At 39.5% G+C, this 72,089-nt stretch overlaps 2 protein-coding genes and 1 pseudogene across 4 annotated transcripts in view; 2 read left to right on the top strand and 1 right to left on the bottom strand.

The window, feature by feature from the left end:
* LOC147444567 (RNA binding protein) overlaps positions 1-7,120 on the top strand; it is a 12,769-nt gene extending 5,649 nt beyond the window's left edge. Inside the window, exon 2 of one of the 3 annotated variants that reach the window (XM_086527888.1) lies at positions 6,885-7,120. In XM_086527888.1, the coding sequence (XP_086384014.1) occupies positions 6,885-7,105 (221 nt within the window). In that variant the 3' untranslated portion in view covers positions 7,106-7,120. Of the gene's footprint in view, positions 1-4,193; positions 4,464-4,640; positions 4,676-6,884 lie in introns of those variants that run through there. The other 2 variants (XM_086527890.1, XM_086527889.1) reach the window with 2 other exon arrangements.
* Positions 7,121-8,506: 1,386 nt separating this feature from the next.
* On the top strand, positions 8,507-11,588 carry LOC147444566 (uncharacterized; annotated as a pseudogene).
* A 38,671-nt stretch (positions 11,589-50,259) lies between these two features.
* On the bottom strand, positions 50,260-52,086 carry LOC147444565 (uncharacterized). The gene has a single exon (XM_086528119.1). The coding sequence runs from the start codon at positions 52,084-52,086 to the stop codon at positions 50,260-50,262; it is 1,827 nt and encodes a 608-aa protein (XP_086384245.1).
* Positions 52,087-72,089: the final 20,003 nt, after the last annotated feature.

Below are 72,089 nucleotides of genomic sequence, written 5' to 3'. Positions count from 1 at the left end.
CAGAAAGGAGTACCTTTTTCGTGGGGACCCACAGAGGTGACTGCCTTTCAGACATTGAAAGAGAAATTGACTACGGGACCTATTTTGACTTTGCCGGACTTGCAGAAGTCATTCGAAGTATATTGTGATGCTTGTGGTCGTAGTCTGGGTGCGGTCTTGATGCAAGAAGGCCATGTCATAGCTTACGAGAGCCGTTTGTTCTCTAGGCCGGAGATGACAGCACAGATCTATGAGAAAGAGCTTTTGGCGGTTATCCATGCTCTTACTCAGTGGCGGCATTACCTACTCGGCGCGGATTTTACTGTCTTTACAGACCATCAGAGTTTGCGCTACTTCTTGTCACAGAAGCAGCTTTCGGAAAAACAGATGCGGTGGGCGAACATCTTGTCACAGTTCCACTTCCAGATTGTCCATGTGCAGGGACAGAAGAATGTGGTGGCAGATGCTTTGTCTCGGAAACCGTTGGTTCTGGCTATTTCCGCGATACATCATAGGAGCTTCGAGGATATGGTCGATCAGTGTGCCACAGATACAGATTTTGCAGATATTTTCACACGGATACGGGATGGGGAGACAGTAGCTGGATACTCCCTTCGGGAAGGCTACTTGATGAAAAAGACTATGTTGTGCGTTACACAGCCGTTGAGGGAAAAGGTTATGACTGATTGCCACTGTCCACCTTTTACGGGTCACCGCAGCATTGCTACCACCATGAAAGGGGTAGAGAGAGATTTCTTTTGGCGGAGACTGAAGAAGGATGTGGAAGAGTTTGTGCGCAGTTGCTTGGTATGCTAGAAGGTCAAGTTTGACAGGCATAAGGCACAGGGATTGTTACAGCCTTTACCCATACCCACCCGCCCCTGGCAAAATATTGAAATGGATTTCATTTTTTTTGATCTCTCGAGAATACAGAATGATCACGATGATTTTCCGATTACATGGCACGTCTGAGACGATTCTCTTCGACATAGACCCCAGATTTATGAGTTGGTTTTGGAAGGCAATTTGGGAGAACATTGGCACGTAGTTGCAGTTCTCATCATCGTTCCACTTGCAGACTGACGGGCAATTTGAGATTGCCAATTCAGTGATTTTAGATTTATTGAAGTCTTGTATCTCGCATCAGAAGACTCAATGGGAAAAGAACTTACCTTTGGTGGAATTTGCCTACAATAACACGATACACTCTTCGACGGGGAAGACGCCATGAGAGATTGTTGAAACTGCTGTGAAGGTTCCATCCTTCCTGAGCACGAAAGATTAGAAATTAGAAGCGGATGAATATTCGCGAGATTTGGATACGGCTTTTGCCAAGGTTCGCGAGACTTTACAGAAGTCTCAAGAACGACAGAAAAAGGCAGCGGATCGCCATCGTCGCGACTGGAAACTGAAGAGGATGATTGGGTGCTCTTACTTTTGAGAAGGCACGCCTAAGAAAGAAAAAGGGAAAGGAGAGGCTTTTTCCAAAGCTTAGTATGTGATACTACGGACCTTTCCAGATTACTTACAAGATAAATGAAGTCTCCTTCCGATTGAAACTGCCAGATACTTGGAGGATTCACAATGCATTTCATGTGAATCTCTTGAAACCTTTTAAAGGTGATGTGCTTGATGATGGGGAGCCTGATGAGCAACCCGAAGTGGAAGAAAACGAGGAGATCCTTGTTCCTGAACAGATTTTGGCACATAATGATACGAAGAAAGGTAAAGTCCGAAGGCGGTTCTTGGTTAAGTTCAAGAACTTTCCTGCATTTGATGCGAAGTGGATGGAGGAGGAGGACCTAGCAGATACTCCTCGGATTGTGAAACTTTACCTCGATGTTTTGGTTTAGCATAGTCTACTCCAAACGGAACCCAGAAACTCAGCTTGGCCGAAGATCTGGTGCAGTGGGATGCACAAGAGGGGAGTCGCTCCACTCCTTTGTCAACAGATGCCTCGATTTTGATACTAAAGTCACTGATGTCTCTTTGAGCTTCAGGGATACTGAGAGCTGACAGTATTCTGCTGGATGACTTTATGAAATGGAATTCCTGATTATGATACTGATTTGTTCTTGACTTCTTGTGAGTACAGGAACTGATAGACGAAATGACTGCAGCATTTTGGTCTGATTGATCTCGAATAGACATGGTTGCAATAGGGGTTAGTCAATCGGACATCGATGAGGTCCCGATTGGACCTAGATGTGATTGCTAGCTACATTGCCGATAAATCATGGTCTAAGATCCGAATGAATGTTGAATGTCATGTGATGTCATGTGATGTGACTGTCGATTTTATACATGTGCTAGATGTGTGTTCCTAGTACGTAGGTACTAACAGTCAGTGTCTGCTAAGACGGTTTATGGCTTTTGTCGGTTTTGCAGGCGTAATCGCGGTCGATTACAATGCTTTCAAGAGGGGGGTATGTCACAAAGTGATGACGTGGCGGACAGCAAAAACCCTAATTTCTGCCAGAAACCCTAAAATTCCTGCAAACCCTAATTTTTGCCAAAAACCCTAAATTCCGGAAATCGCGGAGGCGGATTATTAAAAAAAAATAATTTTTTTTTTTTTTTGGAAAATGATGAGCGACGCGAATTTTGCTTTTGCTTTTTTTTTATTAAAAAAAAAGAGAAAAGACTCTCTAAGAGAGAGAGAGAACTGATGCTTTTGATTTTAAAAGCTTTTGGGGCTCTGCTTTTGGGCATCCCTTGTAACCTTTAAATTAGTGGTGAGGGCCTCACTTCTCAGGGCATCTGGACGCAGAGTCTGAGAGTGAAACCCTAACCGCTCTCTTGTACTTTGATGATTGATTAATACAAAAAGAAATACCGAAAGGGGCGCCAGTCTTTGGGGCCAATATCTCTAGGCACGGAACTCCGCCGGGCCAGTGCAAATCTATTGTGATCTGTGAATTGTTTTGAAGTGGTTATTTGGTGCTGTCGCGGTTGATTCTTAACTTGGAGTGTCCAAGTTTGTTACAGAGATACGGCTTACAATAGGGAATAGCGAGTGCTCATCATCAACATAAATTTTAATGTTCTTGTTCTCATGCTCTAAAGCCACATAGTCTGGGACCGGTTGCATACGGAAGTGCCATGGCATACCCAAGATGATATCACATCCCTTGATGGGTGCCACCAAGAATTGTACTGGCCAATCCGAAGATTGAACTGTCCTTGCACGGGAGTTGCATTGGTGGTCGACCCTTCGAATGCCGATTCGGAAGTGAACGGAGTGCATAGTTGAGCCAATGTGAGGTTGTACTTGGTTGGGTGTGAGATACTTAAGCCGTTTGCCGGTACCCTTTGGCTTCTTAGGTTGATCGGGGTCCTTAGGGGGATGAATTATGCCTTCATCTCCATGGTCATCGTAGACCGCTCTTTGTCTCGCACGGTACGTGCTTTGTTTCATCCTTTTGGGGGTACTAGTGGAATGCAGATCCTCGGCAATGATTGCCAACTCCATCATCCGTTGAAGGGTGTCATGAGGATACATACACCTTCATGCTCTTTCGAAGCGGTGGTTGAAGGCCTGCTTCGAACTACCGCATCTTTTGGAAATCTTCATGAAGGGAGTAACTTTCATTGTCAACATAAGCCATGACTTTCTCATGTTCCTTCTGGACAAGCCAGTTCCATTCCTTCCGGATGTCCTCAAGGTCGGGCGGGAGGAATTGTTTATAAAATTCAGCTTTGAATTGGAACTTAGAACTTGCTTATCATGTCGCCAGAACTTGCTTATCATGTCGCTTGTCGTAAGAGCTTTTGTTATTAAGCCTTCTTTGTCAAGTCTTCATTTCTGCTTTGTGGTCTTGATGTTAATGATGGGATATATTTTGTCTAAGCTTATACCGAGTCTTTGGTTTATCTCTACACTAGTATTTTTTTTACTTTACCAGTTTAAGTATTTTCTTTTATCAGTAGCCATGTGTCTCAATTTTGGCTCTTGTAAAGGTGATTGCCTTTCTTTTCTGTTTTGTAGCTACTAGTTTGTAACTTAAGATGTTTCTGACCTATGTACTGCTTCATGCTCATGCAACAGCATACTGTACTGTAGCTGATATGTTCCTGTTAGATTATGAACACCTTAAGGAGTGGAAACCTTAGAACAGTTTGATTGTAATCCCTTTAATCTCTTCATGTAGTAAAGCGAGTTTAAAATTTAGGTGACCATATTACTGATGCTGAAAAGCTCCATGTTTTGACAGAAAATTGCAACAGCTGTGTAGTTGCACCCGCTTCTGAAAAAGGAGACCATTTTGCTGAGGAACAGTTTTGGGGTTCCTTTGTTACCTTCAATATATAATATATTACACATACCTAATATGAGAAGATCAACGAAAGTGACTTGCAGAAGATATGTTTTTAATGGCAGGTGGATGATGATTAGTGGGTTTGACAGATGCGACATGCTTAACTGCTCCAGTTGCATGTAGTTGATGCTTGCTAACGTTGTCAATGCTAGTGACATTGCCTAATGTATTGATGCTTCAACGCACTGTAGGTGGGCTGCGATGATATGGGTAGAGGTTCATATTGAGCATATAGAAAGAAACACTTGCAATGTTTATATGCTAGTGGCATTTTGGTATACTGCATACACATAGAGAACCATTTGGACTATTCCATATTATGCTTTCTACACCTGTGTGCAGGAGATGATATAAAATTGTAGGAAGGGCAACCAGGAGGTGATGAGGGGATTAACAGTGTTCCGTGCCTATATCACCTGTGAGTTTGATTATGAGAAGTCCTGAAAACTGCCCAGAAAGTTGATTGTAAACAACTGAGAAAGAGGTTTTGGTTTTTCAGCGCAAGGTTCCATGGCATGTCTGACACAGTTAGCATTCTAGACCTGGCAAAGATTGGCATTAATCCTAATGTCATACTATGCCCATAACTGCGGAATTTCTTGAGGGTGCAATTTTTTGTGTGCGTGCAAGGTGTTACGAGGGGCAGGCAATCCCGTGACTGGCGTTACTACCAGGACTCGCTATGTGCAATCATCAAAGGTCTGCTCGTAGGGAGTATATGCGTCAAGAATCTTTTTTTCAACCTGTAGACATGGCAACTAGCTTGCTTCTTGACCATGGAAAAGATTGTTAGCCCGGTTTTGTCCCTCTTAGGGTTCGTAGCTTCTAGAATGTTGGTCTTTATGGTATTTTACAGCTGTCTTCTTGTCACGAAGGGCGTAGTTCTTTCCTAGTTTTGATGGTATTAGTTTGTGCTGGTGATGAACTAAATATGACGTCAATCTGTCTTACGTTCTTTAGCTGTGTGCCATGTGGACATGCTACTTCAATTTCGGAGCCTTGGAGAACCTTAGACAATTTTGTATTGCCACGTTTATGAGCCTATTCGCAATTCATGCATGCCTCGGTTAGTAATTTCTGTAAGGCCAGTGGTATGTTGTCATGTTTGGGGGGTGTCAATGTGTAGAAGGGGTGTGACATTTGTTTGTGTCAAAAGTTTTGTGGTGATTTGATCATTCATTGGGGCCATGTGATATGGTACATATTGAATAGGGCTTGGGTGGTATATTTCATGTAGGAATGAAAAGAAGTCAGATTGGCATTATTCCTCTGATAGAAAGGTAGTATGCGTTATGTAGAGGAGCAGCTCATTAGAGGAGCCCCTTGTCCTCATCTAACTTGGACATCAAGGAGGTCATATCACAACCGCGCAATCAATAGCATGAGAACTTGGCTATTAGTAACGAATGCCCCAAAAGTGTCTTTTCTGTTGTGTTTGATTACGTGTGGTAGGCAACAAATCCTTCAAAGATGACTGAATTCTTCCAAGCCGACTCTTACTAAAGGAGCTCTATGTTTATTATTTATATTAGCCTCGTGCGAAAGAAAACACGATAAATGCTAGGTTGCAATCATGGTGTTCTATGTGAGGGTGTACGCGTAAGGGCTATAATCACTCTTGCACCTTTAGGAGTCCCTTGCATGGTTTTAGTTGGGAGAGGTATGGATACCTTGCTAAGGCACATCAAAGGCACCACAAGACAAGTAATCCTATGTATGCTATGATGTAGACAATGATGAATCCACAATACACTAAAAAAGGCCTGTAGTTGAAATGTAGCACAGGGCTTGCCAAAAACGTTTTTCCCAATGGACGAAAATAAAGCCTCACTTAAAACTCTTTTGGTTTTAAGGTCAAAATTTGAAGCATTTGATGGTATTTACACTAATACTTGTAAAATGTTGTTGGTTCTCTTCAAGGAAAGCTTGGAATCTAGTTAGGATTTTGCAATGCTAGCTACCTTGATTTTTGCCAAAACTAACCCTAAACCAAGTGAGGAGTGATATTAGCTTTGAAATAATCACCTTGTAGCCGAGGATGAGGCATGAGATTAGTAGATGCAAGCTATATGAGAACTCATTGCGACAAATGCTTTTCAATTGGAACCATCTTCTCCTCCTAGCTGTGTCTATGAGAAGCTTGTGAATGTCATTACAAAGACGTCCCCATGAGCGTATCGGCACATTTGCTAGAGAGGATTTACTTTAGTACCAGACAAAGATGGAAGCTATTGTTCTCTATTCATGGGTATGTCAATTTGATGTCTATGTATGTATCTATGTATTTACACTTGGGCATGAAAGAGTGGATGATAAGAAGAGGGCCCTGTAATGGTGCGTTGTGAGTCGTCCTTAAGTGGGATCATTTTACTGTAGGCCTTAATATATATTCACCTCTTGCCACCAAAGTAGATAAAAGGATACTTTCATAGCTTGTTAAAAGAGCAATTTTGTGCTCTTAAGTAAAATGGTGTACGTATTAAAACATTGGGATGGATTAGGTATTTGAAGTAGGAAGATGAATGACGTGAAACCCTTTTGTTTGGCCCGGATCAACTCACGAACTTTCGAACTTTGATGTGTTAGGGCGGATCCGTAGGGGAGGGGCGGAACCCCAACCCTTTGTCGTTACTAAACGAAGATTGAAAGGTTCAACTCTATCGAAATCGGCAGAGTTGGAAAACAAGCTGGCTACCCCCGTCTCGTCTCGACAAAAGCTCCATCGCACTGGTAGCGATTATCCATATGCTACGAAAGTGATGACGAGTGGCTTGGGTTCTACCCCCGCCGTGCGGACACACCCTTAGAAATAATGATATAAGGCAATGGTCACTCGAAGCATAGTTTTTAGTTATTCTGACAAATAGCTGAGCACACTTTATGGTCATGCGAGAGTTGAGGGTTGGCATAGTAGTCCTGTGTGCTTGAGCTTTGGCACCTATGCCGATTTTGCAACAGTTGCACAACTTTGCTGATGAGCCTCTTCAAGAAAGCTCATTGTACGACAACTAAAAAAGCACTAAACTTTGACTAGTGAAACTATTTAGAATAGAGAATACTTGTAGTTGTGTATTCTAAGTAAGAAAATGTAATAGTCTTTATAAGAATAAATTGTGATATAGAAAAGCAATAAATTGTGACCATGAAAAATAAATTGTGGCAAGCTTGTGATTTTGGTATGTATTAGGGTCTTGTTCTTAGAAACTTTGTTACTATGCTATGTTTAAATCATCTTTAATTAACTTTTGAGTGTAACTTTTTTCCTCAATATAAGTTGTAGTATGAAAAAACACTAAACTTTGACCAGTGAAAGCAAGTAAATTAGAGAATACTGGTAGTTGTGTATTCTAAGTAAGAATATGTAATAAATTTTATGCTTCTATCCAAAAAAACAAGCAGGAATGAACCTTATAAATTGTATAGAAAAACAATAAATTGTGACCGTGAAAAATAACCGAATTAGATGTGGTGTGTATTGTTACAAGCGTGTAATTTTGGTATGTATTAGGGTCTTGTTGTCAGAATCTTTGTATTACTGTGTTTTTTTAAATCACCTTTAATCAACTTTTTGCTCAAAATTAGTGCTTGTATGTTGGAACAATAAGAGGATTTGTTTTTTTCATTCAAAATAAGAAAATGAGATATGCAACAAGTTGATTCCTCAAATTAGTATGACATCAATATAGAGAAGAGACGAGCACAATTTCTTAACTCCTAGAATAAGCTACTAAATGAAATGAGACTCCAAGTAGTGTCAAAACATAGACAAAGGTATGGCATACAAACTTATGACTAAAATAACATATAGTCTTTTATATCTTTGCATTTGTACACATATATGTCTATGTGTGTCTGTGTCTGATTCTTGTACATAGTGTATTGGATGAAGTACACAATAAACACCAAAATAAATAAAAGAGATGGTACCTTAAAGTGAATAACTATACGCTTTAAAAGTCTAAATGTGGTCAAAAGTCTGCCTCAAAGATAGCCAAATTCACAATCTTTGACATAGTCACAACTCATAGGAGACTTCAAATATTCTACCTTGTAACCAGTCCTATTAAGGTGATGCCTATAAATTATATTGAATATGCCTTTGTAGTGCCTCAACTTTAATAAGAATTTGTGTTTTATGATCATCTGAATCATCTAAGACTTGGACTAGCAATCTGTCCTTTGGTCAATCCATTTGCACAATGGCGCCAATGGGTTTCTGGTAAACCTATATATCAAAGTACAAATAAAATTTGCACGCCCCACCTCCATATTTTGTAAAGTTTCCTTACAAAGAAGGAGGTTTATGGACTTCATAAGCTTCTCTCATTCTGAAAACCTTACATGCTAAGAAACACATCTTCTTACGGAATACAAATTCTAAACAGAAAGTTCATCATACCTCATTTTTTTTACACATAGGAATTTGAATGAACACCATTGGATATCCAGAGGCCGGACTTTCTACATCACCCAAGTCAAAAGACTTTACTATAGACACAAATTTAATTTCTTAAGCTTAACCCATACACAGCCATGGCATTGTGTTAGTCGATCCAAAGACTGGATAAGGAAAAGAAAAACGCATGCATTTGCAAGTGTTTGTGAAGAGGGAGCTAAGTAGTTGACCTGCACATTCATTCATGCTAAATATGTTGAATGTAAGAGGCCTTGTACATCAATAGAGTTAGGGATTTGCAAGTGGAGTTTTACCCTAATCAAGAATGATTAATATTGATAGTTAGTACTTAGATTTATATGTTGTTATCTGCAAACAAAATGATGCAAATCATTATATTGTTGATCGTGTAATATGCTTTAGAATGGCTATGTACAAGTCATTATGACAGAGTGAGCTTATCATATGGATACTAGATATGATTAATACTGATGATACCTTAATGCTTGATAAAATTAAGTCTTTCTAACAAAGTGGACCTCCATTGCTTATGATATGCTTGCATTAGTAAAAAATTATCCAAATAATTATCATGTGAATATCCTAATGCTCTAAATTAATGGTTATGTAGTGTAATTTGTTCCAAGAGTTGCAACATCACCGAGTTGCCATGCTTTTGTCATTGGATGCTGGCCCACACAATTTCACAAGAAAGTAAAGCAATACTAGTACACCACAGGCTTGTATCACATGCAAATTTCAGCACCGGAAGTGCTTGTTGGGTTGCCCCCTGGCACCATACTTCCCTGCCAATCAACCCAATGATAGAGGAGCTGGAATATGTGCGCATACAAACCCACCTTCTAGAGTATCAACAAGCACTGGCTTAATATAATCAGCAATGACAACAATTGCACTGGCTTCATATAATCAACACTGGCTTAATATAATCAACAACAACAATAATTGCACTCATTTTTGAATCACTTGACAATGAACACAATTATGGCGGTCGAAAATCTTGCGAATGGGATGACTAATCAAGGCTGGCCGTAGAAAATGATTACATCATCAAGCGTAGCCTCCGCAAATGTTGTGGCTGCAACACTCAACTGCCTAAATCAATACATGCCGACATCGCCCAATACGCAATCACAGCTGGACACAATATGCATGAATAGCAATATCTCACCCTTTAGCTGCAATGTAGGTTGCCTTGTGACATCAAATAAGCCTGCTGTCATAAAATCTAATATCTAACCAACCCAAATAATTTTCTCATATTAAACTGATCATTTAATGTGGGAGAATAAACAGGAACAAGGGTTAGGATATAGACATGTGCTTATAGATCTATCTCAACACAGGGACGATGGTAATGGGGCCCAAATGAGAGATGGTCTATCAAAGAGCAAGGCTAAACAATGGAGCATAAGACCTTAGGGTTAAGCTTCATAGAAGACCTCCAATAGTTAGTGTAAAAGTCCTTTGACCTTAGGTAAGCTAGGGCTGAGCTTGAGGTGGGAACCTGGCCCAAGCTTGAAGTGCTTGAGGTGTCTGATGACTAAGACACTTGAGGTGCTTGATGATTGAGATGCTAGGGATGTACTTGAGGTGAGAACCCAACCCAAGCTTGAAGTGCTTAAGGACCAAGCTTGTGGTGGGAGCTTGAGGGGCTTGAGGTGTCAAAAAGTCAAGATTCAATCCCTACAAGGATGGGGTGAGCCCTACAAGAGGGGGGATAAGAGAGAACACCCACACACGCATGCTTGGTACAAAGAAAGCAAAAGGGACACTTGTCAAGTTCCTCCTCATGTTGCCCTCATGGTGTGCTTGAAGCTTGTTGGTCGGCCACCCAAGGGGTCCAATGATAATTTATGAGATTTAATTAATTGTATCTGCATTTATCAAGTCCTCTCTCTCAAAGGGGAAAGGGAGACACTTGTCCCAAGGCTACCCTTGTTGCTTGTAATGCCTCTTGCTTGTGATTGGCTAGGCCTGGATGGGTCCAATGAGCTTCAAGCATGAGCTACAAGGGGGGGGGGTCGACCAAAGCAAGCTAGGGGGTTGCTTGAGGGGTATACTCTCCCATACACACACACACTCTCATTGTGCATTGTGCAAAGTGCAAAAGCTCCCTCTCCTTCTCCAAGCAAGTAGAGAGGTTGAGAGCCTACACCAACACTCTTGGCTATGGAGTGCAAATCCAACCAAGAGCCATGCTTCAAATCTTAAGCTTTCCATCTTCTCTATCTTCATTACTATGCTATTAGGTATTCTAGCAAGAAGAGTGATGATAATGAGGAACTAATTCTTTATCCTATGAAATGTTTCTTTTTGATCTTCCCTACCCTCATTCCCGGCTAGCTCTCTCCACCTTCGAAGGTGTTTGAGGTCTTGGGACTGAGGCATGGGATAGTTAATGCTTTCCTCAAAATTTATGTTATGCTTGTGATGCATGAAGCTTTCCATCTGCATTGCATCACCTAGGTCACAAGGAACACAAAGATTGGATTGTAACAAGTCTCTCTTAATGGGAGAAATCATAATACAAATGCCTATTGGAGGGGGGACCGCGGCTCCACATAAATCCGGTCCTCAACTGTTGTCATGTTCTCTAAATTCTCTCTCTTGCAAAAGTATTATTCATGCCAAGTTAAGTAATTGCTATGATTATGTTGCTATCTTCAATTATGTTTGCCCGCTATGATCACAAAGTAATTTCTCAAAAGTACTCTCTTTAATTTATGCTACTCTCAAGTCAATATGCCAATTCCATTACACCTACATGCTGTTGGTAGACGTGAAGCCAAGATTTGACGCGCACGCTCGTTGATTTTGAGATGCATCAAAATTATTTTTATGATTCAACACCAAAACTGAGGCCTATATGAGGTATTAATTGGTTATAACATCATTAAAAAAATTGTTTTCTTCTTTCCCAAACTCACAATAGTGAGTGTTTAAGAAAACAAGAGAGTTATAAAGTAAGCCATGCTCTAACCGAGCCATGGCATCTAGCACCTAACTACCCACAATAGCAACATGACCACAAAGTCATCAAATACATCAACTAATCAAGGGTGCCACCCTTACCATCACCATCAGAGGGAAACAAGACTGGCTTGGGTTTGCCACCAAGGAGATAGCCCTACCACATCACACCTCCCCTTGAACACCAAGCCAACCAAATCAAGAAGCAACAAGTATTGCTTTTTCTTTTTCTTCTGCTTTCAGCAAACTATAGTGCTGGTTGTATTACCTGAAACCTTGACATATGCCCGATGAGATCAAGTTTAATGTCATGAAGTGAACCTATATTCGAGACAAGCTGAGTAGGTTCTTTGGACGTCTGAACCTCAACTTTGGATTGTCGGGTGACTCAGGTTTATTCTTCATTTTATGAAAAGATCTCTTAAACTCTTTGTTTACCTCATGATAGGGTCGCGGATTGGCACAACTGGTTTCTCTTGCAACTCCAAAGATGGGCATCCCATGTCTTCAGCCATCTCCCTGCCTGTCAAATCATGTTCATTGGTCTTTACTTCCGTCCTAGTGACATGGGGGCTTAGCTTCTCTAGTGACACGCCTCCAAGTAGTCCCGACCCATGAATTACGGGCAGCTTCCACCTCAAGGTAGTCTCTAGCATAGTGACTAATTTTGCAACATTTGTAGTAGGCATTCAGGGAACGGGGCAAATCCTAACTCTTGTCAATATGCGCCAAAACTACCCATATTCAAATTTAGATATTTGGGAATTGGTTTTTTGATAACCCACAATGTGCATACCTTTATATCAAGCCTGATCTGACCCGCTGCAGTTTTGGAATGAACAACACCCTACCCAATATGGCTGCTATTGAGTTCACAAGATCCTGCAGCTAGAGAGGAAAGCCCTACAAGGTAACTCACACTGGGCAAAAGTCCATAGACTGTTCGTTCGGATAGAACTCAGGTGTCTAGGGCATAGTGTATGCAAAATGAGAAGCTCTCCATATGCCACCTCATAACTAGATCCTACACAACTTGCTCGGAGGCACATCCTGTCACATAGAAGCCTTTTCCAATTGTCGTGAACTGACAGAATGCATTCCTGTTGCTCGTCGCCGTTGCTGCCCACTCCCATAAGCCTTGGGTAGTCATCCGACGGCCCATAAAATATAGCGCCACCGAGCGGGCACAAATTGTCTCTAGGCTCCGTAGCACGACTTCTGGAAGACTGAACTCTTCCTGCATTACGTACCAATCTTCAACTTTATTCTAAGCTTAATTACCCCACACAGATTTTTCTCATATAACGTATGATTGGCAAAGGAGGAGGGGTTTACAATATTTTATGGACTGAACTTTTTCTGCATTATGTTCCCACCTTCAATTTTATTCTTAGCGTAATTACTCCATGCAAAACTTCCTCAGATAACGTACAATTGCCAAAGGAGGGCTTTAGAAACTTTTCTGGACTGAACTCTGCTTGCATTATGTTCCCATCTTCAACTTTATTCTAATCTTAATTACCCCACACAAAACTTCCTCAGATAACATATGATTGCCAAAGAAGGGCTCTATAATCTTTTTTGGGTTGGCGGTATTTGCATGCAAATCAATGGCCCTTTTCCTCACCTCTGCTGTGAAGGTAAATTCTGCTCTTCGATCGGAGGAATCAGACAATCCCTCCCCAGTACCGTCTTGAGCTTATGACAGCACCTCATCGAGGTCCATGCCAATGGTGTACACCCCAACCCAGCGGGCCCGACAACCATCTGACAGTAAATGGACGTGCTTCCTAGAGTGAGGAAACTTTTAGTTTTCCGAAAAATTGCACGCATGAACCCGTTCTAAGCCACTAGTAACTAAGCGCACATTTATAAAGTGCTTAGAATGATTAAACCATGCTATTAATAGTACTATTTTGCATCATTTTTAATTTCTCCATTATAAAGTTGGGGGTAAGTATTAATGAGAATATCAAGAGATGCCTATTTCGTGAGTTCAAGGGGAAAGGGAAAAAGGAAAAGCACAAGGCAGGTGAGTTGCTGCATAAACGAGCAGAAGGAAAGAGAATTGGAGGGCGCTTGAGGCAAGGTCAAGAGACAACAACAAATGAAGGGCAAGTGTCGGGCAGGTAAGGAGAGGAAAAGGATAAACCTGCATAGCTCAAGGGAAAGGGACGACGCTGCATGCTTGGGAGGCGTGGTATCCATATGGGTGCAAAAGGCTCACAAAGGTTAGGGAGGGTACCAGGGGTGGGAAGTCGATCTTTTTTTTCCTTACAAGGTTGCGCACTTGAGGCATGGATGGCTCTTAACCACGCTGGTTAGCTTAGCTCCTATAGAGGCGATTCTTAATGTGCACGAGTTTGAGTCTCACTAGTGAAATTTTGATAAGAGCATCTCAGAGGGGGAGTTGTGGGAAATGTTTGAGAAAATTTGTGGTGATTCTACCTAATGTAAGTAAAGGGGCTAGTAGGAACATATCATAGTAGCTACAAACATATGCTTAAAACTAATCAGAGCACAATTTGCAAGATAATATAACAAGTTTGAATTTGTCTTTGCAGTGAGCTCTCTTTAATCTCTTTAAGAAGGTCAAAGTAGGAATGAGACTAGTTTTGGCCTACTTAGGCTATACATACCTAGGCTTCCCGACTCATTTTCTCTCAAACTCCTCAATTAGTGCTATAAACTATGTAGTGCACATTCCCTTCGAAAATTTCCTCATTTGGACTCCGAGTGCTCCTTTTTCGAGAATTTCACCAAATCAAGCATTACGGGCTCAATTTAGGCTTTTTGTCACTGTCGTCAAAATTGAACAAGATTTGACATGCTTGTCCATCTTCTCTTCATGATCATCAAGGGATCTTTTGTTTCTTCACCTAATCCTGTTTACTATTTATTTTTTATTTTTGACCCTTTTTTATTAAAAATGAAAGAAAAATATTAGAGAAACTCAAAAAATAGGAAACCAATCAAAAAATACCCAATCACACATCAACACTAGACTTGGCCATATTTTTGTGAATTTCTCCATTTTGATCACTATTTTGGCCAAAAAAACATGCAAAATAAGAGAAAATTATAATACTTTACACTATTTACATACACCTAAGGGTTATCATATTGCATTATCCCCAATATTTTAACTTATAAGGGAATTTTAATTTTGAATTGCAAAATCTCACACATTAACATACAATCACTTCAAAACATTGCCCTTTTTCTGGCTTACTTCATCTATTTGGGTCCGCATTTAGAATGCCTCCCCCCCTCCTTGTTGTCGGAGTCCTCCGAGACAATAGCGTGAAGTCTAGGTAGTGTAGTTCATGGGTAGTCAAGTCGTATCTATGTATGGCCGAGATTGGCTTTGCCATGCGAGTGATGTCAATGCAGTTCAAAACACTATGCGGTGCAAGAGGAGGGTCTTGAGCAAAGAGCTCAAGGGGTGGCTCTACCATGTGAGTGATGTCAATGCTATTCAAAACACTATGTGGTGCAAGAGGAGGGTCTTGAGAAGAGATCTCAAGGGTTGTTGATGACAAAGCATCCTGTTGGGTTACTCTCTTAAAGAGTAGATCTTGGAGCAATTGCGTTCCTTCTTTAATAGTTCATGGCGAACAACCATCAATTTTCCTGGAATCATTCTGCAATGTGGTCGGTTGTTGTGTTGGTGGTAGCCAGCTTTGTTACCCACTTGTACCTCATTTTGCTTGGTGTTGCCTGTGTTGCCATTTGTATACCATCTTGGGTTGGGGCTTGGATTCAAGCTGCTTCTTTGATATCCACTTCCATTGAGGCTGATGTAACGGCCTTGACTTATTTGGTCGGGCTTTTGGAGGTGTCGGTTGTGATTGTTTTTTGTGATTCAACTGTTGATTTTTGTTGGTCAAGAGTTTCTTGGGCACTCAAATCTGCTTAGGATTATTGTGTAGCTGAGCTTTGGGACCAAAATTTGCATGGTTTCTTGCATGCATGTTCTATGAGAATGAATTCTGTGTCAAAGAGTTGACATTGGTGCTGACTTGATCCTGTTTTTTGGTAGCTTAGGAGTGTTGAGAGCCGCTTTCCATTCTTCCCTCTATGAGCAAAGGGTACTCTTAACTGTACTCCCTTGCGTGTTAACTCAAGAACTTTCTCATCCCAATCCTGGACAACTTTGTAAGTTCTCATCCATGGAACTCCTAGTATGATAACGTCATTCATATGCTCATCATCAGGAATGCAAATAAACATATATGGGCACATAAATCCATGCACAAAGATATTGGGATTGATCAAACCCAATGTTGGAGTGAATCCTTATGGCATCCTTTGACTTTAGTTTGTTGGCAATGCTCCAATGGTTGGGTGGTTGCCCTCTTATAGGCTCAATAGTTTACTACATTGATCTGAGCACCTGTGTCTACAAGTGCTTTGACTCTGAATTCATCTTTCAATGTGATTGGTATCCTCATGTCCAACTCGTCTAGCCATTCATCATGTGTTTCCACTTCATCTTCTGCTAAAGATTTATTAAAGTGCTGAGGATGAATCTGAAGTGTATTGACTGGAAAAACTTTAGGGATGGGTTGCATTGTGGCTTTTCTCTTCAAGATTTGAATGTGTACTTCCTCTCAGCCTCCTCAATCACTTGTTGTCATTTAAGCTTTTTGTTCTTAAACTACGTGCATTATTTGTACGAGATCATTAGTCAATGGTAAATGGTACTTTCTTAAGCGACACCCATTAATCCAATTTTCCATTTTTTCCCCATATAAGGTGGCTAGATTAACTACCCCACTTGGTGAAACGCTCTTGATTATGAAAGGGCCAAGTTCCTTTTTTTTTAAATTTAGGAATGTGTTGCTTCAGTGAGTAAACCAAGACCAAATCTTCCGGCTTAAAAACTTTCGTCAACAAATGTGAATCAAAGAACTTTTTTTTTTGAGCATATATGTGTGCTATAGTAGCTAGTCTTTGCTCACCTAGCTATTTTCTAGATCCTCGAGTCAGTCTCACAACTCATTATCTTTCCACTCTAACTCTTGTACGTTTTGCTTCTAGAATCATCGTCCTTCCACTTGTGCCATGTGGTTTGGTGAATGCAAGGTGACTCGTATCTTGTAAGTTTTGTCATTTGAGATTGAGAAAGTGGTTAGTATGTTTTCATTGGCAATGCTTGTTATTGCAAGAGGGTATTGTGGTGAGAGGTTTCTTACATCCTAAGGCAGAGTGTGTGTTGGCAATGTTTAGCATTCTCTAAGTATTGGTTTAGTTCATGCAAGCTCCATGATAGCATCCTAGTAAGCAACCTCACTTTGCAAGTTGTGGACCAGGTACTACACAAACTCCATTCTGTGTGTGTGTGTGTGTGTGTGTGTGTGCTCTACATCATTCTTGGTCCAATTGGGGCGTGTCTTTGTGTGAGATCATATGTGTCTGTTTTTTGTGCTTCTTTTGGTCGTGATAAAACCCTCCCACATCCTAGTTTGCATCCATAACTAGGTGGTGCCCCTTTCTTGTTTGGGTTTTTTGTGGGTTTTTTGTTTTCTTGTTTGCTTGTGGTTGCCCCAGGCCAATTGAGCAGCACCATAGATTTGATGAGTGTTTAAAGGTCACTTCTCTTGTTGCTTGCCTTGCACCACCTCAGTGTGATGTGGACAACTGCATCCTCATCTAGCAACCAGCAGGGAGAAGTGCCACCTCTCAAAGACATGTAAGCAAGAGGAATGCTAAAGGTGAACATGAAATCACTATCACCAACATATGAAGCCACTGCTCTAGCATGTGTCAAAACCATCTTTTCCACTTGAATACATTGCTGTCACTACCTCATATGTCAAAAGCAACACCTAATATGCCCTGTGTGACCACAATGCCAACGATGCAAGTATCGGCATGAAAAAGACCTTTGTCTCTCAAGAGTCATATCTACAGACTCTGAAACGTCACACATATCTAGTATATGGATATCAAGAAACCAAAACTATGGCGAGAAATCTTGGGAGAAATTTGACAAAGTCTCCCTTGTAAATTGACCGAAATCTCAATCAAAATAGCAACCATAAATCATCCTAGAATATCAATCATAAACCATGCCAAAATGGCAACAAATTGGAAGATCACTCAATCACTACACAATCATAACCATGATCAATGCATCAATCCGATGCTTGCATATGCAAAGTGTAGCTCTATCAAAGCGATGTACAAAAGCAGTGTCCAACCTCTCCTCAAAACAAAGCGAAGTGAGCACATAAACAAGCACCATGTGATAGTGCAGACACAACGAGTAGCAAAAACTCAAGACTAGGATAACAGGTCTCATTAGAGCATAAAATGCATAATCATATGCATAAGATGTGATGCCCAATACGCATCCCACAAAACTGCATGCACAATTCGACAACTACAAGAAACTTGTACCTGAACTTGTAGAACCTATGACTACATGTAAGCAGTAGCCAAGCATACACAAATCTCACTCCTATGAGAATGGATAATGAGATCACCAATCTATGTCTGAAAAAAAATTGTATGCTCGTCAATGTGGGAATAAAGTCAACCACAAAAAGAGGGAATCACCATCACAATCCAATGACCGCAATTGCATCAAAATGGTGTATGGAAATCAAGCCAAATTATGGCAAGAAATATAGGGAAAATTTGATAGAGTCTCCCTTGCATGAGGAGTATAAATTCAACTCAAATATCAGCCATAAAATTGCATCCAAGATGCCAAAGTGGGAGATGATGCTGACCACTTCAAAATGACCAAAATTTGTCAAAATCAAAAGCATGGCAAAGTGGGAGTAAAAAGAGAAATGGATTTAATATTCATGAAATGCACTATTACTTCTCACATTCACTCAACAAAAATCAACAAAATGGGTTTTTCTGGTCTTTATGCAAGTCGCAAGGCAAAAATTGCATTGCTGCAAAAAGTAATGGAGTCAAAGATAATGCAAGAGGAAGACGACAGCGGCGTTTATGGCATTTCTTTATGCACGGTTGACATAGCGAAGACAACAGCTCTTGCCAAGGTAGTAGCTCTATGTCAATAAGGGATATGCAAGAGGAAGACAACATGTACACTTTTCTTGTTGGTATCTAGGATACCAATGAGCAACTCATATTTGTAGCTGAAAATATTTTTGACCTGGACGCTTTTCTTCCTAGTGTCAAGGATAACAATGAGCAACTCATATCTGCAACAAGTGAAGTTATTTCTGACAGTTCACTTATGCAGACTGTTCTTGATGCTTTGCCAGATTTTTGCTAGTACTTGGAGACTTATGACCCAAGGAATCCTCAAGCTCTCAAGTTTGATGCAATATGCACATTAATATTACAAGAGCCACTTTCAAGAAAGAACAGGGCTCAACAGTGTGCATTTGAGCAGGCTTTTGTTGTTGCTCAAAGAAAATGTGGTAATAGCAATGCAACCATTTCTCATGGATCTTTTGTGAGTAGCAGATCGCATGTGTCTAGTGCTTTTGCTGGCAGCAACTTGTCTGGGAATTCTGGCAAAAATCAAGAAGAAGATTCCTTGCCATTATTGTAAGGCTAATGATCACTTGTTAAAGCAATGTCCTAAATTGAAGGCAAAAGAAGCCAAGAAGAAAGAGGTTGGATCTAACACTAGTGCATCTATTGTATAATCTTCTATTAATGGAGATTGTGATATTTATATATATGCATAGTGGGCATTTAGTGTAGAGTGTACTTATGATCTTTTGTCCACCATGATGCATGTATGTCAGTTGCTGCAAAGTCACAGTGGTGCTACAAAGCACACTACTTCACACTGTGACTTGTTTGCCTCTCTTGCAACTTCTCTCATAGGAATATAGTCACTTGCGTCAACAATGCTTTTTATCCAATCAAGGGAGATGGAAAGACTAACTGTTTCAAATGGAAGTTCATTTTCAATTGCTGATACACTTTATGTACCACGAGTAAAAAAGAACCTTTTATCTATATCTGCACTTGCAAGACTTGGTCTGTCAAATTTATGAATGATAGATGTACAATTCATGATCTTAATTTTGGTGAGATGAAATTAATGCATATGGAATTTTGTGGTATGGGCTCTATGAGCTCACTTTGTATAACAAGCGTGGGTAGAATTTTACTAGTGCAGTTGTGGATTCAAACATTGTTTCAAATGCCAAACTTTGGCACGTTTTCCAGTTTGTTGCATTTGCAAAAAACTGATATGGTCACTTCTTTTTCCACCTCTTGATGCACCTTCTAAGAATGTTTGTGAAGGTTGTATTTTGGGTAAGATGCAGTATTCAAATTTTCCAAAGGATCATTCAATAAGGGATACATGCAGATTGCAACATATGCATAGTGATGTTTGTGGGTCTATGCAAAATCTATCCTTGAGTAATTACCTATATTTCATGACTTTCATTGATGATTACTCAAGGAATGCATGGGTCTATCCACTTAAAGGTAAGTCCGAAGTATTCCTATGTTTTAAGAAATTTCTCATTATAGCTAAAGATGTCTCTAAATGTACTATGGGCACCCTCCGTTCAGATCAAGGGGTGGAGTATATGTCTCATGAATTTAATGCATTTATGGCTAGTTCTGGGATAAAACACCAATGTGCAGTGCCATGTATATGTCTCATGAATCTAATGCATTTATGGCTAGTCTTGGGATAAAAAACCAATGTACGGTGCCATGTACACCATCTATTGATCACATGCACGCTTTGGGTTGTTTAGCTTATGCTTTTGTGCCACAAATGCAACACAAAAAATTGGATGATAAGGTTGTCAAATGCATTTTTGTTGGTTAAAGTCTAAAAAGCAAAGATTACAGTTTATAGCAGCAGCAAACAAAATGTATTTTGGTTTCATGAGATGTCGTATTTGTGGAAGATTATATTTAGCCTTTGTTATCAAGTATCGAAGGAAGTAGTTTAAGCTCACATGACATTTATAACACCTTGTTTCCTCTTTTTAATGGTGGTGGAAACTTGAATGTAACAACCTATTGAGGTTTCTCAAAATGTTATGGATCAGCCTATTACTGATGTAGATGTACATTTGATGTGGAAAGGGCTGAGAATGAAGGGGCTATGGGTATGTCAAAATAGCTATGTCTAGTCACGCTCGCTCATTTTCTTGCTACACATCCTCTACACATCATATACATCAAATTGTTATTCTTTGGCTCTTTCTAGTTTGTGTGATGGAGAGAAACCTCTTTCTTTTTATGAAGCATAGAATTCAAAAAATTGAATGGTTGCCATGCAATCTGAACATGATATACTTATAGAGAATGACATTGGTGGTGAGATTGGCTGCTACAAGGCTAGATTTCTTGCAAAAGGTTATGCACAACAAAAAGGCATTGAGCTCCCAATCAACATATAACTATCGATCATCTTCTATGTGCATTAGAAGCTCATTTTGGATGGAATGTATATCAATCATATGTTGTTACTGCTTTCTTAAATGGTGATATATTTGAGGAAGTATATGTAAGGCAGCCTTGCAATTTTGTCCAAAAAGGGCAAGAAAATAAAGTGTGCAAATGTAAGAAAGCTTGTATTGTTTAGAGCAATTTCCTCTTGCTTGATATGAGAATGCTAACACTCATTTTAGTTAAACAAGGCTTTCTTAACAATCCAACCATCTAAGAGCACTTTGTATGTCAAACATGAGGGTGATGTATATCTCATCGTCATCTTGTGTGTAGATGATTTGTTTATTGTTGGTCCGAATGAGACACACATTGCTGAATTAAGTTTGAATTGAATACCATATTCAAGATAACAGACTTGGTTCTTTTGCATCATTACTTGGGCATATAGTTTAAGCACTATAATGGAGGTATTAGTTTGTGCCAAGAAAAATACATAGAAACATTACTATGTAAGTTTGGACTTGAGGACTACAAACATGTTGCTATTCCAATGGAAATAGGATTGAAATTGAGTCTTCATGATGTTGGAGATCTTGTTGATGTCACTCTTTATGAGACTGTTGTTGGATGTCTTATTTATATATGCAATACAAGGCTAGATATTCAATTTTTAATCTCACAAATCAATAGATTTATGCATAGCCTAGGGTCTAAGCATTGGCAAGTTGTTAAGAGATCTTTCACTACTTGAGTGGCACTTTACATCTTGGGTTATTTTAACCCAAGCGAGGATCATTGCCACTAGATTTGAGTGCTTTTTTGGATTTAAATTGGGTTGGTTGTTATGACACACAAGTGTCCACAATTGGTTTTTGTTTCATGCTCGATGGTTTAGGCATACCATGGTTCAACAAAAAGCAACCTACTGTGGCAGCTTCTAATTGTTAAGTTGAGTACATGGCAGTCTTCACAAATACGATCGAGTGTGTATGGCTCGGATGCCTTATAACTGATTTGGATGTTGGACAGGACACTGCCAACATCATCTACAATGATAGCCAGAGTGCATTGGCAGTTGCGAGGAACGTAGTTTTTCATGCTTGTACAAAGCACTCCTTGGCTTATGTGTCAAAGCAAGACAACTTTTAAATATGTTCACAAGGACATTGCCTTGAGAAGCTCAAAGCTTTCCAAAACCTTTGGGCTTATTTCCCTTTGTGGATTGATTGTGTTAGGGAATGGCACTTCCCTATATACTATGTGCTAGCTCTCATTCACTGCATCACTCCCAGGGTAGATTTGTTGGCACATATGTGGTAGTGATGTGTGTGAATACACTTAGACTATTGGGACACTTTTTCCCTCACTAAAACATTTTTTCCCCCATGCATTGTATATACATCCATCACTCTAGGGATAACTTATCTTCTATTTTCACATCAAGAAATACACTCTCTGGTGTGTTCCTTGAGCTTCTTCATCTTCTCCAAGTTGTGTGTGCATCCCCTCAACCATAATTCCAATAACTATTAGTACTCATCAAGATTCTTCAAACATCGGATTGGAAAGACTTCTTTGTGTTTTTTGATAATTTCCAAGTTTTCCTTGATCATTTTGGCTTATACTTGAAATGTGGCATGTAATAGATGTGTACAAATGATAGGTGAAGTGAAGGTATCATTTTCAAGACAAAAAAGCACAAAAGTAAATAATCGCGATTATTTACAACAGCCAATTTTTTTGCTAAACTTGACAATTTTTGAACTAGACATATTCAATACATCTAAAACAAGTGCTAAAATGAATTTGGTAAAGTTTTGCAGTGTCGGCATCACTTTGTGCTTTGTCGACTCTGAAATCACCGATTTTTGTGACTTGATGACTTGTGGAGCTGGTTAGTCACTTTTGAAGCTGGACTTGTCTGCTACATAGTCCTGAAGCTACCCATCCAGTTTTGGCCCATTTGGAGTCAGTTTGACTTCGTATGTCAAATTTAATGCTTTGTAGCCTTTGAGTTGTTTTCTGCTGTTCGAGAGCTTGCCTTGATTTTTTTCATGAAACCATCCATGTACATTGTATATAGACCCAGTCTATAAGCTGTCTGTGAGTCAGAATCCAATTCTGGCATCTGGCAAAAACCTAGATTTTCTACTTGGGGCCTCCCTCGACCCCTCCCGAATGGTCATTTGGTGATATAGAAGTGTTTTATTATATAGGGGCATGCTACAGTTCAAGTCTCGTCCAATTTGGTTGAGCTGACAGGCCGCTATGGTCAATTTTACGTCGTAGGACTTTGTGCACTGCTGGGTTTCTAGGGTTTTTTCCTTGAGCCTAGACTTGCTACTGGCCATATAGAATTGATCATTGATAAGCTTAGAACTTACCCCTCATGTCTCGTGTGAAACGGCGCTGTAAACGGGCAACTGTGGACTCCGAAAATCACGCGCGAAGAAGGTCGAGAGCTCTCTTCTCCAAGGGCGACTAGTGGAAATGAGGTGATTTTGGACTATCTTGGATATCTATACTCGGACTTCCCAAACTATTTTTTCCCAAATTTCCCTATTAGTCCTACTAGGCCGCGAAATCTATGTTAGACTCAAAAATTTCCCCAATTGGATTCCGGTAGCTCATTCTGCAAGAATTTGTGAAAGTAGGTCTTTACAGCCTAATTTAGGCTTCTCGCTTCCATCTGTCGATTTGATTGAAACTTTTTGTGCCTATCTGCCTTGTCCTTCTGATCATCACATTATCTTCCATTTTTTCATATGAGCTCATTTGCTATTTATTATTAATTTTTGATCTATTTATTAAAAAAATCAAAGAAAATAACAAAATGCACTAAAAAAGCAAGGTGAAAATCCAATAATTAAGAAAATCCATTGGAAAACATAGGTTTATTGTTTTCTAGTGGATTTCTTGATTTTGAAGTCCCAATATCAAGAAAAATGATGAAAAATAACCAAAAAACACCAATTTTTGATGACTTTCTAATAGTATATACACTATTTACACTCACTGGGGAGATGTTATCAGTTAAATTTCCCCTGTTGATGATTTTGTAAGGGAATTATTAGGTAATTTTGCAAAAAATCACGCGTTAACATCAAACTTTTTCCTCCCTCTTCAAACATTGCCCTTAATTACTTAGTTCCCTTCCACCCCTCCTAGATGGCGTGCTCCGGGACCACTGTGTGCATGGGTTGAACAATTGTGTCTATGCATGCTTTGAAAATCAATGCATTTCAAACCATTATGCTATGCAAGAGTTGGGTCTTGAGTAATTAACTCGAGGGTTTCTGATGTCGAGGTTTTCTTTTGCTGTCTCCCAAAGAGAAAATCTTGTAGCTTGTGTGCTTTTTGCTTGATGGTACCATCAAGATGCTTTGACACGCTGATTTTTTGAGCTGTCGGTATCAATAATGATGGTTTTTGAGCTTTTACCCACCATTCGTATCTTGGTTTTTCTTCAATAAAATGTTGTGGGTGAGTGTTTCTAGACTTAACCCTCCATTGCTTTATCGGTTTTATAGTTTGTGAAGAAGATAAGTGCTCCTTTTTATTCCAAATCCATTTTGTTTTAGGTTCCCTGCTCGAAAATGCTCCTCTTTGTGTTTCGAACCTTGGAACCATCTTTGGTACTGTAGATGATGTTTTGGGCACCCAAATTTGAATCGGTTTTTCCTTAATCTGTGCTTTTGGTACCCAGATTTTCCTGAGGGCCTTACATGCTACTTGTAGCATTTTCTTGTCAATAGGATGGAGAAGATTGATTGCTTCGTGGTTTGATTTGTTGGTAACATCCTTTCCATTACTCTTTGCTTGGTGCAATTGGAACAACGAGTTGTCCGTCTTTAGGTGATAGCTTAAGATGATTGGTATCCCAATCTGGTACTGCCTTGTACGTCCGCATCCATGATATTCCAAGAATCATTGTTTCATTCATGTGTTCGTCTAGTAAGCATAGAAATTGATGAGGGCATGAATATCCATGTACTATCACGTTTAAGTTGACTACTCCCCATGTCGGTGTTAGGTTCTTGTTGCATCCTTTAATAGTCGATATTCTTGTACGTGGAATAACTGAATGAATTTACCCGAGCTCCTGTATCGACCAATGCATTTGTGCTATGACCGTTTAACTGCACTTTGATGCGAAGGTCCATTCCATCTAACCATGCATCATCTGTTGACACTGCATCCTTCTTTAATTCCCATAGTCGATCATCTTGTTCCAGAGTGTTGATGGGAATAGGTATTTGTTGATTTTTGAGAGCAGCTTTCCTTTTGAGTATCCAAATCCGAGCTTCCTCTTGGGGTTCATCCATAACCTGCTGTAGTTTTATCTTTCTTTGCTTTGCTGCATGCATCTTTTCTAGCAATGCAATGGTTAATGGCAAATTGTACTTCTTTAAACAACATCCACTAATCCAATTAGCCATTGGTTCACCATCTATGGTGGATAACTTAACTTCTCCACTTGGGGATACATCTTCAATGATAAATGGTCCGTTTCCCTTTTTCTTAAACTTGAAAATGTGTTGCTTAAGGGAATAGACTAAAAGTAAATCCCCTTTTTTGAAGATTTTTGTAATTAGATGGGAATCAAAAAACTATTTTTGTTTACGCTTTTGTGCATAGATGTGAGCTACAACATTTAGCCTTTGCTCATCAAGCTTTTCTAAATCTTCAAGTCTCACTGACAGTTCATGTCTAGTCCACTCAAGATCCTTTGCTACCCTTAGTGTCGGCAATAGAGATTCTATCGGCAATATGGCATCCAGACCATAAACAAGGTTGAACGGTGTAGCATTTAAAGCTGTTTTGAATGAAACTCGATAAGCCCATAAAGCAGCATGGAGATTCATTTCCCAATTTGTCCACCGTGAACTAACCACTTTAGTCAATACCGAGCTAAGAATTTTATTCGTATGCTCAACTTGTCTATTTGCTTGTGGGTGATAGGGAGCCGATTTGTTATGGATGATCATAAATGCATTAAGTAGATACTCAATTACCTCATTGAGGAAATGAGTTCCCCTATCACTAACAATTTCTATTGGCAGTCCATATCTTGTGAACACATTCTCATACAAGAATGTGGCTCTGGTTCTGGCATCATTCTTTTGAGTTGCTTTAGCCTCGGCCCACTTGGTCAAATAACCCGTAGCTACAATAAGATATTGAGATTGGGTTCTATAAGCAAGTGGCTGTATTGACCCAACAAAGTCTATACCCCAGTTTGCAAAAGCTCTAGCCCCCATCATTGGTCTTGTAACATTTAATGGCCTAGTAGCTTGTGTGTAGCGGAAAATAGCATGAACATAGTGAGCATTTCATTAGAATAGATTCCTAATGAGATTAACAAGAGTGCGTGGGTGGAGAGAGCAACAAAAAGCATAACACCTAGTTAGATAGCATGAACGATACTTCAAAAGAGAGAGAAATTAAGCAATTGACAACAGTTGAGGACCGGATTTGCATGGAGCCGGTTCCCCCTCCAACAGGCTTTGTATTATGGTTTCTCCCATCAAGAGAGACATTTTACAATACAATTTCTTATGTTCCTTCAATACTAGCTAGTGCAATGAAGATGGAAACTTCATGCACTAAGCAAAACACTTATCAAACACAACATCAATTCCCTCACGGTCTCAGACCCAAGACCTCACACACCTTCGAAGATGGTGAGAGCTAGCGAGGTATGAGAGTAGATTGAGAGGAAGAAGGAGTATTCTTACGAGAAAGATGTATATCTCCTCACATAATCACTCATATTAGCATAGCTTAGCTTAGTAATTAGCATGGTAGAGGATATGAGCATGCATTGAAGCTTGGCTCTTGGTTGGATTTTCATCACAAAGCCAAGAGTTGTTGGTGTAGGCCTTCCTTCTCACAAGCTTGGAGTAGGTGATAAGCTTTCCATTAAAGCTTGAGAAGGAGAGAGAGTCTTCTTTACTTCACACATGAGATTGTGTGAGTGTGTGTGTGTGATAATGCCTTGCAAAAATCAGCCCCCTCTCTCTCTTGGTCGACCCCCCTTGCTAATTACTCATGCTAGCATCCTATTGGACCTCCCCAGGCTTAGCCAATGACAATTAAGGAGCATAAGTCATAGCCTTCTGACATGTGTCCCCCTTTCCCCTTTTGTGAGAGCTTTAGGTAATTTAATAATTCAACTAAATTCTCATTGGACCCCTTTGCCTCCTGGCCAATAGGAATCAGACAAGCCATTGGGCTGCTGAATGCTCATTGGTCCCCTTGGGAGACTGTTTAATAGTCTTCTAGAGAGCTTAATTCTCATTGATTCTTTTATTAAGTGTTTTTAACTCTAGATTTACTCTAGCCTAATTCTCATTGGTCCACCTCCAAGGCCATCCAATAGGAATTGAATACACCTTGTGGACATCTGGGCTAGGGAGCTGGCATGCGTCCCTCGTTCACTTTGTGTAAAGGGAGCTTGTGTGTGTGTGTGAGTTTCTCTCTCATCCCCTACTTGCAAGGCTCGCCACCTCCTATGTAGGGCTTGACAAAGACTTTTGGGACACACAAAAAGCATCTAATTTTCCCTAAAGTTGACCTTTGGACACAACCTTTGAATTTTGGAACCTTAGCATTTTGGAAGTCTTAATGGGTTGAACCTTAAGGTCTTTTAAGCCCATTGTTGCACATAGATCTTTTGCAGATGGCCACCCCTTTGGATCCCTATTGTGGCCGGTCTGCTAACTTAACCAATATTCTAGCTTTTTCTCCCCTGGAACTTCCCCATATTAAATGATCAGTTTAACATGAGAAAATCATTGAGGAGAATTAGATATTGATTATTATGACATTACCTCTCTCTTGAAATCATAGTCGTCCTCGACTACAGTGTAGAGAAGATAAAGCATATTCATGAGTCCTTTTTCTTAGCGGGTAGAGGATCCCTATGTTACCCTACGACATTGTTCCAGAATGGATGACTAGTCCATTTGGTGCTTGAGAGCCTGAGGCTACCACAAGCATGTCTGCACATTAGTCCTATCAATCTTCCATAGTATACTGACAAGCTCTACTCGGTGTTCGGGAGACGCCGTCTCCGCAAACTTGATCTAAGCATGCATACTACATTTTTGTGCACAATAAAGAAAAAGAGAGTCTTATAAGACAAAAAAATTGTTCATTTTTAACATTTGTACATTTGCTTACTCTAGGGAAGCATTGTAAGCATTGACAAGGTTTAGGTTATCCTTTATTTGTATGCCTTGCATCCATCTAGCATCTTCAAAAGGATAATTCTTAAACTTAATAAGATATCGTCGGATAATCTTACCGCCTCTTAGTACCTTGTCTTCATTTTGGAGAATGGACTCGGGCTGCAGCACCTCTTCTTGGTCCTCGATCTCTGGTGGGTCTTCAGTAGTTGGTTCTTGAGGTGGATCTCCTTTGTAAGGCTTTAGTAGGCTCACATGGAAAGCATTGTGTATGAGCCAATGGTTGGGCAACTTGAGTTGATGGGCCATCTCATTGATTGGCCTAAGAATCTGGAAGGGACCATAGTAACTTTTTCTAACTTAGCATAGTACTTTTGGTGTCCTGTAGGATTCTTGCCCATCGTGTGCCTTAACGAGCCTTGGGAAATTTGAGTAAGACCCAATCATTTTCTTTAAAGGCTTGGGCTCTTTTGTGCTTGTCAGCAGCAGCAGCCTTTTGCCTTTGATGTGAGATAGAGATAGCATCCTTAATCTTTTGGAAAGATTCTTGTAGGTCTCGGCTATACTCATCTGCAACGAAGATCTTCCTGTGTACCTTAAGTAGCAAGGGACTTTTTGATCTTCCCTCTATCACCTCAAACGGTGCTTTTATCGTGGAAGTATGTACAGTGTTACTGTATGCACACTCCACTAAGGGTAAGTACTTCTCCCATTGGGATATTTGATCTACTTCCGTTACATAGGCTTTTAGTAGATCGAGAATTGTTAGGTTAGCTATTTCACTTTGGCCATCCGTTTGCCTTGTTCCTAAATTCTCAAAGAGACCCTTCCAGAAATTACTGGTCATTCTAGGATCTCTATCCGACACTATGGACATTGGCAAGACATGGTACTTGAAGATTCTTGAAATGAAGAGGGTTAGCCATTTGATGGGATTTGATAGTTTTTTGACAGGTATAAAATGAGCTTGTTTACTAAACCTGTCTACTATCGTCTATATTCCCGTATTCCCATGGATAGACTTAGGCCATCCAAAGATAAATTCCATGGATATGCTCTCCCATGGTGAATTTGGGATTGGCAAAGGTTGAAGCAATCCAAGTTGCTTCCCTCTATCAAACTTCGTCTTTTGGCATACCACACATTTAGAAACATACTCTTGTATGTTTGCTTTCATGGTAGGCCAATAGAAATATGTTTTAATCCCCTTTAGGGTAGACTGAATCCCTCTATGCCCTGCATAAGGAGGAGCATGAGATTCATACTTTACTTTCTCACGTAGTGAGCTAGTAACGCATAGTATATTGCCATAGAGAAGATAACCATCTTGTAAAGTAAATGGTTCCTCTTTCTTCCCTAGTGCAAGGGCTGAAATCACATCTCTAAAATTGGAATCAATAGCATACTCATCTATCATAGAAGATAGATCATTGTGAGTTGCTATGGAAACCGCATTCACTCTAGGCTGTCTTGAGAGTGCATCGGCTACTTGATTATGCTTGCCAGCAATGTGAGCAATTTGAAAATGAAATTGCAGAAGGAAATTTTCCCACCTTATTTGTTTGTCGGAGAGCTTGGTCTGCGTCATGAAGTACTTAAGACTTTGGTGATCCGTTCGCAGAATGAAAGGAGTCCCCAATAAATAGTGCTTCCATGAGTCTAAGGCATGTAGAACTGTGAGGAGTTCCTTTTCATATATGCCTAGAGTTTGCTTAACAGGGTCGAGCCTTCGACTGTCATAGCCTATGGTGTGCCCTTCTTGAAGCAAAACAGCTCCAAGGCAATCCCCACAAGCATCACATTGGACCTCAAATGGATTTGAGAGATCCGGTAGTGTAAGCATAGGTTGAGAGATAAGATTTTATTTAAGCTTTTTGAAAGCATTGTTCTCCTTGGCAGACCATGTGTACCTAACTTTTTTCTTTATTAGGTCATGTAATGGTCCTGCTATTAGTGATAACTTTTTTATGAAGCGTCTATAGTATGCGCAGATACCTATAAAGCTTCTTAACTCATGAAGATTCCTTGGTTTAGGCCATCCTTTTATTACCTCTAACTTTGATGGATCCAGTTGGATGCCATCTTGAGAGATATTGTCACCTAAATACTAAATCTCCTGTAAGAAAAATTCACTTTTCTTTCGATTAGCATAAAGTTTATTCTCTCTTAGAACTTGAAATATTACTTGGAGGTGTCTCTTGTGTTCATCTAATTAGATAGATGATGATATCATCAATGAACACTCCAGTAAAGGTTCGGTGAGGCCTGTATAGCTTCTCCATCAAGCGGTTGAATGTGGCTGGTGCATTGGTCAAGCCAAAAGGCATGACAATGTATTCATAAAGACCAAACGTAGTGCAAAATGCCGGTCTTTATATGTCTTGATCAACTATCCTTATTTGATGATAGCCACTTTTTAGGTCAATCCTACTGAAGTAGGTGGAGCCTTGCTGATCAAATAGGTCTTCTACCCTTGGAACGGGAAACCTATTTTTGATAGTGATCCTATTTAGTGCTCTATAGTCGACAAACATACGATATGTGCCATCTTTCTTTTGCACTAGTAGCACAGGAGAACAAAATGGAGATGAGCTACCATGCCTTTCTCAACTAACTCATGTACTTGCCGCATAATCTCCTCTTGTTGAGCTTGAGAAACTCTATAAGGAGGTTTGTTAGGCGGTGAACTTCTTGGAATAAGTTCAATTGCATGGTCATCATTGCCTTGTTTAGGACGTAGTTCACAAGGGATGTCGTCAATAAAGACATCTTGAAACCCCTTGAGAAAATTGGATAACTCTAATTCCTTTTGATTGTGTATATTTTCTTTTGCTAAAACATTAGGTTCATTTTGAGAATCTTTAACAAAAATCATGTACACGGAAATAGAGCTCTTTATTGACTTGTTGAAAGCTTGTGTATGTACAATGGGTATAGTGTTACCCATTTCCTTAGCATCTATATACATATCTTTTCCTGAACTTAAAGGAGATTCTCCTTTCAGGGAATTTAACATTGGCAGCCATGCGATCAAACCATGGTACCCCTAGGATTACATCCTCATGCTTGAGAGGAGAGATAAAGAAGTCCTCTTTGTCCACATAGCTTTGGACATGGAGCCTCAATTTCCAGATTAAGGGAGTGACTAAAGCTTCTTGCCCCTTGAAAGCACCGTCTGCCATCTCGTAGGTTTGTATGCCTAACTTGGTGGCCAACTCTATAGATATAAATTGTGGGTAGAACCAGGGTCAAAGAGAATAAAAGCATCATGTTCTCTTACCTTTCCCCAAGCATGGCATAGAGGAGATCCTTTGTGGTGAGTTTCCTCCTCTTGGATTTCAACCAAGATAGGTCTAGGAGGATCATGGTGGCTGTTCTTTTGGGGACAAGCGCGGTACGCATGCCCTTGTTCCCCGCACTTGAAACACCGGTTATCCTTGCGATAACTCTCAAGCTCTTCAAGAGAGAGTTTATTTTTGCCTTTGTAAACTCCCTTCTCCTTAGCTTTGTTGGAATTGCCCTTAGGAGACTTTTGGACATTGTCCTTCCCCTTAGGCTCATTGGAACTCTTGTTTTCAGGGGGCTTAGAATTCCTCTTGGCCCCTGTTTGGAAATTGATTCGAGAGGCCACCATAGTATGATGTATTACCGCCGATATGGTGCATGGACTTTGGGAGTTGACATACTCCATCATTTATTTGGTTAAGCCCGCACAAAATTGATGCTTTTGCTCTCCAAAATCCAACTTTTTGAAGACAGTGGCTTTGAGTTGTAGGTCCCAAAACTTGTCTACATATTTGTGGATGGATTCATAGGGAGAGAGCTTCAAGATTCACCATTCGGTGAGTACTTTGTCTTTGGCATCGGCGGCCAAAAACTGCTTCATAATGGAAGCTCTTAAAGATTTCCATGTTCGTGGAGCTTCACCGTTGGCCCGTAGGCTAGACCACCATTGTTTGGCGGACTTTTGAAAGTGCATAGCTACATGGTGTAGCTTATAGGACTCCGTGAAGTCCTCATCTCCGAACGCTGCATCAAATTGTTGGATAAAGGCCAAGACTTTGTCCGTAGCACCAAAAGTGCCATCATAGGTAAGAAAAGAGATGCTCTTCCCTCCCTCTTTGAATTTTTTGAGCTTGAGGACCTCTTCCATGTGGCATAGGATTTCCTATGGCCTCTTCTTTTTGATGGTTCAAAGGTTGCACCATCACTTTCTTCAGAAGATGAAGAATTTGAGGAAGATGGAGAAGAGGGTGACCTCTTTCTCGCCTTTTTCTTGCCTTGATCTTCATTGTCTTGACCATCACTTTCATAAGAGGAAGAGGATGAAGAAGATGGAGAAGAGGGTGTCGTCTTTCTCACCTTTTTCTTCTCTTGATTTTTTTCATCCCTCTTTGAAGTATGGTGTGGAGAAGTATGTGGTGATCTTCTCCGTTTTGGAGGTGATGGAGAGCGTTTAGCCCGCCGTCTTCGTGGAGCCATCTCTGTCGAGGTGGCGGGAGACTCACTTTTTTCTCGTTCCTTCGGTGGAGGCTCTTGAATTCTCTTTTGAGAAGGAGATGCGTCATCAAGGAGCAAATTTCTGAGCCCTTCATAGGGATCCTATTCTTCTTCCCGAATTGGAGAGAGACCTCTTTTGGAAGTCTCACAAGGAGGCTTCCTAGGTGTTCTCTTATCATGGTGGGGAGCTTGGAGAATCCCATGAGCATGAAGCTACCATTGCACTTCACTTTGGAGGGATGGATTGCCCATGGCTTGTTGAAGCCTAGAAACAAGATAGTTAACAAGCATTGGGGCATCATAAGTAGCTTGCTCATTAGCAAAATCAAAGTTATCAACATTAATTTCACTCTTTTTACTATTGTCAGCCGTTCTAACAACTTTTAGGTGTAAACTTTTTAGGTGTACTTTGGCACTTCAAGCCCTAGTTGCTACTCCTCTTTACACCTTTAGAAAAAGCACTCAAGCTACTGTACCCGTGGCTCGGATACGATTAATTGCAAGGAATAGAAGAGAGGGTCGTTCAACACCAAAACAGCACCGGCTCCTGTCAAGCTTTTAATAGCTCAATAGTGGTTAAGCAGTAGGCAAGCCCCGTAGGACTCCACTATTAAGACCATAGCTCTCGACGGTGATGCCCCGTTAACTGCACAAAGGCAGACGCACTGCAAGGCTGAAAAATCCCTATTCTACTTACTCACATGCAATTAATAGTACCAACCATTTATAGCTAGCTTGAGGACCTCCCTTCTTGAGCAAGAAAAGAGAAACCTTGTGCTCTGATACCAATGTAACATTTAATGGCCTAGTAACTTGTGTGTAGCAGAAAATAGCATGAACATAGTGAGCATTTCATTAGAATAGATTCCTAATGAGATTAACAAGAGTGCGTGGGTGGAGAGAGCAACAAAAAGCATAACACCTAGTTAGATAGCATGAACGATACTTCAAAAGAGAGAGAAATTAAGCAATTGACAACAGTTGAGGACCGGATTTGCATGGAGCCGGTTCCCCCTCCAACAGGCTTTGTATTATGGTTTCTCCCATCAAGAGAGACATTTTACAATACAATTTCTTATGTTCCTTCAATACTAGCTAGTGCAATGAAGATGGAAACTTCATGCACTAAGCAAAACACTTATCAAACACAACATCAATTCCCTCACGGTCTCAGACCCAAGACCTCACACACCTTCAAAGATGGTGAGAGCTAGCGGGGTATGAGAGTAGATTGAGAGGAAGGAGTATTCTTACAAGAAAGATGTACATATCCTCACATAATCACTCATATTAGCATAGCTTAGCTTAGTAATTAGCATGGTAGAGGATATGAGCATGCATTGAAGCTTGGCTCTTGGTTGGATTTGCATCACAAAGCCAAGAGTTGTTGGTGTAGGCCTTCCTTCTCACAAGCTTGGAGTAGGTGATAAGCTTTCTATTAAAGCTTGAGAAGGAGAGAGAGTCTTCTTTACTTCACACATGAGATTGTGTGAGTGTGTGTGTGTGATAATGCCTTGCAAAAATCAGCCCCCTCTCTCTCTTGGTCGACCCCCCTTGCTAATTACTCATGCTAGCATCCTATTGGACCTCCCCAGGCTTAGCCAATGACAATTAAGCAGCATAAGTGATAGCCTTCTGACATGTGTCCCCTTTCCACTTTTGTGAGAGATTTAGGTAATTTAATAATTCAACTAAATTCTCATTGGACCCCTTTGCCTCCTGTCCTAAGGGTTTTTTGATGTGTCCATCAGCCAATTGCAACTTCATTTGAGTTTGTCTAATGGCTAGTTTCCCCCATGATTCCCATACTGTTTTCGTGGCTATGGATACACCTGTCCCACTATCCAGTATTTCCATGGTTTCTATATCATTATATCTCACTGGAAGGGTTGTGTTTCCTTCTTCCCCTTTGTAGTATTCCCCAACTTTGTTCATTGGACGGATCAAATCTCTTTGTTATCCATTTTGTGTTTCAATTTTTCCAATTTTTTTGCGATTCGCCCTGTTATCCCCACGTTATCTAGAGTTTTCTATAGATCATTCCATAAATATGGCCCGATTTTTAACAGTTTTCCTAAAGTAAGAGTGCATTGAATGTTTGTAGACATGATTGAATGGATGTTGTCTACCTATAGGGTCTATTCTGCTCTTTTTATCTGAGTGATTTTACACACTATGGATTCATCTTTGTTATCTCCCAAGTAAGAGGGTAGTGTTTTCAAAGTTATTGGTTTTCACATTCCTGAAGCTTCAAAGCTGCAATCCCCATACAAGGATTGTACATCCATGTACATATCAGGAGGTAGATTGTCTAACCAAACTTCCTCTATAGGAGTTGACTTTAGAGTTAGGCTCCCATCATTAATCTCTCTAACTTTTCCCATAAGTGTCCTGGCCAGTCTTCTTCTACAAACGGAATTCCATCTAAGGCATCTTCACTGTCAGGCACTATGGGTTCTAGATCTTTTGTTTCAAGGTGGGGTTCTACCACCACTTTTGATTTCTCTTTACTGGTTCATATCACAAGCTCCTCAGGTTTTTCCACTCTCGAGCTTGGGTTTTTGTTTTTTCGTTTTTTAACATTGCTTTGAAAATATCTCTCGTGGAGTTCATCTCTTGGAATAGTTTCCGGTCCTTGGCCCAATATCCAATCCCTTATGGAGTACCCTCGATATTGGGTTTGTTCCACCTCCTCAGGACTCATCATAACAAAATTATTGTTATAGCAATCCCTAAATAGGTAGGTTGGTAGATCTGATGATCCCTTGTCTTTGATTTTGAAGATATAGATGATCTTCATGGGCGTTAACTGTCCTGATTCGGCATGAGAAGTCCATAGAAGATCGTTAACGTTTCTATCCTCCCAACAATAGACTCCGATCCTAAGATTATCCGTGCTAAGCCGTTTCAGAGGCTTCAAATCAACCTGATCGTATCCCTCAAATTCTAAAGTTGGTGGTCCTTCTTTTGCTGATTCGGCATGAGAAGTCCATAGAAGATCGTTAACGTTTCTATCCTCCCAACAATAGACTCCGATCCTAAGATTATCCGTGCTAAGCCGTTTCAGAGGCTTCAAATCAACCTGATCGTATCCCTCAAATTCTAAAGTTGGTGGTCCTTCTTTTGCTGCCATATCTGGAATTATGGTATCTACTTCTAACCCCCATTTGTCTATTTTCAACCTCTAAATACTGAGTTTTGTTTTTATCCATGTACATTTTTGCTTGTTTGTTTGCCCTGATTTCCTCTTCAAACTCTATGTCGTGGTCATCAACGTGAATGGCATACTCTTCATAGGATCCAAGTAAACCTGAGCTCCATGGTGATTAGTCTTATAAAAAGAGAGTATGTGCTTATATCGCACTGTCGTTCTGGTTTTTAAATGAGTCGAATAGGAAGAAATTTCAGATGTTGATTTTGAAAATGTGTCTGAGACTTCTTCAAAGATAGTGTGCAAGTGATTGCCTTGATTCACACTCTCTTCGGTTGATACCCTACTAGCGGTCTCTCTAAATATGCCTTGATTTGTTAGTATAAGACCAGATCTAAGGTTCATATAGACTTGTGAAGCCCTGGATAGAGTACTTACGGTCGGATTGACGTGTTATCAATTTCTTCCGCTTGAGTTGATTGCAACTTTTGTCAAGCTTTCAATTCCTTGTCTACAACCTGATTCTTGTATTAGTTTTAATCAAGTTAGCTATTCTTTCACAAAGACTGTACAATTCTTGCTAACTATTGTGACTGGTCTATGTGTATCACTTCAATTAGAGCTAAGTGAGTTAGTACTTGAGACTTTCAGATTCTACTTTTGCAAAAAGCCAAAGACTAATCTGCAACTTGGAAACTGAGTGAACATGTACTAATTTGGATTTGATTGAACCCAAAATTGCCAGGTGGCCTTGTATTATGTTGGTCTAACACTGTACAAGCTCAAAAGTCCAAAATGGTGTTTCTGTGTATCATAGTAAATAATCGTGATTATTCACTTTTCTCAATTTCTTACACTTTTTGGCTTGATTTGCCAAGTATGCAACTTGTTAAGGTCTTTGGACAAGTTTCACACTAATTTTGAACAAAATTTGTTCAATTTATCAAACTGTTTCGTGTTCTCAGACTCAGTTTTCAAGAATCTGGCTTAAGTCTCACTTTTGTGGTCCAAATTTCACCAAATTTGATATGCTTGACCTTGTGGTATACTCAAATGTGCAGAAATGTCTAGTTTTGTAGCAGATGTAAATAATCAAGATTATTTACTTCTCTATTTTTATGCAAGTTTTTACCACAATCTTGACATAGAATGATTAAGAAGCTCAACTTAAGCTCCCTAGCCAAGTTTCATCAAGTTTGGATGATTACAGATACCTTGCATCTAACTGAAGCTACACTCAAATGACAAAAATCACCAAAAGCTAGTCGCTAATCGGCAAACAAATCACAACCCTTACAGCATTAGACAACATCCAAACGATACGAAACTTCTAGGACATGTTTATAAGACCTAAGCACACAGCTTATGGTCTCAAATCTCACTTTAGGTTAAGTGCAAAAATTGCAAATATTAACAGCAGCCAGTGAGTTTTTGACCTAGTCGTTTTTGACCCAGAATGCATCTAAATGCTTAGCAATGGTGCCCCAATACCCCGCCTATACTTAGTTTATAATTTTAAAGCTTAAATTCCTACTTATGATGAAATTATACCGCGGGTCGGCGATGCCAAAAGCTACAGATTACATGAAATGCTTACGTCAATGAGTAGAGCTCTTACTCGCGGTTGCAATGCAACAGATTGCACTGCAATGTGACAATTGGGAAGGGAGTAGGAAGTGCGAGAAGGCAAGAAGTGAGTGCCGTTAGTTCACGCTGTGTTTCTATTATCCAAAACTTATAAAAAACTTACAAAAATTGGCTTTTGTACCTTAGCCAAGGTTTTTGTGGTCAAAACTAATAATCTGGGAGATCTAACTAAAGATAGGTTGATACAATCTGGAAGCTTGTAGCCCCGGCTCATCAATTACAATGTTTATTTAGAAAGTAAGAGTTACAATATTCCCGATTCATAATAATAAGTGTTTTTACAAGAAAAGCTCTGAAAATGTTATCTGAGTTAGCTTACTGCTAGCACTGTGCATAAACTGATCGTTTATGGGAGGGATGGTGAAACACTTTGGTTTGTGAGACCCGTTCTTTTTTATGAAATTGTAGATAAATATTGATGGGTTTTAAGGTTTTTCACGCTGATTGCTGTTTTTTTTTTTTTTTGGGGGGGGGGGGGGGGGGGGGGGGGGTTTGGTAGGATGTTGGCTTCTTATAGCAAAGGGCTTCTGATAGCTTGTATAGTGTCTTAAATTCATTATGGTTGAATCCATGCATAACCAGAGTAGTGGTGCCTTTAAAATGGAATATTTTCTCATTGAGAGATATCCGTAGTTGTCGTTTTGGATACTTTATGGCTTCAAGGTACTTAAAAAGCTAGAGAATTTGGAGCCTGACAAAACTGGCAATGTAATTTTGGTAATGAAAGACTAATCTAAGAAATTTTATGGGGATAAGACACTTGGTTCAGGAGGGATGATGGCCTTTTTTGTCCAAAATGGTATATATGCTATTTAAAATATTAAAAAAATGGGGATATACAAATACCATACTTGTAAGTACTTCTTTTAAAATCTTTGGGGTAACTAAAACCAAAATACATGAACACTTTGGACACTGGTTTTAAGTTTAAAAAAGCTGTAAGATGGACATGGATAACAATTGATATAGTCCATTGACACCTGTAAAAAACACATCCAAGACTAACGTATGTGCTGTCTTGTTTGGATGGATGTAGGTGAGGATGCTATCCTTTCTTGGATTTTTTTTGGCTTAAAGATATTGTTTGTCAGATAGTACACTTGCTCCTACCACTCGGGAAGTAATTCTGTATTGGATCACTATCATTGTATACTAGAATGTGGCTTCATTCTCATATGCCATGTACAAAGATAATTCTAAAACTGAGTTATTTTTGTACTAATTTTTGCCTTTTCTCTAAAGCCAGCTATCTTTTGAATGTAAAAGTTCATTTATGTCTTATTATATAAGTTGAAATAGCTACACACACACACACACACACACACACACACACACACACACACACACACACACACACACACACACACACACACACACACACACACACACACACACACACACACACAGAGTAGTACTTGCATACAATAATTGACACCTGGCTTCTACTAAAACATGCCTCCTAGTTTTAATATATATCCACCAGGACATATGGCCCTTATATGAACATGCACGTTACTATGAGCCCTTGTGGAAGATGGATTCTCAATAAAAAAACATCCAAACGAAGACTTCATCTATGTACACTATCTCATCCATAATATACTTCTCAAATGGATACAACCTAACGTATTTTTTTTGTAAGTGCTTTGACCTACTTTTTGGCAATCATAAAATACTCGATAATGTACTTATTGGTTGGAGGTATCAACAACCCATTAAAAACCAGTTTATCTCATTTTGCAAAAACTTTGATAGATATGGTATGAATGTTTGTACTTATGATCTAAGCATCATTGAAAATACCAAAATACAAAAAATCTTGGCCAATGGGCTCAATCACATACCTAACTTACCCAAAAACCCATATTTTGCTCTATCAGCTTTACTTAGCTGCATAGCTGACCTTGTCAGTTTTGTCCAACTGGAGAAGACAGTCCTACTAGACTTAACAAAAATTGTGGAAAGTTGTTTTTCTTAGAAAGTCTCACAAATATCAAGAAACTGGTTATCAACTGATAACTCCTAGTTAACACCACAACTTTCTCATGATTTTCACAATGTGGCTAAAAACCGGTTCATAGTCTAAAAGCTCTAATTGTCCCACTCTTATATGCAAGAACCTAGCTTGGAATGCTACTAAATTTTGGGTTTCTAGGAGGGAATTCACTAGAATTAACACTTTCCTACAAACTATTAACAATGACATCTCTAGACACTTAGAAGGGCCCAATTGGAAAGTCTGAAGATGACCTAGAAAAGAAAGGTTTCTAGTGGCACGGTTGTGCTTGAATTGTAGGCGATCTGTCAAGCGTTGTTTCTTTTCCTCTTTGTAACTCTCTAGCCACTTTTGTATGATGTCTGAGTTGAGAAGTCAAAATCTCATAACCTTTTCTCACATTGTGATATCCATCTTCCTAATGATGCCTTGTCCCTGCGGCTTGTCCCTTGTCACCTTGACATTGACCTCAGTAGTCCACATTTGGGGCATCTCTGGATCAATTGAGACAAAAAATTCATTGATGAGGACAAGAGACTCTTGTACAAGCCATCCTTCAGCCATGCTACCCTCGGGGCGAGCCCTTTGATGGACAAACCCCTTTAAAGTCTTCATAAATCTCTCCAAGAAGAAAATCCCCCTGCTATGGACCACCCCACCAACTGCAAGGTCATCAATCATATGCACAAGTACATGCATTTGGATGGTAAGAATGTTGTTTGGAAAGTACTTCTCCACCATGCACACTTCTTCAATAGCATTTAAGCGTGCTGCATCAATGTTGTCTTCTCTTATCTGTTTTGTATTGATCCAACGTACCAACTCACTGATTTTGTAGATTGTTCTTCTAGTTTCATCTATCAAACAACCCTTTATGGAGATTGGTAAGATGAACTGTAAAAATTTGTGCTAATCATGGGACATAAGACCATTGAGATTGTCTTGAATGAAGATATAGTCTTCTTCACTTGTTTCTCTTCTGCACGACTCAAAACCCATGGACATGTGGTATAGAAAACTTTCCATTGGGTTTAAGTCAAGGCCACATCTCTGGAATTTGACCCATAGCCTCAGGTCATCTCTTTGGGCCTTGCTCTCCCTTTTTCTAGTGATAGTTTCCATATGATCTCCCCCACATTCTTGAAGATGTGCATTGGGTTGAGCAAATGATTAATCAGCAAGTCACTCCAGTACGGGAGTTCATGGAGAATAGAAAGTCTTTTCATTCTAGGTGGCATCCAATCTCCCCTCTCTAGCCACATGTTTTTCCAATCGCTCACTTTCAGTGGGATGCATGTCATGTTTGAATATGTTTGGTCCACATAGCTCATGTCCTTCAGGCAAAAATCTACCATGCTCCTCGTAAATTGTCTTGCTCAAATGCTCAAAGCATCAGAATGGCAAGTCAAGGATCACATTTTGGACATGCATGATTGCCGGAGTAACTCAAGCCTAAAACATCATAAAATTAAAATATAAAAGCGTTGGCATAGCCAGGAATCACATGTGTGTAAGGGTTTCAAAGGCACTTACCTCATCACTCACCGAAGCCTGACCAATTGTGCATGGTCTACATGAGAATGCCTTGCACATGTACATTCCATCATCCGATTGGTTGGGATATGTCAACCACATCAATTTCTATCCACAAGATTTGGAGCTCTTCTATAAGTGGTGCCAGATAGACGTCCATGTTCTTTGCTTTGTACTTTCCTGGGATGATCAATGACAACAACAAATGGCCCTTCTTGATAGCTAGCCATGGTGGAAGATTATAGTTAACCAAACAAATAGGCCACGTACTCCATGACGAACTCCGTAACCCAAATGGGTTTACTCCGTCCATTGCCAGACCAAAGGGAATACATCGAGGCTCGTTCTTAAGTGCATGCCAAATTTTCTCTATGTGCTTCCATGCACGAGAGTCAGTAGGTACACGCATCACATCATCTGCCGATCTAGTATTTGAGTTCCATGTCATCAAAGCGGCTATGGACTTGCACCTGAACATGCTCTTTATTCTTGGAATGATAGGAAAGTGTAGAAGGACCTTTGCGGGGATAAATTTTCTTTGTATGTCCTCCCTGTACCTATTTGATCCACAATTGGGACATTGTTCCAAATTTGCATACTTAATGCAAAAAATTATACAATCATTAGGACATGCATGTGTTTTGTGATAATCCAAGTCCAAATTAGTAAGAAGCTTTTTAGCGGCTGGATGGGTAGGGGGCATGTGACTCCCTTATGGCAAGATTTTCTCATTGAGCAACCTGTTGTTACATGAACAAGTCAGCCCCTTGATCACATTAAAGAACTGTAATTTGCACTTTATCATGCTTAGAATACAAAGTATTTACCTAAAAATCTCTATGATTGAGACGCCAGACCAAATGTAGACGGCAAATTAAGCATTACAAACGCGGTACGGAGAACTGAGATTTTTGCAACCACTATAAAGCGGCATGCGTACAAGACTTTGCATCATCTCGCCCTATTTATCATTGCTATCATGCTGTTGATATGAATGGGATGACTGAGATTGGTTTGCAGTATTGTGTTCAATGTTGTCGTTTTCTATGTTTTCAATGATATGAATGGGATGACTGAGATTGGTTTGCAGTATTGTGTTCAATGTTCTCGTTTTCTATGTTTTCAATGATGGGATCCATGTTAAAGAACTCTTCCAACATCTGCTCCATCTCTACTTCCTGAAATGCCACATCAGGTATTGGTTGGAAGGACTCAGTTGATGGCTTCTCATTTGAAAATCATTTTCTCAGGGATAAATTGGAGCAATATCTACTGGCGTAGTTTGACCTTCAGACTCTAGACCATGAGATCGATAACACATGTCTTGTAGTTGCTCTATCGGAAAGAGATCGTGATTGCATATGTGTTGGTCGCAGATTTTTTGTTTTTGAAAGATCTGATGCTTGCAATGTGCACAAGGACACGTCATCCTAACGTCCATACTTTATCTACCAATGATGCAACAAATAATTAAAACACTCTAGTTGTTATAGCTATACACTACTAAGTACATGCAATACATGAGTAACCTCACATTCTCTAGCCAAGCCCGATCGCCGCACACCTCGATCTAGAGGTGCACGAAGATAAGGACCACAGGATAATAATCTCATCTTTATTGGTCAATGACTATATCTTAAGGTTCTTGAAGTTTGTGTGCACTTTGGAAGTCTAATTGCATTTTTTCAACTATTTGCTGCTAGCTCTAACAACCTCACATTCTCTAACCAGGCCCAATCCCCGCACACCTCGGTCTAGAGGTGCACGAAGATTAGGACCACAGGGTAATAATCTTGTCTTTATTGGTCAATGACTATATATTAAGGTTCTTGAAGTCTATGTGCACTTTTAAAGTTCGATCGTGCTTTTTCAACTATTTGTTGATAGCTTGAGCTATAACAATCTCACATTCTCTAAATGAATCAAGTTCGGGGGCATCAAGTCTTAGCGACGATGATTGTCATGATGATGAAGATGATGAGATAGAGGATGACGAAGTCAAAGATGATGAAGGCAATACATTCACAAAGCAAACGACAATTCCGTTTCTCTCTTTATTGATTTAGGAGCCATGGGCTTATAATTTGATGATGCCTCATGTAGAGATCATTTGGAAGATGATTCATAAACATTTTGCAGTTATGAAGTTTTTTGGTCGTGTAATCCATTCATCTTTGTCTTCCCCCTCTTTCTCTCTTTAGATTTGGGAATATGCTCAATTATGTTAATCAATTGACAGTGATTGTTTTAGTTGTAACCAAGTGTAATCTTATATCCCCCCCCCTCCTCCCCCCCCCCCCCCCCCCCCCTCTCTCTCTCTCTCTCTCTTCTCTTTTAAATTTAAAAATTTATACAATATTCTTTAATTGTTATTGAGAGAAGGGAAACACCAAAATTTGCGGGGGGTGGGGTAGGGGTTAAGCAAGAATTTGAAAGTTTAGACGCTAAATTTGGTTGTTGGATATAAGTACAACAATAATTTACGCGGTAATAATAGCAATAATAATAGAGAAAATAGTCATGATAATATTTTAAACACAAAAAAAACCCCTTCCCCTCCTCTCTCTTGTTTCTCTACTTGAATTTGCACCTTCTCTCTACAAAACACGATAAAAGAGAATGGTAAACACTTGGCTCTTTTCATAGTCTTACGTAGCTTTCGACTGGCTTTTGATCTAACTGGTTTCTATCAATAATAATTACTGATGACTTGAAATACTAACCTAAACCTAACCTATAGACGAACCAACTAGAGCTCGTTTACGTTTTTTGAAGTACAGGAGTCATCTCGAAGTCCGTTTGTGTTTTTTTAACTATTTGTCGCTAGCTCTAACCTAATCTATAATCTAACTTAACCTATAACCTAACATAACCTAACCTATAACCTAAACCTAACCTATAACCTAACCTAGCCAAAGTCCGTTTGCATTTTTAGAAGTATACGAGTCATCTTCGATGTCCGTTTGCTTTTTTTCTATTATTCATTTGCCGCTAGCTCTAAACTAACTTATAATCTCACCTAACCTATAACCTAAACCTAACATAATCTATAACCTAAACCTAACCTATAGGCTAGCCTAACCGGAGTATACGAGTATACGATTGCGTTTTTTGAAGTATACGAGTCATCTTCGAAGTCCGTTTGCGTTTTTTCTACTATTTGTCGCTAGCTCTAACCTAACCTATAATCTAACCTAACCTATAACCTAGCTTAACCGAAGGCGTTTGCGTATTTAGAAGTACACAAGTCATCTTTGTTTGGTCGCTAATAGATGGACGTTGTGTTCGGATAGTTAGAATTTATGGTATGGTGTGTAAAGCTGCTTAGGTTAGGCTGCTCCAAATTGGATTAGGATAGCAATTAGTCATTCCAATCCGTTTAGGGCTAGCCACCTAGGGTTAGCGTCTTAGGACTAGTGTTGGTTTAGCCGCTAATAGATAGCCGTATTTTGGAGTGTTAGGGTGCGCTATGTAAAGTTGCTTAGGTTTGGCCACTCCAAATTGAATTAGTGTAGCGTTTTTCCATTTTAATCTGCTTACGGCTATCCGCTTAAGGTTCTATGGATTTTGGTTTGGACGCTAATAGATAGCGCACTGTGTTCGGATGGTGAGGGCACACTCAGTAATAAAGCCGCTAAGGTAAAGCGCTCTAAAATATATTAGGATATTGTTAGGCCATTTACTCTGCTTAGGGATAACTGCTAAGAGTCATTGGCTTTAGATTAGTGACTTTTGTTTTGGCCGCTAATACATTACTATATTTGAAGTGTTAGGATAGGCTAAGTAAATCCGCTTAGGTTTGGCAACTTTTGATTTGGTCGCTCCAAATCCAATTAGTGGATCGCTTGGCCATTTGAGTCTGCTAATAGGGTTAGAGGATTATGGTTTAGATACTGGTAGATGGTCATGTTTGGACGTTCCCCGATAAGTGTTTAGATTAACATAAAAATACATAAGTTCTAACTGTCTGAACACAATGTCCATCTATAACCCAAACATTAGTTAGCTTAACATATAACCTAACCTAACTTTTTACGTACAACCTATAACCTAACCTAACCTAACCTAACCTATAACCTAATTTGTTGCCTAAACCTGACCTATAATCTAGGTAACTATCCTATAACATATAACCTAACTTATAACTTAATTTAACCTTTAATTTAAACCTAACCTATAAGTTAACCTAACATAATTAACGTCCTATAAGCTAACTTAACCTAACCTAACATAACCTAACGTAACTTAATGTATAACCTAACTTATAGCTTAACATATAACCTATATATACCCTAACCCAACCTATAACCTAAGCTAAACCTAACCGAAACCTAAAATCTTAACCTCATCAATCACATAATTTCAAAAACGACACAATTCAAAACAAAATTTCTTCAAAACAAGATTTTTTCATAAACCAAAACAAATTTTTTTCATAATTCAAAATGAAATTTCACAACACAAACCATAATTTCTTTTAAAGCACTGAAAGTTTAAAGCATGAAATTTTCTTTTATCAATATACAAATTAATTTAAATAAATTTAATATGCATTAAAAGTTGAAGCACTCACATGCGGCCTATTTGAGCAAGAAAAGGTGTTTGTAAACATCCTCGAACCTGCAAAAACACACACACACACACACACACACACACACACACACACACACACACACACACACACACACACACACACCATGTTAAACCCTAAACCTACCAGTAAACTTTGAAAACAACCTCACCTTAGTGCTATGGAGTAGTCCACGAGCAAGATTAGCACCTCTGACAACTTGTTTCGTACCAAATCTGTAAAAGATGAGGAGGAAGAGATCAAGAGAAGAGGTGCAAAAAGAAGACAAATGTGCAGGGAAATGCCGCAGGTTTGTGTTTTTGCAAGGTCCACCGGTACAGGTATTAGTAGAGGCATGGAAAGAGCATTCGTAAAGGCGTCAAAAAGTGCTTCGGAATAGGCATCGGAAGATACATCGGAACAGGAGTCGAAAATTTAAAATGAAATTTTAGAAAAACTTTATCTCCCTCCATACTTACCTACACATATAGCGATGCCCGCCATTAACACCGGTAATTTGGCACCGAAATTTAAGTGACCTCTTGTAGTGTGATTTGAGGAATAAAGTCACGTAAGACCTTAGTCATCCCATTCATCATATGTGCAACCAAGTTGGTTGCTCCCTGCGGGGGCGACAAGGTACATGTCCTTACCAAACCCAAAGGTGTCCTCATGGTTGTCAAGTCTCGGCTTTCAATTGCAAGCTGAAATTGATCATACCCTGAGTAGATATCCACATCGATTAGATTCCCCTCCCTGCAAAAAAAGCCTCTGCAAACTCATCCACAATTGAACCTGTACCTACATTTCTAATTGTCACCTTGTTCACTGGGTTGCATATCTTAGATGAAGCGTAGAGCACCATTCTTCTTTGGAACTGTGATCCAACTGTTTGAGTATGGAGCACAAGAAGGCTCCAAAATCCCCATTTTGATCTTTTCATTCAATAGCTCTACTAACTTGGATGAATGAGCCCTTGGAACTAGAATAGGCCGCAGATTCCAAGGCACATGAGGTATTGTGAAAATTACCATAGGAACTACAACAGAAGGATCAACACATCCTATCTCATGTGACTTAAATCCAAAAGCCTTACCGTACTTTGAAAGCATTTCTTTAAAGCACTTTGTCTAGTTCTGTGTTAGAAACTCCTCGCAACCAATCTGAAACAGTATAAAAAAGATTCCTTTTTGTAAAGGTGTGCCCAATATTTTTAGGATTCTTCAAACTTGGTTGCAAAGAAGCCTACTCAATCTTTTCCCTGTTGTTAGGTGGTAAGGGTGAAGCTATTGGTTTCCCTTCTTTGCTACACTCTTGTACTTAGTTTCAACATGGACTTCTGGGCCAACTAATTGGTTTTCTTTAAAGGCTTCTATTACTTGATACATTTCCATAGAGCATACTTCCACAACTTCATTTTCAAGATGCAAACTAGAATTCATTATAGCATCAAGATCACCCGTAGTATCTACAAAAGAAACTTGTTCACACAGCCCCAAAACATTTTCAATAGGATCTAGAAACCCACTCTCTTTCATGCTTATTTGTACATTATGTACATATTGCCTGTCACATCTCTTCAAATATTCAAGTTTTGTAAAACATACTGATCCATTTCTTGTTACCGAGGAGCTTGAGAAAGTTTCACCTATTTTTGGATCAAGCGAGGCCCTTTTTCTTTTTGTACCACTACAATCCCGCTTTACAATGGCACTTGGCCAAAACCCATCATTTCCCAATGATCATGAAACTCTTTGCTCACCTTTGGTAGAGTATGATCTCTAAGGTTGTCACAATTTCTTTCATGGCTTACACAAACTGTGAGAAATTGAACAACATGTTTACCATCTTTGCTTCATATCCTGGCATAAGCTGAACCATCATTCATTACCTTTGGTTCCATTTGAACTCCCACAATGTAGGCCTGTCCAAGGATGAGATGACATGAATATGTATCCTGTACAAAGAAGTTTTGGTCAATTTTTACATCACCTATTGTCACCTTCACACCTGGACATGCTGTATACCATTCACTGGATGAATTTTTTGCCACTTTCACCATCCAACCATGATATTTGTCCATTGACCATTTGCACTTGTTATAGAGACTCTTTGACATTATGTTTATTTTTGAACCGTGGTCAATCAAGGCAACAAATGGCCCTTCAAGATCACCTACCTTGCCCAATGACTTTGTGACTAGTAGCTCCTAGGAATAGATTCAACTTATTCATCATCATTTGAGGAATGCACTTGCTTCACTCTTCCACTAGATTGGTAGCATCCTACCACAGCTCCATCATCCTCCTTATCTTGCAACTGCATCCCTTGTGTCTTCAAGGTTTCTCCTTCAACCTGTGGATGAGCAACCTCAGCAAGAATTTGCCTCTTTCTCTTGATGATGTCAATAATCTCCTCATGGAATTCACGCTTTCCAATGCCAAGGACTTTTCTTAGAGTAAACTCAATCTTGCTATTCAAAATCCTATCCTCCAAGACTTTTTTTAAATCTATAGCAACCTCAATATCAGATTGTAGTTTATAACCTGGGCCTTTTGTCTTACCTTTTGTTGGCTCTTTCTTCTTTCTTGTTGTAGACTCCTCCATGAGTACTTCATGTGGAGATGCTCCTTGTGTCGGGGGTGTTTGGGAAGGAATTGAGTCGCTTCTTCCCCCACTTCTAAAAGATCTTTTTGATGGTCCTTCATCAGCATTCTCATGTCTGAGCTTCTCTTCTATAATAGCCTCATTTTGTTGGTATTTTGTAATGTAGGCATGCACTAACAATGAGTCCACTAAATCATTCCATCCTGTTTCTAGGCATATGCAATCACCTGCTTCATGTGGAATCTCTTTTGTAAGATTTCCCTTTTTAGCTAATTGCATGAAATTAGGCCAAAGTTGACCATGATGGTCACTCGCCTCTTCATCACTAAGATGCTCAATTTTTACTCCATAAGTAGCTGCCTCCAGTGTATTTTTTTTGGACACCCTTCTTGAAATTTTGCTCACTTTGCTGGCGAGTAAATGTTGTGCCTAACATAAACTTGTCAAATTGGCGAGTGAAAGGAATCTTTAGTATGAATTTGTCACTATTAAAAAAACTTAATTTTCATCGAAAAGAGGAGGCATAGTTTGCAATTTTCTTGTATGATTGCATTAATAGTATGATTATTTATAAGACATTACGACATGCTCTCTCTCTCTCTCTCTCTCTCTCTCTCTCTCACGAGTGCAAGGAATTTTTTTAAGGGGGGGCATAGGTAGGTGGGTAAAGGAAGTTTAATGAGAGAGGACCCAAACTCAAGACAATAAGGCTAGCTAAAATTGTTGTGCTTATTGCAAATAAAAAATTTTGTATTTCTAGCAATTTGAGAAGGTTTTGGTTGACATGAAGAAAATACTATGAGTAGAAAATGCTATCATTTACATAAGCTTCAATGTCTATTCTCTTCAAGCATGTGTACATGTGTGTGTGTGTGTGTGTGTGTGTGTGTTTGTGTGTGTGTGTGTGTGTGAGAGAGAGAGAGAGAGGTGAGAGAGAAAGAGAGAGAGAGAGATAGGTGCAAAGTCATTTTCTCTCAAAATTGACTACGAATATAGCACTTAGGTAGGCAATACTATCCAATTGTTATAGGTATGAAATATTTCCTATATGGATCTTAAAATATGCTTCACATTTATGTTTTTGTTTTCAAAAAGAGTTAAGTTTGGATGTCCAATGTCAAGTGCTTTGTGCATGGATAACAACCTTCAAACTATAGTCTTAAGACCCTTGATACCCTCTAATGTGAGGTTCTTTTTGGATAGAAAACAACATAAACTTTTTATAGTGACACCTTCAGCTTTGATGTTTATGAAACTATTGTATGTGTGTGTGTGTGGGAGAGAGAGAGAGAGAGAGAGAGAGAGAGAGAGAGTGAGAGTGAGTCATATTTTTGGACTATATACATTGTCAAGTGGAAATAATATAAACTTACCATTGAATTTTATTTTAGAATAATCAGAGAGTAGGGGAGTTGAACCCCCTCACCATGAGGTATGAACCTCCATGGCTACACCAAGCTCCCTCCAAGGAGAGGATAGTTGATTCACTAAGGATAGTGAATCACCTATCCTCTCCCCTTCCCTGCACAACCCCAAATAGACATCAGTAAGAAAATAAAATACACTAAGATTAACATGCGTACTTACAAACCTTCCTTACTCATATCATATATGCCTTTACCAAAAGCTGCAACCAAGCACATTTTCATAGATCCAAAAATATAGAAAGTTGAAATACATCCATCATGGCACATCTACCAACAACACTAGAAAACGCATCATGTTGATCAAAATATACCAGAACCACAATGGCACAATGGGCCATGGCTTTGCATCATGTTGATCCATGAAACACAATGGCATAATGGCAAGGCATCCTGCTAATCCATGAAACAACCCATTTGATCATGCATGAATATAAAAATAACAAGGCATAATGGCAAGGCATCCTGCCAATCATGAAGCAACCCATCAAGGAAGAATGGCAGTACATCATCTTGAACCACATACACCAGCTACAATCCACAATTGCATCATTGGCAGCACATACTATCAAATCATGAGCATGAAGCTTTTAGCATGTATCGTCACTGTCTATATCACTAATATCATCAAGATCTTCTTCTTCCTCCTCAATGCATGAGCTGTGATACCTTGTACGCATAGGACGATCATTCCATACATTACAAGCTTCATTGAAAGGAAATGTATTGATATCATAAAACTTTTGCTCAAAAGCACGGACACAAATGTCCAAATGCTTATCTAATCTATTCCTCTTCTTATTTTTTATGAAATCAAGCCTACTAAAAGTCCTTTCATCTTCGACACTACCAATAATCATCACTAAGGCAAGGTCAGCAAGCTTTGCATACTCGGAAATTTGAGACAACAATTGAGGAGCTTGGGACAACTTTTTCCAAAGAAAAGTGACAGTTACCTCTTTTGCATACTCCACTGGAGTCTTTGCAACATGTGCCTTCATTGTTGTAGTAAAGAAGGAAGATTGGGAATCTAGCTTCTCTGCGTCCAAGATAGGACCATAGAAGCAACCACCCACTTCTCTTTGAGTGCAATATGTGGCCTGCAAAGTCTTCAAATGCCTTAAAAAATCCACTTCACATGTTAGAGAGTACCAAAATTGTGGGTAGATGATGGAAAATGCTTCAACCAAGTCATGTGATGGGAATCTGTCATTAATTTCTTGCACCAAAAAAATAGCAGCAGCATGGCATTCCCTTTTCACATTCTCAATAGTCTCAAGAAACACATTATTGGACACCCCTTCCCTTCTAGAATGTCTCACACCTTGACCTTCAAATCCACCCTTCACAGTTATAAACATATTATTGAGGACAATACCTAGCTCATCTTTCTCATTAAAATCAAGCCAACTATCACTCTTAGAACCATACACAAGGCTAGTCCACATTTTGAACTTTGGCCCTTGAAACCCCAATTGTAAATCATACATTTCTTTCAAAACCTTCTTAGTATTTTCAATGCATTCAACAAAGTCAAGTACATATACATCTCGAGCTTGAGACAACTTCACAAGCATATGCATGCGTTCCAAAAGAGGGAGTACACATGGTATTCCTAGAATAATTTCAATGTCTACCAACTCTTCAAAGACTCTTAAAGCATCCACATTATCTCCACAATCCTTCTTCATTTTCAAAACCAAAGTGCGATATTCCTCATATAGTCTTAGAATGGGCTTATATAAGGAAATCCATCGCGTTTCAACATCCCTTAGAAGTTTTCTACCTTTGCTCAAACCTTCGGCCTCTTTCTTGTACTCACTAAGTCTCTTGGGAGACCTAGAGAAGTAATTATAGACATCATGGATGACACCTTCTATCTTAGAAACTAATGCAACCTTTGATATTATTTTTCCAGCCAAATTTGTTCTATGTGCCATGCAATGGATTCCCAAAACAAAAGGAGTATACTCTAATGTAAGACGAACAATCAATCCTGCACGATTTCCTTGAAGAACACTTGCACCATCACACCCAACACACATTAACCTTCCTCCTAATTCGGTACTCCCAATACCTCCAAACACTTTCAAGTTCTCGATTACCAAGCTTAACAAGTTTTCGGCATTAGGAGAACCATCAATCTTAGACAAACAAAGGTAATTTACTTCTCTTCTATAGTTCTTCACAGTATACACATGCATTGCCATCCATTGTGTGTTGTCATTTGCTGTGACTTCATCTAAACTCAAGGCAAAAAAGGAACTTGCATGCACATCATGTCTCACCCTATCTTGAAACACATCATCCATGCATTCTGCCATCTCCCAACCTGAAGTGATAGACCAATGCTTGGTCGGTAAGGAAGGAACTCCAAGGAATGCATATAAATACTGATTTCGAGGAAAATCATTCATGGGTCTCCCTTTGTTGAGAAGATAAAAAATGCAAGCAAATTGGGGTTTTTTAGCCAAAAACATTTGGCTAGTTTGTGTATGCATGTAACACTCAATTGTTTCTTGATTTGCCTCAGTCTTAAGCAGTTCATCATATTTTTTCTCATTCTCTTTGTGTTTGTTTTTTGTAGCCCAAAATACACTATCCACCTCTTCTCCCTCAATTACAATTTTTGCATAGCGTTTCCCCTCGTGCTTCTCTAAAGTGTCACGCTTGGAATCCATTATACGAGGCCTCTTGTCTATAAGCTCACATACCTTGCACCTCACTTTCCCTTTACCCTCTACTTGCTCCGCCCAAGGAAAGTCAACAAGCCACTCTATACGAAAGCTTCTAGATGCATCATAATCTTTCCAAGTGCGTTTTTCACCTACTTTATCCTTTCCCTTTCCCTTGGTGGTTTTTCTACACACCGCATTTGAATTCCCAACTTCATTTGCATGCATCGCATTCAAACCCTCATGCAAAACATGGGTGGCATGTGGCTCTGTACTAGCAACATTTGAAGAACCAAAAAATGACTTAAACTTATATGAAGCAGGTACCTTAAGGTTCTTTGATGCCATCTACAAGTATACAAGAATAAATTCATGGAATGTAAGTGCTTAACAATAAGGTAGAATACTTTTTTAGCTAGTAGCAAAGAAACATACCTTTGAGAAGAATCGTTCGACGTTCGGACTAAAAATATCTTGATAGCAGGTAACCATGCAGCTTTCTCTAATCACAAAAGAAAAACATGTAGAATCTTCTAAAATCTCTCTCTCTCTCTCTCTCTCTCTCTCTCTCAGATTCAAGCAAGAAATTTCACAACATAACCGATGTTTTTTGCACTTTAACTCTTTTTTCGTAAGTTTTCCGAACGGATTTTCTCTTTCTTCTCCTCTCTTCAACCGGTTGATTTGGCTTTTCAACCAACTCAAGGCTAAGTTGAGGCACACTTTTCTCGAACACTCCATGGAAACAAAGCTTTTAAATTTTGAATGAAAGTGACCTTTCAGCAAAGCAAAGCAAAGCAAAATTGAAATGAAAGCATAAGCACTAATGTTAAACTATGAACGAAAAGGACCTTTTGAAATTTAGTCTTTAGTTTTAGCATCTCACCTCACATAAGAAAATGCCTTTGAATGAAAAGGCCCACACAAATCAAAGCATTGAGTGAGCATTTTCAAAAGTAAAAGCTTTCAACACTGTTTAAATTCACAATTTTACAGGGTGCACTTTTTTCTACCTGCAGGGTGTACTTTCTACCCACAGAGTGAATCCCAATCTTTTGATTGAAGAAAACGTTTAGAAGAAGGCTTTTGAGTCTTGAGGCATGTGCAAAAGAAAAGACTTGTTACTTTACTTATGTGTTCAAAAAAAGAGGAATGAAGAAACCTCTGAAGTCTGCGTTGAGGTGTGTGCAGACAAAAAGAAACGAGACAAAATAATTTACATGTTGAATTGAAACATGCCTTCAAACTTATGTGTTCAAGACAAAGAATTGAAGAAACCATTTCGTTGAGGTCTGTGCAGGAGAAAAGAAATAAACAGCGATTTCTTACCTTAAGCTTGTAAGAGGGCTTGAGTTACAAAGCTAAAGCATGCTCCACACGCTCTTCCTCCAAATCCTTAAACTTCATGATTCACCACTTCCATACGCAGTCTCGCGAGAGTTCTCTTCGATAGGGTTTCACACATTTAGGTGCCCTCCCTTATCCCTCTCTACGTTTAACTTTTGGCGATCGTTCTCACCAAAAACCTTATGCTCATAGCCATACTTGGCGAAAAAATGGTCAAAATTTACCAAAATATAGCCAAAATTTATAAAAATAAATCCAAATTTCGCCAAATTTACGAAATTTCACCAAAAAAAAATACACTGGCTGCCTCAACTAAAGAGGTGGCATGGTTAGTTGCCATATCTTCAACTAAGGAACTTGCATTCCCCCCTTCCCAAAGTTAGTTCTCAAGGGTAGACCTGTCTCTCTTAAGTGGATTTTACCATCCTTAAAAACACAACATCTTTTGTCAAAGCATCACTGAAACTATCACAATCCCTTCTTACAGGGTCTGTACTATCACACCAAATACATCTATTAAGAAAACCTTCTTGGGGTTGTTGTCTTTTCCTAGGAGGTGGCCCTGATGGTTGGCCTTTTTCTTCAAGCTCTGCAAGCTTCACCTTTAAGTCACGCATTCCCTTCACAAGCTCATCTAGCATGGACTCATCAAACTTAGGATCTATAAAAGTAGGCTTTACCATTTTGTCAAAAGTTGAGGCTGAAGGACTTGTAGTGTTTACTACCATTTTGTCCCTTCTTCTCTATCATTTGGCAAGTAGTGAGACGGCACCTTCTACCTCATTCCAATTGATCTTAAGTCCTTGCTCAACATATTTATCTTCAAGAAGAAGCTCCAAATTTTCTTGAAACTCTTTACCTGCAGAGCAGCTTGTAAGAAAAATTCTATCTTCTCTGCATCTAGTGTGGCATTTTCTATCCTTGTGAGTTGTGCATAGCACCACTCAAATTCCTAAGTAGCTATAATATTGATAGTCCTTGCTTTGGCTTGACTATCCATTCTAAAAATGTCCTTTTGGTCACTCTCTCGTGGTTGCTCCATGAAATATTCCTCCTTTAAAGCTACTTTGAGTTCTTCAATTTCCATATTTAATTGCTCTAACATGCTCCCTAATTTTTGAAGCAACAACTAGCTTAAAGCTTTGAATCATCTCACCTTCTGACACATGATGCAGCTCCATCTCCTTCACATACTTGCACAAGTACTTGATTACATCTTTGCCATTGAACTGAGCCATTCTATTGACGACCGCTTGTATAGCTTTGGTTGTTGAATTCTCCCTTCTTTCAGTGGAATGTTGTTGTTGCATGAACATTGCAAATGCTTGAAACATTTGCATTGTTGTTGGTTCAAAATGCATACCATGTTTCTCCACATGATCACCCATGGTTACCCACAAAATCTCGCTCTGGAAGATTCGCAACGGGTTCACCAAAAATATGTCAAGAAGTTTGTGGTCTTGCCAGGAAAGCACTAGGCTTTTGGCTGTGAGAGTTTGTGAAAGAATTCCAAAAATTATATGAAGGAGTTATACCATAGATGCCATGAAGTCTGGGGTCTGGAAGGAAGTGCAATTAAAGAAGCCCAACTCTTTCTCTCTTGCACTCACTCACACAAAAAAAGAACACAAAAGAGAATATCAAAACAACACAAAGATGAAAACATCAAGGCTAGGGTTGTATTGTATCATGGGTAATATGAAAGGGTTAATAGATGAGTTAATGGCGTTTAATCTTTGCAGACCAAACAAGCTACGAATTGTTCTTTGGAATTGTAATTTTGTGCTTACCATCATATATATGTTTTGTCTAATGATTGGGATCAATTGTGTGTACAAATCCTCTTGGTTCATAGCAAGATAACTACACATATGTCAAAAGAAAAGTTATAGTCTATACAGGGTAGTATGATGGGATCCGGTGAAAGAAGTATTTCATTGAGCCTTTTTGCGCCAAAGAGAAACACTATACGTTGTTGAAAGTGTATTTTATGACTAATCCAATGTTAATTATTGCAATAGATTGCACAGAGTGGAAGTGATAGAAATTCACATCAGGTGGATTATTCATCTATGATATTTCTAGTATGTGCAAAATGTAGATGTAAGAGAAGTGAAGAAAAGAGATTTTTCCCTCCCAAGCCATATTCTTGTCGGTAGGCAATAAGGATACTGCAGGAAGAGATGTACCTATAGTAAGGAGAACCTAGAATTTGTAGGGAGAATGACTTTCTAAGAGTGAGAGAGATAGATTTGGTTAGGTAGAGATGAAAATAGAGATATATGTTGGATTAGAGATGAAAAACAACAAGAAACCGACAAAGTATCAAAGTAAAACACATCTTACTTGACAAACTCTTCGGCAGTTATGCACTATTGGGATAAAGGTGCTTCGTCTTTTGCCCACCCGGAAGTCCAGTGTCCACGGTCGCCCGCCCACGTGTGTACATACCCTTATTCTTCATTACATATGAGAATAAGGAGCTCCTCATTTTGAGTCTAGTGAGGCTGCTCCACCCACACCGGCTTGTGCTCTTTTCCCTTCCCCACACATACCGCATTGTGCATGCAGGCACGCATCCGCACACACGTGCACTCATCAAAATTGGTATCAGAGCTACAGCTAGTAGTAGGCGGCGGCGATCTCTCGGTGGCAACGGAGTTCGTGCCTAGCGGTGTCGGATCGGAGGTGGTTCGACACGGATTTGGAAAGTAGCTCTCAAAGATCAAGGTAACAGGAGCTTACACTCCACCAGGCAAAAGGAGAGAGAAATCAAGTTTTTTGTGAGCTAGAGACACTGAGAAGCAGGTCGCTCAGGTTTGGCAGCTTGAGCTAGGAAGCTCCGATTTCAAAACTTTTTTTTATCAAAATGTAGATCTCTTCACGGTCTACAACTTTATAGAATTTTTTTTTTTTTTGATTCGGAGTGCAAGTGGGTCAAAAATCTAAATCACAAAGACTATGTTTTTCAACACAGTTTGGTGTAGAACTGCTTGGAGAGTGAAAGGAGATTGAGAGAAAGCGAACTGTGTGAGAACACACTGGCTACGTGCGGATGAGTAAGCCCGGCATTATCCGGCATCGGCCCGATTTTGGTCTTCTAGCATCATCTACAGCCTTGAGGATTGATGGCTCGGCTTGGCACATCGATTTTGACACGATTTGCGGCTATTCGATAGCACGCTTTTGCCCAGCGCGACGGAAGATGACATCGAGTGTTTTCTTGACTTTGAGCATAGGCAGACATAGCATTGGAACTTGCATTCAACGACGGAAGAGGGCTCCAACGGCCATCCCCGGCTTTACAACTTCGATGGTCATCTCTAGTTTTGGCTTCGACGGCATATACTGACAGATATGGCTCTAACGGACCATTCCAAGAGTGGGTTTCTCCCTTGAGCACACACATCTCTTGACAAGGTTTTCCGATCAACGTGTTTACCGATCGATGAGGTAATAGTTGCCAGTTCTTCAACGGTTTTGCTTACAGGTTGCGAGCAGCTTGTGTGGAGCACTAGAGAGCATTTTTTGCACAGTTTGGTGTAGTTTTAGGCTATGTATGCTTATGTGAATACAGCTTGTGCTAGATATAGATCGCAAGTAGCAGATTTACAGGTTTATAGGTGCTTTTGGACAGGTACTCATCCATAGAGCCACTCGTTCAGGAGTGAGCCAGGTTGCCAGGCTTTTTCCAGTGTATGTAGACCATTTGTGGATCTGTTTATTTAGTGAGACACTGTGTGTCTAGTTTTCATGCGATTTGGTGAGATTTTTGAGTTTTTACTCACTTTCCAAGGGAAACTCTACCGGATTTTCCCCACATTATCACCATGGTTTACACACTATTCATAGTTTGCTCTCTGATGGTGTAGTGGTCGAGTTGAATCCAACTTTGACGGTTATCTGCAGTTTTTTGGCTTGCAATTTGCGTAGATTTTTGACTTATTTTACAAAGGAAATTTTGTTCGTATTTTCTCGTCTTCTTGCCATAAAATTTTGGACTATAATGCCATCTTCTACAGTGGTCGATATATTCCCACTTTGACAGTGATAATCGAGTGTTTACTGTCACTTTGACAGATTTTGATAGGTTTTGTCAGTTTGGACACAGTTTGGGATTATGATTTTGTATGCTTGTGTGGCTATAGATAGACAGTCATAGGTTTCACAGGTTTTTGCATATATTTTGTAGGCAGTTTCTTTTGTGGGATGCGTTTTGAGCTAGTTTGCTCTCTACTTGCCGATATGGTTATGCGCTTTATGCTCAATTGAGCAGTTCGTCCCAATTTATGCTTGCAGAGTTTGCTGATTGTGAAGTTGGCTTTATGCATATGTGAGCATCGATTCTTATGTGATTGATCATGCTTTTGAGCATTGTGTAGTGGTCGAGTTACCTCCCACTTTGTTGCCAGTTTGGCATGGTTTATGGTTGAGATTGTACTTGAGGTTTCGCTCAGTTTATAGGGAAAATTTTGTCAAATTTTTTCCAGATTTCTCGCCATACTTTGGTTCTTAGCCATACATTTATGGTATGCTCATAGTGGTTATACAGGTTTCCTTTGATTTTGCTTCATGTTCTCATATCGACGCATATATCAGCCGCGAGACTACAGCATTCAAGTTACAGGTTTTCACTATTGAGCTACTGGTTGATTTATACTTGATTAGCATAGTTGTTGAGTGATCTCCCACTTTGTTGCCATTTTGGCGTTCACTTATGGCAACAGACATGTGTGACATTGAGAGACAGCGGTCTTGTTCTTGCCGATACATGCGTTGTTGGCATTGTGGTCACAAAGGGCACATTAGACACCATTGTTTCAAACGTATGAGATAGTAGCAGAGATGTATGCAAGATGCAGATATGGCTTTGACAGATGTTAGAGAGGCAGTTCCAATGGCGGTCTATGCCAGTGGTAGTGATGCCACACTTGCCTCCAGTGTACCTCTTGCAGATTTGTCTATGGTTAGCACTTTTTCTCCACAGTGATTATTACTAGCTAGATAGCAATGTAGTTTTCCATGTCACACCATGTTGTGAGTGGTTTAGCACATTTTTTAGTGGGAGACTTGGTTGTGTGCACTTGGCGATGGTTTGGCGTTTGACATAGAGGGTGCAGGAATGTTTGTTTGTCATTGCCCAGTGGTGCGTCATACACGCTACAATATGTACGTTGTGTTCCTCAGCTGAGACAGAGCTTGATCTCAGTGAGATAGTTGGCAGATTATGGTTGTCATGGTACTGCTTAGAGATCAGTCTTTCTAGATGCATTGTTGTTCACTAGTGATTGCCAGAGAAGCCCGTAGCAGTCTGGTATATCCTATGCATGTGTCTGAGGTTTGAGATGGCGTAGTCTCATTTTTGTTGCTAGTATGCTTTGAGCGAGGGACGAGATGTGTCTTTTTTGCTAGTGATCTCCATCATGCTCAGGAGACAAAGCATTTAGCTCTGCAGGATGTGCTAGTAAACTCTGTAGAGACAGATATTGAGTGGCAGTGCTCTAGTGAGACACAACACGCGTTGTCAGAATTTGTGCAGGTAGAGGTAGAGCAGGTCTGCTCCCTAGAGACACAGACAGACATGACAGATATGGAGTTTTTTGAGATGCTCATGTTAGAGGCTGATGAGTTGGTGCCAAGATGCACAGTTTTTCCTATGGGTGAGAGGGACGTAGCTTCCCCAGTGTCGATGTTGACACATCTATACACGATGGGTAGTCCTAAGGATGCAGATTTTGCAAATAGCACAGGGGAGGCGAGTATAGCCACTCTTGTGCAGATTTCATCAGTGTTCGAGTGTCTCATGTTTGACTTGTTACTGTCGAGACCCGACCTAGCAGCTGCCTGCTGCAATGGGAGAATTTGCATATGTCAGTCGTACGGTGTGGTTGACAGTAGCATAACACTTCATGGGGCTTTATAGACCATACACAATTGTTTGCAGGCTTTACAAGCAGGCTCTAGTGTGGGTACGCACACTCACCTACCACCAGCGCCGATACGACTACGTGTAGATTGACAGAGTGAGCCAGTGGTGGGCATCGGTTGAGAGAGTCTCTCACCTAGTTCTTGTACATACTAGTAGTTTAGCTAGTAGGCCTCACTTATTGGAACATCGCATTTAAGTGAGAGATTATTGGGGTAAAGGCGCTCCGTCTTTTGCCCGCGTAGATGTCCAGTGTTTGGCCGCTCGGTCACGTGTGTACATACCCTTATTCTTCATTACATATGAAAATAACAAGCTCCTCATCTTGAGTCTACTGAGGCTACTCCACCCACACCGGCTTGTGCTCTTCCCCCTTTCCCGCACGCACCGCATCGCGCACGCATGCATTCGCTTACACGCACGCAGACACGCGTGCATTCGCGTGCATTGGCGCACGCACGTGATCGATGCACCAAGTTCAAGACCTTATTTGATTAGAATTGATCTTCCAAGGATAGCTTACAAGATTGGATAGTCTTTCTCGAGGAGCAAGTGTAGGCTTAGGCTTATGTTTATGGCTAATTACAATTAGGCATCAATCCTCTCACTCCCTCATGAATGGTTTTCAAGGAAGAAGAGGTCCCCTTTTATAGGTGAAGGGAACCCTTAAGGGTTACACAAGAAAGAGAAGAGCTAGTGTGAGCAGGAACTGGCAAAGTTTGAAATGAGCTGTTCTTGCATGATGTGGGCAGATTGGGGTCCACCATTTTGATCATATCTCCTCAACATGGCTCCAAATGAATAAATAAAAGTAGGAGAAAAAAATTCAGCTCATAACCTATGACTCCCATTTTATAAACTTTTTCCAATTCGGATTGGAACCTTGTATTAAAAAATCATCAAAATAAGGTACATTTTTGGCAACAAAAGTCTTCTTGGGGTCCCCTTACCTTAGACTTTCATTTGATTTTAATGGATACCTCAAGCAATATGAAAGCATGGCATTGCTCCTTGACAAAGTTTTGTAATCATGCTTGCAATAATGCATTAAAATAAGTGTATCTTTTGAAAATCATGCAAGCTAGTGTCCCACTAGGATTTGATTCCTTCCTAGTAGCTAATAAAAAGAAATATAAGAAAAATATAAAAAATACATAGAATATATATATATATATATATATATGTGTGTGTGTGTGTGTGTGTGTGTGTATATATATATATATATATATATATATATATATATATATATATATGTATATATATATGTGTGTATATATATTGGAAGTTACCCTAGATATAGGATCTAGCTAGGGTGTGAGATGATAATGAGATAGTAGAAAGAAAGAACCAATGTTTTTTGCCCCAAGTTAAAGAAGCAGAGCTATTGATGCTTTTTTCCATAGTACTTTCTAACAATAAGTAAGAATATATTATTCTTGAAATAAATAATAGGATGAGATATAAAGCTTATTATTATTCTTAGATATGCATATGTACATTGTAGGAAATATACTTATGTATCTAAAAAGTTGCAAGATAAATCTTGTAGCATTTGTTTCCACTATGTAAGTGTCACAACACGACAATGTGTCTCTTTAAGTGTCTCTCAAAGTGTCACTAAAAGAGGTGCTAAGAGCGTCGCATGGTGCACCATCCATAGCAATGCTTGCAAATTATAATACAACGCTTAAGTGGCACTGTTTCTAAAGCGACACATAGAACTCCAAAAAAAATCTCAAATTTGTTGTAGGAGCCATTTTTTCTCCCATGGCACTGTGAGCAAAGAAAGCGTCCATAGAACGAAAGTGTCCACCCCCCCCTCCCCAAACCGCATGCACTATTGGCTCCATTGTGATCTCCTGCTCTGATGCCACTAGCATTGCATCCATCTAGGGTCCGTTAACTTCTTGCTTTAGTCTCTCTCTCTCTCCCTCTCTCTGAGAGAGAGAGAGAGAGAGAGAGAGAGAGAGAGAGAGAGAGAGAGAGAGAGAGAGAGAGAGATATGAATGAAGAGAAATATTATATTGAGAGAGAGATATATGAATGAAGAGAAATATTATATTGAGAGAGAGAGAGAGAGAGAGAGAGAGAGAGAGAGAGAGAGAGAGAGAGAGAGAGAGAGAGAGAGAGATGAATGAAGTGAAATTTTATATTAAATCTCTTCAAAAGTGGAGAGAGAGAGAGAGATGAAATGAAATGCTATATTAAATGTCTTCAAAAGGAAAGGTGTGTGTCCATGTAGTTGGATTGTACTCTCAGAACATCATCCGAGAGAGAGAGAGAGAGATGAAATGAAATAAAATGTTATATAAAATGTTTTTAAAAGGTCAAAATGACCTTGAGACCAAATTGATACAATCTTCGTGGATCTGATACAATGTGTGGGTACAAAATAAAAATGAAGTAAAGTGAAAAACTAAAATCATCATCATCATCACAATCATCAATGCCTGAGGATGTCTACCATCAAGCGTTATTCGAGAAAGTATTGCATCAATCTCATTGAAGATCTTTGTCAATGTTTGCCATAGTCATAATGGATGTCTCCCATGTTGTGCTAGAACGGTCTTGATCCTCTCATGGAGCCTCCGTTCGACCTCATTGTTTTTCCTCATAGACGTGTGTATCTAGCTCTCCCAAGCTCAATGGCTATGTCAACTAATATACCTCTAGTATAGGTAGGCTCTAAAGTCTATTGTGAAGCTTGCTCACCTGACTACTGACTCCATGCTCTAAAGAAATCAGTGATCTCCCTTTGTGAATGTTTCCCACTGCCTGATCTCCTCAAGAGACTCTCCTTGTGTCTACGTAGCTCTAGTAAAAAAAAACCCGAGGCATCTCTGATCCTGATATCTCATGACTCTAGACAACGGTCACAATCCCTCTCCGAATAGACAATGAAAGCAGCCCCATATCTCATAGTATACCAGAAAATGATAAATGTGATGTAACTCTGTCTCTAGCTATTGAGGCGGTCCGGGGCGGGCAACAAGAGAGGCGACCTCTAAACACCCCTCAAGGCTCCCGTGCTGCTCAATTGGGGCAGGGGCAACCACAAGCACAACACAACAACCAATCCACAGCCAAACCCAAACAAGATAGGGGCACCACCTAGTTAGAGAGAGAACTAGGAGGCAAAAGAGGAGAATCCCTTAGCAATACAAGTGACAAGGAAGGGTACACTATCACTAATTTCAATGCTACAAATACACACACCAAACAAATACACACACACACACACACACACACACAATTTTGTGCAAGAATTTAGCTTCAATTTTAATGATTGACGTGGGTGTATGAACAGCTTGGAGGAGAGTCAAGAGACACAATTAAGTTTGATGATGTTGCAATCTATACATTATCTTAGGGTTATGGCAGCCCTCTTGCCATACAACCCTCTTATAATGTTTTCCCAATCAACAAAACAAACACAAGAGCTCTTGAGTCACATACAAGAAAATACTACAAAAGAATCTCAAAATGAAAATTGTCATCTTAAACCAAACGAGATGAGATTGCCAAGCGTGAATTGGAGAGACTCAAAAGAGTTTTGAACCGGGGTTGCACCCAAATTATTGATTCAATTGATGCACAAGAGTAAGTATAACTTTGATTGGAAGTTATGAATCACTCACTCCCTTGCAATGCTACAACTAGCTCAAAGAAGCTTTCCTATACACCACATGTAATGGTGCATAGAGAGCTCACTTTCACTCCCTAAAACTAAGAAAGTGAATGGCACACTCAAAGTAGCGAGCAATAGTGTAGGGATCATGCTATTTACAAAGGGAGATGGCCTCTATTTATAGGTGAGGAGCGCCCTTATTAGGATTATACCTAATCAACATTTTCATAGAAAACCATGTTTATGAAATTTTTCATGTGTTCTTATGAGAGTGGGGCTCTCTTGTCTCTTGAGTCACATGGATGTGGGCTCAAGAGGAGAGAATTATTGAGGTGAAATAGAGAAGATTCTAGAGAGGTGAGTGATTTTTTGTGTGAGGTTGCCTACTCCAAGGTAGAGTAGAGTGGGTGCAATTTACAAGAAAGGGTTAGTAGTTAGTGTTAGTAGTTTGAAGTTAGTAGGATGGGGTAAAATTACATGGCATATGCACTCAAGGTGAGAATATACACAATTTGATGGAAATCACAAGATGGAAAAGGAATTTTCCACCTATCTTCTCCAGTGAATGAAGCGGTTGTAGAACTTTGTCGGTGCAGTTCTTGTGACCATGAAAAAGTTGAATTTTCCATGATCAAACTCCTCGTTTTGCAGAGCTTGAGCTTGGTTATTTGCTAATTTTTTCTCTTTTTATGAAAGGATGAAGAGGTTATGGTAATATGAATTTGATTCTAGAGAGAGAAATTGAGCTATATGTGTGTAGAGATGATAATTTTTTGAGCTATGGAGTAAAGGAGAGATGGGAGTGGTGAAGAAGATGAAGTAAGCCATGGAAGTTGCAGGTTTGAGTGGGGGTGGAGAGGAATGAGTGTGTGTGTGTGTGGAAGTGGAAAAGGAGGTGAGAGAAGACTATGGGTTACTTTGTGAGAAAAGTGGGCAGACTGGGGTCCACTCAAAAAACCCTATCACACCACTGGTAGCTCCAAAAATCATGAAAAAATTTGAGGTAATTATTCAGCTTGTGGGCTAAATTTTCTCTATTGACCACCTCTTCAAATTCCGAGCAGAGATAGGTGCCAAAATTCTCACAAAAAATCCTACTTTTTATGCTTGCAAAAGTCTTTTAGTGGCCCCCTCCTTTGTTGAATTTGCTCAATGCATCCAAGAGTGAGCCCCTCCTTTGTCATATCATGATACGAAGCATCCAAGTTTCCCTTTACACATGCATGGATGAGGTTATTGGTGAATAAAGCAATATATACATGGTGGGAGTAGTGTATGAAGTATTCATGGATTTTAGCTCAATGAGCTCAATATACACCACAAGTACAATTCTCCTTATTATCCACGTTGCAATGGTCTAAATGAGAGGTTCAATGGAGAGTTGTTGAAGATCTTGACAAAGTACCCAGACATATAGGAAAACTTGGGATTCAGAGTTGCCTTGTGCATTATGGGCCTCCGAACTGCTTTCAAAACGAGCACAGGGTTTTCTCCTTACCACTTGGTTTATGGCAAGGAAGCACTATTGCCCATTGAGGTGGAGATTCCTGCACTCAAATTGTTGTCATTGGGAGATGAAGAGCAAACAAACCCTTGGCAGAAAAGGTTGTTGGATTTACAATGTTTGCAATTGGACAAAGTTTTGTCTTTAATCTATTATGAAGAAGTGTCAAAGAAGGCTCAACTAAAGGCTAATGAATGTGTGAAAGATAAAGGAATTAAAAAGGGTGATCTTGTGTTGCAATACAATAGTAAGTTGGACAATACCTTTCATAAAAAGTTTCAAATCAAGTGGGAAGGTCCCTTTATTGTTGTGAACAAGTTTGATAATGGCACATATCAGTTGGAAAATTTGAGTGGTGCACAACATAATTATCGTGTTAATGGTTATAGAGTGAAGAAATACTGTTTGATGACAATTGTGATAGATGAGATGCTATCAATGGAGGAAGACTGTGAAAATATCTGAGAATGTAAATGAGGTTTCAGGGAATGGGATGCAGCAGCTGTTCACCCTAGAAACCTCTGCTTGTCATGAATGATCAAGAAGGCTAGGGGGGTTGGCAAGCTATGTCAGGTATTTTTTGGATGAGTATAAATTCACTAGGTCATGCCAAAAAGCTTGCCCACTAGCCTCATCTATATATGTGTATATAGCCCTCCAAGTCTTGGAAATGACCATGTAAAAATTCATGTACAAAGGTGTGATTTTGCCAAGCTTGGGAGTTGATATTTTGGGTTGTTTGAGTCTCCAAGACATGGTTTTTAATAAATATTTTCATCCGTGCTTTATAGCTCATGGATCGGACTTGTATATCATGAGTTATGAGCATCTAAAGTGGGCGGTCTCAACTTAAAAAGTGATTGCAGGTGCATGCGACAAAGGCAACCTGGCCAACTTGATGATTGAAATTGGAAATGCTAAGATTTAAGATTTCTAGAAGTTGCCAAGATGATGTGTTTTGAGCCGTGTGTTACGGTGATGATGGGTTTCTAGAAGTAGCCGAGATGATGGGCTTTGAGCCGTGTGTTACAGTGTGTCATTCGGTGACCGGAGCAGCAAGTTATGATGCTTTGGGGAAGGTTGTCCGAGAAGTTCCCCTGCTTTGGGGAGAGTCTGGAAATTTTTTGGGCATAAGGGTTTTGGGATTATTGGGGACAAAGTTTCCATGTGGCATGGGAATTATCCCACATGAGAAGGGAAAAGGGGAGACTGAAGGGTCTCCAAATTTAGGTGTATCACCTTGTGGAGAGCTTGGCTTGATGGGCTCGTGGGATCTTGGGGAGAGAGGGTGCCTTTTCCAGATTTCCACACTACCTAGCTAGGCACCTTGTCCAATTTTGGTCCACTGGACACTTGCCCCCACCCCATTCCCTTGGTCAAAGGGTCACCGACACCGCATTTTATGCCCAAAAAAGACAAAAAATGAGCCAATGAAAAGAGGCCAACAAAGAGAGCCTTGTTGGTTGAGAATAAAGATGAAATTTTTGGGGATAAAAGATTAGCAAGCCTCCATTTCAATAGCTACAACACCTGCACAACTTCCAAAGAGCTCATTTTTAAGCAAGCCAGAGTACACCCCCAGGTTCGAGTGGTTGTAACTCTTTCATCTCTCATCTATTTTTTGCCTATGGATACTCTACGGACATCTCCACAGGACAAGATTTGAGATGGTGTCCTTGGTTTCTACTAATTTTGAGTTTGTTTCATGCTTGAAGGGTTTTTCATAAATCTCTACAGGTGTTTATCATCACAGGTGTTTTCAACGGTGTAATAGCTCTTCCTTCCGACGGTGTGATTCGTGCAAGGCTATAGAGGCACTTTTTTTTTTTGTTTTCATGCTAACATCGTATTGTCCGATGATTTATCATAATGCTTGAGTATGATATCACTGTGGGCACTGAAAGAGGGAACCACAAATTAGAGTGCTGACCATTTGTCAAGATTGAATCATGAAGAAGCACCCACTAGAGTCAATGATGAATTGTTGGACTCTTATCTTTTCCGCATTGAGATGGTGCCAAGGTTGAGTGAACATGTCATACCTTTATAGACCATTGGATCACTACATGTTTATTTTTTACCTTTTTGAGGGCCTTTTTTGTCATTTTCACCCAAAAATGGTCCATTCGAGTGTAAAAAGTCTTAACAAACTGGAAAAATCCCTAACTCTCCCTTAAGATTCGTTTTCATATTGATTATAATTTTTCGACTTCTCATGCCTTCTACCCAATGTAGGCTGCAAAGTTCGACTACTGCATGTTCGCAAGTGTCACATTCCAGAAGTGGTAGATATGAACATGTAGAGTATTTTGGGGGCCCATTCAAAAAAGAGGCTATGTAAAGGGATGTGCATGTATTGTTGTTGGGTCAAGTTTGAGGTAACTGATGAATATAGTATTGAGTTTTATCCTTATCTTCTTGTTCAATCTTGATGTCCTTCATGAGTTTGGTTTATAAAAGCATGTTTCTATGAAGGCGGTAATCAATCCTGAACTGCATTGTCCTTAGCAGGGTATAGTTTGGCAACCATGGTATGACAAGATAGTGATGCATGCACACACATTCACAAGGCCTAATGAAAGAATTTGTAGTTGTAATTTCAACTTTTTGTGGGCATAAACATGTTAATTTTGATGAGTCCTCATTCTCTTAGGAGCCCGTTCTCCTTTGGGGCCACCAAATTCTCAACGGATGGTGGTTCAAAATTAGTGGCATTGAACTTTATGTGCACCCTTCGAAAGTGGTAATAGGTTATGGGTGAGGCTTCTCCAATTTTTTCACCTACAATGATGGTTGGTCATAATTTATTTTTGGTTCCCCTTCCTCTTCCACCTCCACTACTTCCACCTGGAGGAATTATTGGAGCTATGGCTCAAATAATGTTGTGGTATGTACGGCTCAATGGAAATTCTCGTGGAAATTTGGATGCGCATGTTAGTGAGTTTGAAAAAACATATGGAAAACCAGCCTAGGCTGGTAGATCCTATTTTGAAGGACAAAATTTGCCAAACCATGTTAGGTGAAGAAGCTTCAAAGTGTCTAGCAAAGTATGCATCAAATGCTTTTTAATATTATGACATGTTTGTTTGTTTGAATAGGTTTCTCATTGCAAAGATTTAGAAAAAACTTCAAAGTCAATAGTGTCAAACATTTGTGTATATCTATGAAATCTTGTTACCCGCTTGCAAACTCAAAATTTGAGTTCATAAATACCAACTACGGTCCACACATAGCCAATATCCTCACATTGATAGGATTTCCATCTATGCACGTGATTGTTGCCTAAAAGATGAAACAATGCAAGAATCTTGAGTAGCACGTCCATTTTGTTAGACTCGAAGATATTGTCCATAGGCCCATATGTTGTTGTATGCGGGGACCTAAAATTATAGAGCCAAGTACTCATGCCATTTTGTTGATATGTTTGAAAACATGACAATATGAGGGAATTCTCATAATCCCATCCGTACTTGCATTCTTTGCTCCCCAGTCCATAAGTCTTTCTAAATTTGGGGTTCAAAATATGTGTTGTATACGAGGTGCTGATGGAAAATGTCAAAGCACCTTACGAGGGATTGTCTTGCTCATATATTTATAATGATATGTTTTACCTTTTGGACTTGCCTTTTCATTTTTGTATTCGCCTCTGTACTAAATATCTCAAGGATTTTTCTCTGAACTGTCAGTCTAGGTGGAGAAATCATATGACTAATATTGGTGGTGATCTGGTCTAGCTCAGTTAATGATGACAATTGGGATAACAATATACGAAGGGAATATGCACATTGAGATACATTTTTAGAATAGACTCCTACAGTGGCATGTATACATTTGCATGATTGATTGGGGTAATTTGTTTGTACTATGCATTGGGCATGAATACGATCTTCGAACATGCAGTTTTTATGGTGATTTGAGTACTGGTAGCCTACATAAGGGCAATGAGTTGCTTAGGGAACCTTGTTTTACATGTGTTGTGGATATTAATGTAATGAATAGTTGGTAAGAGGTCACAACAGGTGGTATGGACTATCATCGGAAGGTTTAAAGGTAAGTATGTTTGAATTTTGGTGATCCAAAACTGGATCATTTGGTATATTGTCTAATACATGATGTTACCATGGATATGGAATATAAGTGGTGGTCCTTCATGTTTTTATTTAAAAATGTGGTATGTTGGCGTCTATAAGCACAAATGAACACTACTAAAATGCTCTAACAATTGCAATACATAGCTGAAATTTGGAAGCTTCGAGATTTTGTCATGATACTGGGAAGGCATATACATAACACTTGTGTGGCTGCTCAGACATGAGCATGTAAGACCTCTTCTTGTATTGACCAATTTTACAACAATAGATAGTAAGTAGAGAAAACAATGTCGTGAGTGCCTAATGTGTCGGATAACATATGATAAGATAGGACATTGTATAAGGGGTTATAATAACATTTGGACCATGTACAAAAGGGTCATACCATAAAATCTTTTTTTAAATTATTGGCTTTCACTTCTAGCAGATATGTTTTCTTTTATTGAGGGATGTACCATGGATAACAACTGGTAGACCCATTTACCTGCAATGTTGTTTAGGCACTAACGGAGCGGTTATTTGTCTTTACTGTGGATGCAAGTATGTAAAGATCTATCTTGTCTTTTTGATGATTGATGATATGATGTTGATGACTTGGAATTTCTAGAAAAATATCTTTAACTCTTGTATCTATTGGGAGGAAATTCACTACTAGATGTATTATTGTTCTGGATACTCAAATGAGAATACGTCTATTGGTATTAACTGGTTCTTGTACCTTTTTTTCTGAAATCCACTTGTGCTATCGATAGTAATGTGACCTAAATACATATATACATACTTACATACTTACATATATAAATACTTGCATACATACTTACATACATACATATGTACATACATATTACATGCATACTTAGATACATACATTTATACATACACTTATAAATATATCCATATATATATATATACTCAGATACATGTATACATACATACATAAACTTATACACACACACATACATTTATACATACAAACGTACATTGTTTCCTCTTGTTGTCAACACAAACATGTAGTATGCTATGGTCCTTGAAAATAAGAGACATGTAACATTTAAAGGTCTAGTACCTTGTGTGTAGAAAAAAATAACATAGACATAGTGAGCATTTCATTAGAATAGATTCCTAATGAGCATAGCAAGAGTGCTTGGATGGAGAGAGCAACAAAAGCATAACACCTAGTTAGATAGTCATGCACAATACTTCAAAAAGAGAGAGAAATTAAGCTATTGGGAATAGCTGAGGACCAGATTTACTTGGAGCCGGTCCCCCCTCCAAAAGGATTTGTATTATAGGTTTCCCCCTTCAAGGGAGACATTTTTACAATACAATACTTTGTGTTCCTTCAATAACTTGCTGGTGCAATGAAGATGGTCTCAAATAAAGTACAATAACCAGTTAAAACACAACATCAATTGAAAACACAACATCAATTCCCTCACGGTCTCAAACCCAAGACTTCACACACCTTCGAAGATGGTGAGAGCTAGCGGGGTATGAGAGTAGATCAAGAGGAAGAAGGAGTATTATTACAAAAAAGAAGTATCTCCTACATAATCGTTCATATTTGCTTAGCATAGCTTAGTAATTAGCATGGTAGAGGAGATGATCATGCATTGGAGCTTGGCTCTTGGTTGGATTTGCATCACAAAGCCAAGAGTTGTTGGTGTAGGTCTCCATTCTCACATGCTTTGCGTAGATGATGAGCTTTCCATTAAAGATTGAGAAGGATAGATAGTCTTATTTACTTCACAAATGAGATTGTGTGAGTGTGTGTGTGATAATGCATTGCAAAGATCAGCCCCCCTCTCTCTCTTGGTCGAACCCTCTTGCTATTTGCTCATGCTGGCATCCTATTGGCCCCTACAAAGCTTAGCCAATGATAATTAAGAAGCATAAGTGATAGCCTTGTGACATTTGTTCCCCTTTTCCCTTTTGTGAGAGCTTTAGGTATTTAAATAATGCAATTAAACTCTCATTGGACCTCTTAGTTTTCTGGCCAATAGGAATCAGGCAAGCCATTGGGTTGCTCAATGCTCATTGGACCCCTTGGGAGACTATCCAATAGTCTTCTAGAGAGCTTAATTCCTATTGGTTCTTTTATCAAGTGTTTTTAAATGAATTAAACTAGATTTACTCTAGCCTAATTCTCATTGGTCCACCTCTATGGCCATCCAATAGGATTTGAATGCACCTTGGGGGCAACTGGGCTAGGGAGCTCACATGTGTACACTAAACCCTTTGTGTAAAGGAAGCTTGCAGGTGTGTGTGTGTGTGTGTGTGTGTGTGTGTGTGTTTCTCTCTCATCCCCTACATAAAAGTCTCTCCCCCTCCTAAATAGAGATGTGGGAAGACTTTTGAGTCTTGCCACAAGCATCCAATTTACCCTAAGCCTTGACCATTGAAGATTACCTTTGAATTTTGGAACCTTAGCATTTTGGAGGCTAAAACTTAGGGTCTTTGAAGCCTATTGATGCACATTTCTCTTTTGCAGATGGCCCCCCCTTTGGATCCCTATTTTCCCTCCTTTGGATCCCTATTGTGATCGGTCTGCCAGCCTAACCAATATTCTAGTTTTTCCTTCCCTGGTACTTTCCCATACTAAATGATCAGTTTAACATGAGAAAATTGTTTATGAGAATCAGATATTAGTTATTATGACAGGCCTGTGGGATTCCATGAGGATTCATGGACCCACTTTCGACGGGAGATGCTATTACGTGTAGCATTCCCGCAACAAAAAGTATGCCTATTTAAAATTTTAATTTCTAGTCAAATTACTTACATGTATTTGTTATTGAGCATATGAGAGAGAGAGAGAGAGAGAGAGAGAGAGAGAGAGAGAGAGAGAGAGAGAGAGAGAGAGAGAGAGAGAGAGAGAGAGAGAGCTTGTGTAAGTATAATGGGCCTTTGGTAAGAAAATAATAGTCGGGCTCTTGAACTTTAACATATGGATATAAAAGAAAACGTGATAGCGTCGCTTAATTGACATTTGAACCATTGGTGTCGCTTAAATGATGCATCAAAAATGGTTATTTATAACGTCACTTAAGCGATGATGATTGCAACATAAGCGACAGCATTTAGCATTGCTTATGCGATATTTTAGCATCATTGAGCGTTGCTTACACGATGTGTCTATAGCAACATAATTAGCAATGCCGTTTTCATCACTTATGCGACACAAAAAATAAATCCTACCTACAAAGCAGCCTAGTAGTGATACATGATGATCCCAATGAAAAAGCATAA

This window comes from Adiantum capillus-veneris, chromosome 13 (genome assembly GCF_014529385.1).
Source record: "Adiantum capillus-veneris isolate H3 chromosome 13, ASM1452938v2, whole genome shotgun sequence".
In the NCBI taxonomy this organism is placed as follows: Eukaryota; Viridiplantae; Streptophyta; class Polypodiopsida; order Polypodiales; family Pteridaceae; genus Adiantum; species Adiantum capillus-veneris.
Note: the sequence above shows the minus strand (reverse complement) of the source record. Positions and strands in the feature narration are given on the sequence as shown.

Coding starts and splice junctions, on each gene's coding strand:
- LOC147444565 (XM_086528119.1), bottom strand. CDS start 52,086: ATGAATGATTTTCCTCGAAATCAGTATTTATATGCATTCCTTGGAGTT.